A 72,089-nucleotide genomic window follows, 5' to 3' on the forward strand; every position below is an offset into this window, starting at 1 on the left:
TTTGCCTGTGCAGGCTTCACAGGCTAATCTGAGACAACACTCTACACACATACATTAAGCCCTGTTTTCCCCAGAGCGAGGCTCATACATATGCTTTTTTAACAAAATCTTTTCTTGGATGTCCTCACGGAAAAAAATCCAATAAAAGTATAAAATGCTGCTCGGAACCGCCTACATTTTTTCCGACCTGTCAACCATGTCAGATAATTTATTCCTCAAGGACGTTCTAGTCTGGAGAAAGGTTATGTAAGGCACAGCTCTTACTTCTTCGAAGGCCTGCAATGTGGACAAAAAGAGGGCGGTTATGCAATTGAACATTTATCGAATACGTTAAGTTTAAAGATCACAGTTTTTCAGTATGTTTAATTCATGACCTTTGTTATCCTAAAATGAAGAAAAAAACAAACTTGGATTTTGATGAGAAATATATTTTTGGATTTGTTTCTGTCTCCAATAAAGAACAAACTGAACTGGTTGTATTTGCAGAACATCACAAATTTGAGTAAATTTACTAGTAAAAAAAACAGAGCTGTTGATACTAACAGGGCTCCAGCCAGGATTGAAATAGGGCAGGGTGGACATTTATAAAAAACAGCACTTTTATTCACGCTCTTAATTTGCAAGGTGTTATAATAAATTTTAATGAATATCAATACCTATATCTACATGTATATCATGTAAATTTATCACTAAAACGGACCAATAAATGTTGAATAATCCATTTTTAACATTATTTTCCATTGCACACTTTTCACTGACAGTATATATTTTTTGTAATATTTATAGCTGGATCACTGTAATAATATCCACTAAGAGCATCTTAAATAATAATCATGGAGACACCAATGGTTATTTAACTTTATTAACAAACATTTGAAAATACTAAAACACGAACTGAATGACAGTTTCATGTTGACGCATGAACAGTAAGTGAACCCTAACAAAAAAAAAACGTTTGAAATCTCTTCCATGTAAGAATGTATCCTTCACCTCTTCAGCTTACTGTTCCTGGTCAAGGTCGTTTTGTTCTGCACTGTTGACCTTGACCCGTTTGGCGACCCCTGCAACCTTGGTTGACCTGGTGGAAGTTGCTGGAGACATACTGTCACTGAAAACATCAATAGCGTGTATTGTATAGCAATAATATTATTTTCATGACTACAGAACAATAAAACATCATAACAGTATGACATTTTTAATAAACACAAATAAAATGCCAACATTGTCTGTAGAATGAAACCATATTTCCTATGAAATATTTTAAAATAATATTTTACCTAACTGGAAGGCAAATAATTCCCAGAATTAGTTTAAGAAAGTCTAAAATTATAGGTAATGCATAGAATTCCTATTTGGGAGTCATACAGTTTTTTGAACCATTAAAACAAGAATATCAGTGAAACGGATGGATGCTTCCCCATGATGCACTTTGTCAATCTATGTTTTAAATACCTTCTAAAAAAATATATTATTAGCCTTGCTGACCTTGACCCCAGTGACCGCAAACCTCATCAAAAGGTAGAGGTCCATGCAAGGTACCTACATGCCAAATGTGTAAGAGATCGGTAAAATATTGAAGGCGCTATGAGAAATCGTAACACAGTTGTGACGGAAAAATCTTTTTTTAGCCTCGGTGACCTTGGCCCCAGTGACCTCAAACCTCATCAAAAGGTAGAGGTCCATGCAAAGAACCTATATGCCAAATATGTAAAAGAATGGTAAAGTATTGAAGGCGCTATGGGAAACTGTAACAAAAATGTGACCGAAGGAAGAAAGGAAGGAAGGAAGTAAGGAACCCTAAACTGGCGACTATATACTCACCGAAAAATTTTGAAGAGGATAAAAAGTTTTCTTTAATAATGATTACAACAAGTTATGAAAATTAGACTGCTCATAGTTGCTTGCCATGTGATTTATTACTACAGATTACACCCAAATAATAAACATCAGTTTGTTCATAGTTGTTAGATGTGTGGTTTGATACTTATAATCATACCCTATAATAAACCTAAGTCTGTTCATATTTGGGAGCCCTGTTAGCGGATATGGTTCCCTGCCTTCCTCTTGGCGTCAGCCGGTTTCCTGGAGACACGAGACGCGGTGGAAGACTGGGTACCGGTAGACTTGGAACCGGTAGACTGGGACGGCTGGGTGGATATCAGCGACAGGGAACTTCTGACAGGGCTGCCCATGTCTCCACAACCTGAGAAAACAAGCAAAATTGCAAAATACACCAACCAAATACAGTTTGCATATTGATGGATGCAAAACAAAAAGAAAATAATAATAATGTAGGGTCACTGTTTTCAACAACCTGACAAATGAGCCTTTGCTGGGGAAACTTGGCTTAATGCATCTGCTTTTATGGATTTTTTCCGTTAAAGAAAGTCTCTTCTGAACGAAAACCTAGTTTCGGCGTAAAGTTTTGTCCCTGATAAGCCTGTGCAGTCTGCACAGGCTCATTTGGGACGAGACTCTATGCACATGCATTCAGCCCATGTCTTCACTACCTGAGGAAATAAAATAGATGTAAGAGATGAGAAACAAGAGCTAAGCTATAAGGAAGTCTCAGGTTTGATCCAAAGTGATGTTTGTTTACTTTTGGGTAACAGGTAGAAATTTTATGACGAAAGGGGACTTATTCTTTTTAGATATGCATGATTACATGTTTATTCTACTTTGCTGTAAACCATTAACCCTTTACCACTTAGATATAAATAACTCATTTTTTAGTCTATTAGAAAGTTAAATTTAATTAAAGACCTTTTTCACTAGATTCAAGTTTTAAAGGCTTCAATTATAACCATTACATACTGATGAGCAGCAAACAGCACAAATCCTGAACAGACAGCGAGTTACTCGCAGGCTGTTCTGGTTTTATGCTGTTTGCACATAGCCATTTTTACTTTGCTTCTCAGTGGGAAAGGGTTAATCAAATGGTTTTGTTCACATGCTAAATTAGATCAAGTTAAAACTGGGTTTGATGAAAATTGTTGAAATTAACTTCATAATCTTGTTCAAAATTATGTCTTTTCAGTTAATAGATTCAATATTTGTTATAAGACCACAACACCCGCCTGTGTCATGTCCATTTGATTTCGACTGCACAAACGATAACCTTCTTTCAACTAAACTCTGTAGCTTAAATCAGCAACAGGAAATAAATAGGTCCTAAATAAACACTGGATCCCTATTCATTGAGAGTTCTTTTACATCTTTTCTTAACAAACCAAGTACTGGTTCTACCCAGGAACACACCAGAGTGTCTCGACAATGTTAGTGTATTTTGCTGCCAAAGAGCTAAAATAAATAGGTTTTTACTAAACAAGAGCTGTATGGTATACCATAATTCAGTGATAACTTTTCATTTGCGTTTTGCGTTATTTGCGCATTAAAATTACCAAAAGCGCATGTAACAAAAATATCTGCGTCTTTTTTCTAAACTTAACACGGCCTGAATTTTTCCCCATTTTATCGGAACGTAAAAGATGATTTTTACTTAAACATCGTTTATATGTGAATTACGTCAAACTACGTCATTCGAATCTGCGTTTCATACTGGTTCTCTGCTTTGTGCATGAACTATAAGGTTGAATAAGACGACGTCAAATCATACAAACGTTCGCATCCGCTTTCGCTTTCTGAACTGCCACAAATTGCACCCCAAAAAAATTAAAACCTTGTCAAATTCAAGTAACGTTGAAGGCTGCATTTAGAAATGCCGCAAGTAATAAACATATAGCATCATCGAGGGTCAGCGAGGCAAGTACATCTACTATTTTGAACAAGTTTTTGTCTCAATTGCAAATAACTTATAGTTGGTTAAAATACGAAGTGAACGTGATTTTATGTACTATGGGGTAATTTTTACTATATATAACAATTATATGAATATAAATATAATGCACTGATGCTGGCATGAGAAACGGCATGCACCAACGCTGCCAAAATCAGAATTTCAAGCATACAAAATTAAAACGGCATGCTGCTTTATCAGACCACGTTACTGCTATTCAAGCAACCCAGCTTAAAACCAACTTTGTAGCATGCAAAGAAAAAACAATCTTGCTTTGAATAATTTGAAAACCAAAAAATCTCATTATTTTTGGAAAAAGCTCATTGTTTCAGCACATGTGCACTTTAAAAATCATTGGTTAAAAATGGAAAATTATCACTGATTATTCCCAATATATGGTTAAGCATCTACAGCCGATATACTAATTCTGATGAAAAATTGGATGAAAACATTTTGGCTTACAGTAGTTAAGTTTCTTTGGAATTTTTGCCAGGTAACAACTAGTAACACTTTATAAAGTGTTCCAAATAAGGTTAGTACAGGAGAGTATAAAAGTTTATTTAACGCATTGTCACCATTGAATCATGATAAATTTATCCTACCGCTGACGCTACGTCGGGTTGCCGGCGTCTCCTGACTTTGACTGCTTGATCCCTGGACCGTGACCCCACCTAGCACCGGTGACCTGGATTTGACCCCGCCATGCCCCGGTGACCTTGCTGACTGCGTGCTGGACTGGGAAAGGAAGGCACGGTTAACTCGTGCAGCGGAGGCGGGCGGGGACATCAGAACGGATGCCGAGGAAGACGCTGAAAAACGAGCAAAATAAGGTTATGTTGAAGCTTTGATTGTTGTATGCCTGCCAATCATTTATCAAAACTAAACCAATAAATTTATATTTGAGGTATTGTACATGTAATATATTTTGTGTACATGATTCCTAATTTAGACAAAATTTGTGATGATCGGTCGTGTATAATGATCATAATAACATGGTTGTTGTAGTATGGAACTATATGTTTGCTGAGTTATAGAAAGGAAAATGCCAAAAACAAAAGCTCAAAGCATGGATGGTATGACATTCTCCTGCTAACTGAAGCTACGGTATTGAATTGAAAAATTTCACAGGTGGCAGGTTAATGTAACTAATATGTTATTAGATCCTTATTCTTATAACCAGTATTGAACCTATCAACAGAAATTCTATTCATTATCCATGAAAACGTTGTGTGTTAAATGTATCAGAACAAAAAGGCACTAGTACAATAAAACAATAGGTGTGATTTCTCAGGGAACAAAAATACCATACCCCATTCCCCACTTACAAGGTCCTTCTAATCTATTCATTTATGAAACGATCTACAATTTGTAAAACTAGTTTAGCATTTAAATACTTGAAATCAGCTGGTAGGTGGATAATTCACACCTTTGAATAATCACAGTCAATTTTTATCAACATCTGTATATTTTAATCTGACATAGGGAAGAAAAAAGTTTCCTCCTGAAGGAGGTAATTGGGCAACCAACATTGCGCAATAGGGGGGGAATTTTGTCCAAAGGGCAGTTTCAAGCTTGCATTTTTTTTGTCAAAAGGGCAATGTCGAGCGCATGGTCCTATCCCTGTTGCATAATTAGTTTTTATATTATTAATAATTGTTAGAATATTGTTTCCATAATTATTAAATCATGCAAATAAAATGTCTACAATGAGGAATAAATAACATTGTACATTAAGGAATAATTTAATTACAATGTAATAAGAGATTTATAAAAGATAATATGACTAAAAAATAAAATAAATTTCTTATTTTAATAAAAGGGCAGGGCCTCAGAAGGGCAGGGCTGGCGCCCCTCTATTTAGGCCTGGCAGGAGCACTGCTTTTCAATATGAAGTGAGACCTCACTATTAGCACTGCGGCGTGACGGTCTCGCTTTACGGACAATTGTCTCCTCCTCATCATCAGTCTGGGAAGAGGGTTTTGTGGGAGAAGTCTTGCGTTCCACCGGCGCTGACTTGGTGGCAGCTGTTGTTAAATAACAAAGAAAATGCGGTGTTGTACAATTGGGCAGGCAGTTTTGTATATGAGATGCAGTAACAAGAGGTTTTGTTGGAAGGTCTATTTAAGAAATACATTTCATTATGTCTTTTTTTTTGGTCGATACACAATTTATTTAATAAAATAAATAATGATTGAGAAAGTTACTAATCATAATTATTTAATGCCAATTTTCTTTGTCAAAAGATATTGACGTTTGGAATTCAGAAATTATGTACATTTTGATACAATAACTTGTTGGCGATTATTCGGTGAATTGACACTTGCGCCTTCAGAGCTTGGAGCTTTTTTTGCCGCCACCACCCGTGTTGCCTTGGCAACACGTTTCTCTCATGAAGAATCAGATTGGGTAATCGCAAACGAGGCGATTCCACGCTTGACTGGTTTCTTAGTGTTTTCTGTCTGTGAAACAGTCTTAGCCTCGACTTTCTTGGCTGGTCTACTACTGGAGTCAGCAGGAGTTGGGGTGGGAACAGATTTTTGAGACGATCGTGTGTTACGACTGGTGTCCAAAGATGGCGTTAGTGTTTTGGCAGATCTTGTGCCGCTGGCCGTGCTGGATTTTGTCGTAGAATTCGGCGTAGCCGAGCCACTTTCGGCTCTGAGCGTGTTCACGGAGAGTCTAGATTCGGAAGCTTTCTTGCCAGCTGTTGTTGTAAAATAAACAAATCATATTGAACACAATTATTATAAATACATAAGACTTATTAATTTCTGAATATAAATAAATAACTTTTTTTTCGCGGAAACGATTGTTGTTTACTGGTTTCTATACATACGATTACGGACTTCTTTGTCTGTTTCGTTATTTGCGGATTGCCTTGGTCGAGTTCGTTAGTACTATAAAATTGCGCAATTTCCGTACCACGTGATATGACGTCATTCCGCCTTTTGTTAACTGCCTGTGCTGGTGTTATGATCGTCAAAAACAAACGTTTACAATTATATCTCGAGCAATCTGTGGAAATTCCTCGAGGCAGAAAACGGAAGCAACTGGAATCAATGGAGGACTTTACCCGATTCCTTAAACCATATTCAGGTAGTTTGTTGTTTTTTTTTTATTTTGGGGTAGATGTTTCGTGCATCATAAAGTGTTCCTTCAATACAAACAACGACGCGGGGTGCAGTGTTAGTGGGGAATATGTTACTACATTATGTCTTGATTGAGCCATTAATCTATCATTTGGGGCGATCCCTGAATACGGGTTAGTCACATGACTTACGGTGTTAATCAATGACTTGGCGCACGCGCCAGTCTCGCTGTAGCAACTCATTGCGAGGGTTATTTATGTGAACGCGCTTAGTATATTTTATTTATTTTTCAAATAAATATTCAGATCATTTCCGTTAAAAATGGACGCAGTATTTTAAACAAATAATCTTTGTTAAGCTCACAAAATCATGTCATAAGTGTGTGACAATAAGCTATTCTAATTAAAGTACTGTAGCAAGTCTATTTTCTACTATTACAGTATTATGTATTTCATATATCATAATATTTAACATTGTTTTGGCCATTTATCATGTTCTACCAAAGTATTTAATCGTTTGAGGTTGTTTGTGCACATTTATTTTATTGTTCAGACATTTCTTTTTTTTCCTAACATCAATTGTTTTTAAAATTCACGGTAATCCAGTAGGGCACACAGCACACCGGGTTACTGCAAACCAGAGAAACGTCTAAAAACAAATGTAAGTAAAGCGATTTTTTAACAAAATCGATCATAACTTTAACAAAATCGAACGCTAGGCTGAGTTTTTGGGCCCTTTTTTAACATAGTACAAATATAATATGTGTTTTATGGTTATAGCAACTAAATATTTTCTCAGTAAAGTGATAAAAAATAATGAGCGTTTTCGCCAGATTTTAATCAAGATGTAGACAAAAGCTTGTCATATGTATCTGATACATTGTAGTTATGATCAATAAAACTCAGTGCCCGTTCTTAAATTGGTTAATGCTTTTGTGGCATTTGTTTCACCTGTGAAATGCTTTGGTTTCGAACAATAGTCAAAATTGTTTAAGATAACCAACCTATTTGAGCATTTAACAATCCTGTTCATAATGTTAACATAAATGTATGCTTCCCTACAAATGTCAGAAATGTGATTGTTAAAGCAAAGAATGGCAATGTGACTATCAGAAATATCACCTTATCTTCGCATTTGATTTCAATATCTTCCAAATTTAAATTTTAAGTAAACAGAATGCTCTTAAGTACAATAGCTAGTCAATGAGAACAATATTTAGTACAATAGCTAGTCAATGAGAACAATATTTAGTTCTCAAGAGTTTCCACAAGATCGATTTCTTAATTGCTTGTATGAACAATACTATAATATCCGTAAGTATATAGACCAATGCTGTGTATACAACTGACAATGTCATTGTTTAATATGTTTAAATGGAGCAATTTGTCTCTAGATCGCTCACCTGTGTAATTGGCTATGACCAGCTGTGAATCCAGGGGTATGATAGGAAGAATATTTGTATTGAACCAACATTTAATATCAAAGATATGATCTGCTTTGTGTCAGAAAAGGTTTTAAAATTTTCGCGCTATATTATTCAATATAAAACATTATATTCTCACACACCAAGAATGGGCCAATTTTGACCATAGAGGAATACTAACACTCTTGACTATTTAGATTAAGATAATATTGTGGGAGTAACTTCACTATAAACGACTTTATAAAAGTATGACACCGAATATTAAACCAATAGTCTATGACTATTCTTCAGAGAAGAATAGGTGTAAAGATATTAACAACAAGACTATTGCCAAGCAATAAAAGTCCCCTACCTCCCCATATTGCCATCTCTCCATGTTTCAAGTTTCATGAACAAAAATATGACAAACTTTAAAAGTTATCGCAGGATCCACCATTTTCAGCAATATTTCTAGTCTATTTGTTGCCATAGCAACCATAATTATTAACGTAGAAACAAAATGAAATGCCGTGCATTATCTCCATATTTCTATCTGTCCATGTTTCAAGTTTCTTGAAAAAAAAGAATCTCTAAACTCCTTTAAAATAACATGAATACAAATAAAGCAATAGAAATTAAAAGAAAAACGTTTTTCCCTAACGGGGATAAATCCAGTGTTATTTGGATCGTAACCACACTGTCATCAGAACTGCTATTTGAAAACTTGCGTTTTACACTATATATATAAGCGTTCCACATGTTGTTAAAACAGTTAATGAAAACAAATGAGACATTCCAAATAATTAAATCGTATTGCGTTCGTTACTCTGTATAAATGTGTTTTTGTTTCAAATGTTCAGTTTTCATCAACGAATTTGTATTTCAATATATAAATCGGTTAATTAATTTTATATGATTTCCAATTGTTTATAGGTTTGCATAAGTGAGTTACAGTAAGGTAAATTAAATATTCACAGTTAAAGGGGAAAAGTAGTTGTTCTTGGTTCGCGAGTTAATAATGTATAGGAAACGGACCATCGTCGATTCAAGACTGAACATGTGTGATACGACGTCTTATTTTCAACGGCATGACGATATGACATTTGCAAATCTTGATGTTCAAACATGTGTTTAATGAACAACGGAAAGATATTATACTTGACAATCAAAATTGAATTTAAGTTGCTTTTATGTTTACTTTTGAACCACTGAATTTTTTTTTGCATAACATGTATTGAACACGGATTGCACCCAAATTCACCAAAGAGCGATGTAAGTTTGCAGACTTCAATTTTTTGAACACCGATTTTGTATATGAAATCCATTTTCAAAAATAGACTGAAACAACCAAACTACTTTGAAGCCAGATTGTTACGTTGTCAATCATCTTACATGTCTAGGTTGAAGAAAAAAGTATTGAAGATTGATATTCAGCACATAAAAGGATGCCTTTTATTTCGATGCAATCATCTTTTGAGAACATGTATACAATTATTTGAATATTCAGTCATCAGATAGGTCGAACATATTATGTTGCATTATTTGCGCAACACACGTTTTATTATAAGCTCTAGCTGGGATTTTGTTCAACGTAGCAAAAGCTTTTTTAATAAGTTTGCGTACACCGATATAATGACAATGAGGGTAATATTGTTAGCAAAGAGGACAATGGCTTTAAGGTATATGCAATCTAATACGACGTTTAGGTTTTCTCTTCTTTCCTCGCATTTTTCTTAGTAATATGGTATTTTGCATTGGTACTTAAAGTTTAAAAAAAATCACTGAACAATATTTATTTTATACATTTTAAGTTGTCAACCCCCCAAACATTTTTTTTTCAATTTTTCTGAACCATGTTTCTACAAGTTTCACTCTTAGTAATCCAAATATTGAACAAACATAACTTTTTCAGTATGACTTAATAGATAAATGCATAACATATACAAAATGATTACGTTTGAATGAAAACTCAATATGAGACTTAAATATGTGAGCGTAAAGATGAGTTAAAATGTTCGAAATAGGATAGAAAAACATGAGAAAAAGCTTATAATAAAGTGATAAACAGCATGCATACATCTATCTCATATCATGTCATTCATGGAACCTACTCAGTCACAGTGCCGTAAGAGTCGTTAACCTAGTTTAAAATTGCAAATGAAATGCGTGATTCTAGTTCTAAAATACTTGGAAATGTGACAGGAAAATTAGACAATTCATACTTAAGTAAAGAGTCGCATTGAATCATTCATTCATACACGTTTAAAGGAAAATAGATTTATCAATGAAAAGTGATAACATTAACCATAATATGATATACAAAACAAATACATGATTTTCATAGTCGGTTTTTGAAGAACTCCGCCAGGGTTGAATAAATGTCTCCCAATCCCTTTTTATATTGGTGACCCTCGGCTGACCGTCTGAGTTCGTGATAACCATCCTCGCCACCAAGTTCACAAAGATCATTCTAAGATGTATGAGGTTGAGTACAGAGCCAATCATATTATTTTATGCTGTTGCGGCCTTGCACGCATGACTGTTAACAAGAACAATCAATGATTGCAAGTTCCTTGCTTTTTTCTTGGTGGAAATTGAGTCCATAATCTGTCTCACTTCAAAGATAACACCATTGTTCCTTTGTACTTGATGTTTGACTACATGTTATATTCAGGTAGGTTCATAAGTACTTCAATAAGTTTCAGTGAAAGAAATTATTATACAAAATAACAAATTGTATATCAATAATTTTAACAATTTATTTATTAACACAAATATTCGCTTTATTCTGATATATTTTGCTTAAATAAGCCTGTATCAAAGTAGTTTATATGAATTGCCAACTTTTCCTTCATGTTATTTCACAAAACAATTATGTACTGACGTCAAATACACAAGCACTTGTAAAGGAGTATCAATTGATATTAGTGTTTCATGGGAAGTGTGACATAGTCCATAATGATATGTAAGTGTCATCGCTTTTATTTTAATCAGACAATCATGAAATAGCATTTCATTACTAGTATTTATTTGATGCGCATTTGTAAACCGGATTAATAAGTGAGTGTTAATACCACATACCTACATGTACATTCTCCATCTAAATGTTAATACCAAATGCATGTATAATCCCACTAGATAAAAAACCGACTACATTATATTCATTACTTTAAACGTGGGTTCTACATTAAAAATCACATAAATCAGTGAAATACTTACTTTATTTCAATCTGATGAGCCTGTCAAGCAGCGTCTGCTGAGGAGATAGTTGACACTTGTTGAATGGTCCTACCCGCGCGTATTTCCATTTGCTTTAAGTGCGGATTACTTATCATTGGATTTTCAGTGTTGACAAAAAGTAGTTTACCCTTCCTGGACCACCAATAATGTCAATCAATATTGAAAAGATGATAAATATTTAAAACTTTTTATTCGGATAATCATAATTCAAAATTATGATAAATTTTGAGATCACAAAAGTAGCGCACATTGGCATATCATTTTCAGAATAGTATTTGGGACATTTACTTTTGTTGTTTATTTTAGGAAAAAACATCACTTGGTCATAAAATTAAAACATGCTGTCCTTGATTTCCATGCATTTACAACCCAACATTTACCTTACATGGCATCCTCTTATAGCAAATATAAGCCTGATTATATATAAAAAAAATCACGAACATGGTGCACGTTTCCTTCAGGCTCTATTTTACTCCCATTATTAATAATAATACTGTATTATACTTGAAAGTAAATCGGAACCAAGTGCGCATGTTTTGTAGAGGACCCTCTTTAATGAACATATGTATGCATTTTTATAAAGACTAGCAAAGAATTTATGAAAGACAATATGTCAAATATATCAAATTACATCAGATACTATTTTTTTACTGATTCGGCTATAAGTTAAGGAATAAATGGTTTTGAGACCCATTTCTACTTTAAGCTATGATGCATGTAAATATATATCGACGCGGAATCATATGCTTATGTTTGGAAGAAAACCATTCAAGGAATATGTGTGTAAATTGTTATGAAGATAAGCCAAAAGACTTGAGAACATATGTTAAGTATTAACGCAAATTATATTGTTAGCTCAAGCGGCAATTTCATATAATATAACGGAACCTTTTTAATAAATTTGGTAAAGGACCCCATAATTTACATATGTGTTCAATTATATATTTATTTATTTAAATCTGACCACGGTGTTATTAAACTATGGTGTTTAGAAATATAAATAATTTTCCGCCATGGTCCCGATATTGCGCAAAGATGCGGAACAGTGTTCACATGTTTAGTAGAGGACCCTCCAAGAAACGTACACTTTTATGAAGATAGGATATTTATAAAATATGATAGAAAAACAAATTAATAAACGACGGCGTAACGCCCGCCCGACCATGCTACCAACAGCCGATCCGCACGGTTTTCGATAATCCATAAACAGAGATTGGTCGTTTGAGAATCTGGCTAAAAATGAAATAATTGACAGCTGACATCAACTTATTCATATAGATATTGTCATTAAGATGGGGCCTATTTAACATGTATAAAATGTACGCAATTTGGTGAAATATTATTATATAAAAAGCGCATTAAGTTCAAGGCTAGGATGTTGGCATAAAGGTCAGCATTGGGTCTTGCTTTCACACAATATGCGCAACGTAAACGGAAGCTACGCTTGTAAATATTACATTAGACCCATTTTCGCATGTCGAAGCTCATATATATAAATAGAGGAATCTGGCTGATGATTATTATACATTAATGGACGTTTAACTCAAATGACGTGGCACACGTTTGAATGATTAATGAAAATAATTGAGGCCGAGTATTCTTCTTGCGAACTTTAAAATCCCTTAGGCTTCTGTTTGGTGAACGGAACTTAAAAATATAGATAGTAATCATTGACACTTATACGCCTCAGTAATGTACACTAAAAATTCTGATTTAAGGTGGTATTGTCCCCTGGCACTCATAAAACTTTCATGGAAAAGTTGTTAAGGAAATTCCTGTAAATAATTTAGCCATTCGTACGACTTTTATGATAAAGTTCCTAAATGATTACTACTATTTATTTTATTATTTATTGGTAATTTATCATCAGCAAGTATGTGCTTATTATTCGTGTTATTCGTCTTTTGTTTATTTTCAATATACACACCAATTTAGAGTTCTAATTTGATTCTTAAATGTATTGTAAACTGTAATTGAGCCTTTAGTTCTGGTGTCTTCCTCTCCTCTAAAGTAATTATCATATCAACTGTTCATAATTGTGGTTCAAATCGTTTTTTCTTATCTTGAGAAAAAGGAACGTCCATGTACAGAACTATCTGCCAAAATATTTACACAGCGACCGACGTACAAAAGCAAAGCAGCATACACTCGCTTCTTGGAAGGGATGTGGTATTCTATATCATCGTTTAAATACAGTTGCTGATTTTATCACACATATATAACAAAGTTTGTTGCCAACGTGACAGATAAACAAAACATGCTTATGCTACCAACGCTATCACAACATTTACAAAGCGTGCAAATCCTTCTCCAAACGTTGAAGTAATTACATGTATCCACACAGTCGTTGAATTTAAATGTAATGTTTACCATATGAACGTATACCCCTTATTTAAACACATGTTTATACATCTTAATTCGTGACTGAGACTTAATTATTAAGACCTCTTATACTCTACAATATTCAAAACCACCATTGATTGAACTCCTAAACCATTTGCTGAATAATACACATCTTCAAGGACTAGGTCGCAGATTTTCGTATTTACAAGACATAGACGTTTTACTCAAATGACCTGACTCACAATGGAATGATCAATGAAAGAAATTGAAGCGAAGTATTTTTCTTGCGAACTTGTAAATCCCTTGATCTTCTGTTCTGTCAACGGAACTTAAAAATATAGATAGTAATCATTGACACTTATACGCCTCATTACTGAAATCAAAAAATACTGTTTTAAGGTGTTACTGTCCCCTGACACGCATCAAACGGTCAAGAAAAAATTGTTTAGGAAATTCCTATCAATAATTTAGCCGTTTGTACAACTTTATGATAAATTTCATAAATGATAATTACTTTTTTATTTTATTATTTATTGGTCATTTATCAACAGCAAATATGTGGTCATTCTTCGTTTTATTCATTTTTTGTTTATTTTCAATGTACACACCAATTTAGAGTTCTAACTCGATTCTTAAATGTACTGTAAACTGTAATTGAGCCTTTAGTTCTGGTGTATTCCTCTCCTCTAAAGTAATTATCATATCAACTGTTCATAATTGTGGTTCCAATCGTTTCTTCTTATCTTGAGAAATAGGAACATCTACGTACCGAACTATCTGCCTAACTATCTCTTACATAGTGACATAACGACCGACGTACAAAAGCAAATCAACATAGTAACGCTTCTTCGAAGCGAGGAGGTAATCTTTATAATCGTTTAATAACAGTTTCCATTCATATACCACAGCTTTTTTCCAACATGACAGATAAACAAAGCATGTTTAATCTACTAACGCTTGCACAACATTTCCGAAGCGTGCGAAACCTTCTCCAAACGTTGAACTAATTACATTTGTCCTCAAAATCGTTGAATATAACTATATTGTTTACCATATAAACGTATCTACCCCTTATTTAAACACATGTTTATACATCTTAATTCGTGACTAAGACCTAATTATAAAGACCACTTATACTCTACAATATTTAAAACTACCATTGATTGCATTCTTAACCACTTGCTGAATATTACAAGTCTTAAAGGACTAGGTCGCAGATTTTCGAATTTACTTTTTCGTATAAATAATTTCATGTAATGCCTTTGCTAACAAAACAGTTACAAAACTGTAACATTTAGAATAGTTTCAAATAATAATAATAATAACAGAAAAGACGATACTATAAAATAATGTGCATATTTGTGGATCAACCTGAGACCTCTTGAAGCCAAATCTGATGGACAACCGATACTTCGCTCCGGTTTTGTTTTCGAATGGTAGTTTACCGGTAAACGCTATGCCGCTATGCCGCTATGCCGGTAATACACACATTATTGCTATATTCTCGAACAAAAAGGTTACAAATCCTTTGATATTTTTCCGATTTTGATTGATGCTGATCAATAAACACACATGTAGTTTGAATGTTTTCTTAAACCAGTATGTTATTTTGCTTATTTGAATGCAATGCATACATTCTGCTTTCACTCTGCGACATTTTTGTAGAAATTTTAATCTTTCAAAAATGTGAAAATTGTTCTTTAAAAGGATCATGTTCACATATTCTAGTTTTTTAATGATATTTAATGTTTTAACTAATAAAACTACAATGTTTATGGACAAAACGACGGTCGGGTGATTTGATTTTAATCGTTACACAACAAATTCAGTTTGTCTTGACCGATTTTGAACCTATAAGTCGAGTACTTTCTATATGTAACGCAAACCTTTTTTATAATTTCCTTTACAATCATGTTAATTCAGTGTAAAATAGAAATAATGTTCCAATTTTTTTCTAAGGCCAGCTTGTGCTTCAGAGTATATAAGCATCGTTTCCCGTTCTTTGAATCTGTAATATATATATATATATATATATATATATATATATATATATATATATATATATATATATATATATATATATATATATATTATTTATTTATTTATTTATTTATTTATTTATTTATATTTATATATTTAAATATATATTTATTTATTTATATATGTAACAGCTAATAAATACCTATGAAAACAATCGTTCATTTCTGAGAGCCAACATAGTTGTGTTCTGATATTTATAAAACAGTAGACAATACAATTACAATGAAAAACGTTAAAGTCAATACATACAAACACATACATATCAGTTCATACAATACATTATAACACGTCAAAAAATAATTTAGTTAAAGGGGAAAAAATCATGCAAAATATCTGGTGATTTATATTTTTTAAGCTTAAGGCCTCATGTTCCAATGCCTATGATTAGTATTAAACAGAACATTCAACCTCATTCGTCACAACACGGCGCTAATTCTAGATATTCGGTCAATGTCATGTCATATTCAGATATTACGAATTGAAATAAATGAACGAAACAATAAGTTTGTCTTTGAATGAGATACTCGACGAAAACTTTCGTCTCATATGCAATCGATCACCACACAGTTTACTATGTCTTTCTAAAAAAGCTGTAGCCATCAACATCTTCAAATGGATCTTCAGTCCTGGTTTCAGTCGTCTCATACAGCCTGCAGTTGGCTGAAACAAAACAATTATACATTACATGAAATTGAATGTTTAATTATACAAGAAATCGACATTAAGCGCCGTATAATAAAATATTTATAATAAATGTAAATTCAATTAAGTTATAAATGGGGCAAACGTTTAAGCAATTTTATTTATTAGGTAATTGTCCGAAGTAAACGAATAGTTCACAAGCGAGAAAAAGAATAAATAAGAACAAGTTCGATTTAAAATATAATATCTTAATATACTAGGTAGAAATTATGTCAATACATAACATTGACGAGGAAACAACAATACGCCCAAACAAGCCAAAACTGTTGTTCATGGCACATTTGTGGACAATTCAACATCCTGTTAAAAGATCCAATCGACTTTGACACGTTTACTATGAGATAGTTTATATTTAACGTTTAATTCTAAAGGCTGCATCAATCATTATTATTGTATAATGTCAATAAAAAGCATCTGTGACAAGGTCAATAGCATTCATTTTCAAATTCTAGTTTAGGTTCAAGCTCCAACATGTTAAATATAGGACTAACCATCGGGGTTGAAACATCGATAGAGGTTACAACACTCCCAGCGAAGGTTCGGGTCAGTCGTATAACACCATGGACATGGTTCGTTGTCCGGTTTTCGACAGTAATTCTCGGCCTTGGTCAAGCTTGATTCTGGAAAATTTGATTCGAACTCCGACATGCTGTGGCTATGCGGGCTTTGGCTATCCCATCTCTGACACGTAATTTTGGACTTCGAACGTGACCAGGTTCCATTGTAGTGACTAAAGTTCGAAGAGGTGTAGCAACGTTTGTCCGGTTTTTCTGTTGAATTAGCGAATTATATTTTAGTTCATTTATAAGTTTGATCGCAACGCAATATTTCTTGAAACAATCGTTTATATATATTAATTAACAATACGTCATTTGTTATGATCTATTATATGCTGACAAAATGCATATTGGTTGAGGCGCAGCCGAGGTCAGCATGTTGTTGTTTTTCTGCAATCAAATCAGACATGTCAGAACATATTTTATTGTTCATTCCTATGCAAAAATAATCTTACTTACTTGACACACACGTATTTCGTTAAAATTATAAAAATGCGCGAAAAACCATGAGAAATTGATATTGAAATTGATACCATTGTGTCCCGACTGATTTTGCACAACTGTTTTTTTTTTCTAGAGATCTAGAAACACCACCTATTTTAGACCAAAAACCAATTTCATAGCACGGGAAAAATAAACGTTTTCATAGAAAATATGTCATTAGCCTGCCTCTGTCTAAACCGATCAGATCGTATTTATTTCTACGTTATATAATACACATATTTATTTGAATTCTTAGCGTTTACTGAACTGTTATGGTCATTGTGCGAGTCGAGTTTGTGTTAAATAATTTTGGAACACACCTCAAACCATAGACCATAGATATGCCCATTGATAAAGCATGTTTCGTGAATAAAGTAAAGCAAGTGTTCTACAAATATTCTACCTGTAGATTTAAATAGGTATGTTTTACAGTTAACATTTTCAATGCATTTCATTGCACACATCATGCGGTTGTTGGTATAGACTTCTTCTATACAGAGGACTGGTCCTTTTCGTACAGTAGCTGGGGCAGTGTAGGTCCAACAAACATGAATGTCCTCGCGGCATAAACGGCGTGTGCCATACACCAGAAGGCTACAGTTATTGTTAAACGTATTTCATTTTTGGAGCAATTCATTTTCGTTAGAAGGTTCGTCTAAACAAGCATAGATATCAGAGCTCCTGTTTAACCAGAATTATGAAAGTTGCAGCACGCCTGTGTTTGTGATTTGTATATGTCAAATATTGGACACCAAATGCTAAACTGAAACAAAATATGTTGCTGTAATCTAGCACTGTTTTATAAATAAATCCGCACGCGTGATTTAAACCATACGCCTCTTAACTTCCGTGGGATTGTCGACCACGCGCTATGACCGACAAGTATTATTTCCATTCGAATGCGGTCTTACTTGACTATTTCTATGCCTGTGAAAAGCTACTTACTATTTTCTACGTAGCTCCACCCACAATCGTTAGCTATGGCAGTTCCGTCGATTATTGGACAAATTCATTTTTCGGCGTAAGCTGTATTAAGCCAGCTTTTCACCCTGACTTGACCTTTGTAAGTGTCCAATAATACTCAAATAAAACTTCCCGCGGCTAGGTACGAATGAATACACTTCATTTATTCCATTGGCTGATTTGAGTATAACACCAGAACATTGGAAACATATCCGCGTCTTTTTAACACTGTTTTACTGCATGAAACAATTTTATCTCTAATGAAAAGGCTCAATAGATAGAACAGTTTTACAATCAATTTTCGACATAAATACAGTTTGTGCGTTCACCTTGTATTTTCAGAGAATTACCAGCGCAAAAGCGTTTATACTAAAGGCTATGTTGTCATATTTAGTACTTACTTGCATTGCATTTCAACCCGCGAGGTTTCGGGTCAATTCGCGGCCATTTGTGAAAGTCAGAGTTTATATACAGTTCATCACCGGAGTTCGCAGAAGGGGTTGCGATCATTGTGTTACACCGGTCTTACTGACAATAACGTAGTGACTGTAATGCATTGCATTCCAATCCGCAAGGTATCAAGGTCAGTTTGCGGTCAGTTGCAGAAATCTTTATATAAACGCCGTCTCGTAAACTTTGTGCACTTGAAGTCTGTTTTGATCAGAAAGATACTAAATAAAGATATTCGGCGATATTATTGTGGTATGTCAATCATCGATTTTTAATATGGTATCAACATTTGCATGATAAGGACCAATTTTGATAAAATTAATTAGAAATATTTATCCATTTAGACCAGTTTATTAAGCATGAGCACAATAATTCACTATACTATAATTATGCAATTAAATAAGATTCGAGTATTGCCGGCTGACCTATATGCACTCGTTTATTTTCATGTTTCTTGTGTTTTTCTATTCTGTAAATATAGATATCTGAGTAATAATATCACATAAAGCAAAATAAGCAACGAAATCTGGCGCAACACCCCGTAATTGATTTGCTTATGATGTAGCTAAGAACTGCGCAGAAAAAAGGCATCCGCTACTTTTTATCTCATAGAGATAACTTTTGATCGTTCATAAACATCGACCACAATCAACGCCGTATATCTTTTTAAAGATATTTCTTGTTCATTATACGTCCATACATAACCTAGCGGATCATGATTGTGCATCAAAAACAGGCTAGGTATACATATATGTAATGCAAATACTATTCGTTGTGAGCTGAAAAAAACACTGTTTGTATATTATCGATAACATAGTAACAACAAAGAAAACGAGCATATGTTTTTCAAGTTTGTCAAGAGATCTATTGTAGAAATACAGAATGGTATTGATAACACCACATCGCGTGTTGTAGTTTTGAGTTTATATTTTGGGTTTATTATGGGATGTTGATTTTTATTGCGATTACGAAACGAATAATCTCGATTGATCCGTTTTAAATGACGTGACCATTGTAAGAATTATACATTTCAAATTAACATTTTTCATATTGACAACGTTATTGAAGTGTTAAAAGTTAAACGGTTAATTTGGACGTGAATTCGTACAACGATAAGTTTCTAGTTATAACTAAATTGATCTGTTCAATCAGCGTCATTTTATAAAACCGTCTTGATTAAATCATAATTCAATAATGAACTTCATTAAATAACGCTGACCTGTATGTATAATACGAAAACTGGTCGTTATTTTTCGAACTTTACAATGACACTCGCTGATAGCAAGTCTTTTATTATGACTTGGAAGAAAGTTGTCTCACGACTACGACACTTCCGGTTTTAACAAAAATGTCGACTCGATCGCAGTGTGAAAATTCGGCATAAAGCCGCATTATTATCGGCTGAATACTTGCTGAATGCGATGGTTTTAAGCGAACTATGGCGTGGAAATGCTTTAACACATTATAATCTCCCATAAAATTGGAATGTTTCAGCTTTTTTAAACCTTGTCTGTTGTCCTTTAATTGTGTCTACCTTATTTATAGCTTGTTTTCAGTGTAATCACAGTCTGTTATCACTTCACTAGCCGAACCACGACGTTTCGTGTATCTGGAATTTGTTAGAAAACATTAGTCCTACACAAAGCCTCTATCGGAGATAATAGCGACAATTTTTTGTGGAAAATTAGCGAACATGTATTTTCGTGAACGATTTTGTCTTACGTGTTGTTAAAATTGTTACCTTGATTTTATCAATGTCATAGCTTCCTTTCAAAGAAATTCGGCATTAATTCGGGTAATATTTGTCACATAGAATTTCCTATTTTCACTACAAGTTAAACTCGCAGGTTTACGACACAAATTCTCAATATGATTTTTTATGAAGAGAATTATATAATGTGTTGACAGGTTATGTTATTCTCCTTGCTACTCCTTCCCTAATTAAGAATTGTGCAGTTTAAGTAAACCATTACTTGCATCGTGAACAAATATAAAATTAATTTATTACACAGTGGCAATCGCTTGTTAGGTCCATTACTTCGTTTGCAGGGCGATTCCATCCGGCCGCCCGTTTGTCCTGCTGCATAACAAATGCCTTCCACCGCATTCATATAACGCAAGCTGTTAGGCAAGGCCTTGAAATGTGGTTAACAGTTTTGCGCTGATACCATTGAGTGTCAATTTTCCTTGATATTTACCTTGCGGTCATATTTAAGTTGGTTTCTATAGGGGAAATCGTGTAAACGTTACGTCGGTATATAAATACATGGATTTACCAAGTCTATTTACTCCTAAATTAAGTTGGTTCTAGGCTAAAGCTAAGTTGGTAGTGCAAGCTGAAAATCTAATAATGCTATGCACGTTACCAAGGCTTTTCTGGATATTTGACTTTCAAGAGTATTTTAAACTTTTTGATTGCTCTTGGTACATCATTTTTGAGTAGAATACTTTTTCAAGTATGTTACACACTTGTCGCGCACTGCGATTAACTATACCTTGGGCGTGGATGCTGGATCTGATATTGTTCAGAAAGAGTCTGTTGCGTTCAAGATTAAATTTACTCCGTTTCTAGCGAGATGACATTTTCGGCTGTATATGTTGTGTATGTTGATAAGTGTGGGTCTATTTTCACTCGGCTGTAAACTAGTCATTGCATAGATTTCCCAAAAACTGTTATACTTTGTTGAAACGCCAGGCTGTAATCGAAAGGGCAAATTGGGCTACTTCTGTTAAAATGTGTTATTTAGTTATGGTTTTGGTCATGTGTGGGTTTATCAGGATAGAGTAATGTTGATGCATTTTTTACACCTGTTCAAAGATCGCCTTATTTTTGTCACAAGCAACAATGGCCTGGGAGTTTATTCGACTCGTCACGGTGTCAGATTATAATCATTGCTTGTACAAGAAAATATCTTTCTCTTAAAATTACCATTCTCCTATAGAAAGCGCTTGCAAAGTACAGCTGCTCCACTAATCAGTTTATTATTAAACCTGGACGACATCTTGGTATAGTGCATGCTCTCAGATATTGTCTACATTGCCTAATTGTAGAAATCACTTGTGTCGATGTAAACGAATTTCATGTATTTTGCATTGCTCTATTTAAAAAACAACAAAAACAACAAACTATTATCTTTTTTCTTGGTATTGCGGACACAAGGAATAATTCGTTTTCTTAGTTTTAGGACACGGAAACATTATCAACACTTGTATAAATTGCATAAGCCATTAATTATACGGTATATACCGGTATCTTAATGCAAAAAGTATACCAACATAAATATTCGTTTATATGCGTTGAACATTTAAGCTTAAAAGATAGAAGCCATACCGTACGAGAAAAACTTGTATGTGTCTAATCGCTTGTTGAATGATTCTTGGTATTAAAGGTCCGAGTTAAACAGTGTGTAATCGCTGGTTGAGCGATTATGGTGCTTACATGGCCGTGTTGTACAAAGTGTGACATCGCTGGGTAAGCAAGTTAAAAAGCCACGTCACAGGTTACCAATAGTTTATCTCTACAAGCTAACCTTAGCGACTATGAATCAACACATTGGCTAGAATGGACTCTGGGTTTCAGGCGTAGTATATCAACCTAATTTAAAGGTTAAGCTTTAAAAATAGTAGCAATGCCGCAGGGAAAAAACTTGTATAGATTCCTCCACCACGGACCTTGTAGTCCTCCTAGGTGAAGAGATCTCCGGTGTGTCTGCCACAGACCTAGCCGAGGTACGCCTTTTTTCTTCTGTCTTCTCTGGCGTGTCCACCACAAACTTAACCAGGGACCGCCCTGACTTTGCATCATCTGCCTTTTCAGCTCCCGCATTTTTCTCTTTCCCTGGCGAATTTTTGGCTGCCAAGGTGGCGTCCGCTTTTGTCTTCTCAGACATTGACCAAGAAACGCGAACAGATTTCGCACGAGTCATATCTGGAGAGTCTGTGGTCTTATTACTACCATTCCTATTAGCCGCCTTCCTTACATTCTTCTAGGGATTGCAATTACTGACGGTGGTTTTCTGGTGTTTTTATCGTTGTTTGCCTCCGCCTTAGCCTTTGAAGGTCCTACTTCTTTTGCCGTAACTTTCTGTTTAGCTTTATCTCCAGCTTTACTTTCATCAGGGGAGAAAAGAGAAGCCGACGACTTTCTCTTGGAAGGGGATTTGTCTCCCTTTGCAGCTTCTTTCAAGGGAGACTTCCCAACATTTTTCTTTTCAGGATTGTTCTGTGAACCAATCTTTTTCTCATTTACTTTGTAATCAGGTGACTTTGACATTCTTTTTCTCTTCGTTGCCGGCGATTTTGAAGCTTTTCTTTTCTCCTGGTTCCGTCTCGCTGGCGACTCGGAGGCGATTCTTTTCTCGGGCGACGAATCAACTGGCAAACAGGAGGCTTTTCTCTTTTCTGAATCTTTTCTCGGTGACACATTCTTCTTTCCTCTACCCGCAGGGGATTTCTGCGGTGATGTTCTTCCGGCTTTCTCTGGGAAACGGCCTCTCTTCGGGGATTCATTCTCTGAAAGTCCCTTCTCTGCCTCTTTGTTAATTTCTTCCCTTGTAACCGCCTCAGATTCTGCAACCTCTGAGTCTGCGCTTGTAATTTCTTTGCCGGATTTCTTGGTTGCCGAGACTAAAGACAGACAATGTCCATATGTTGAAATCATTACAGATTAGTGTTTAAATTCCCACTATCATATTCTTGTTTAGTATTTATAATTTTAATATACTTGTGTCATGGGGATGAGTGGTTTAGGGTTAATCAATATTACTCATCACAATACCTTTAACTCTTTACCACTCAGAAGCAAAGTGAAAATGGCTATGTGCAAACAGTATAAAACCAGAACAGCCTGCTAGTAACTCGCAGTCTGTTCAGCTTTTATGATGTTTGCTGCTCATCAGTATTTAATGGTTGGAAATGAAACCTTTCAAACTTGAATCTAGTAAGAAGAAAGGTATTTAATTAAATGTAACTTTCTAATCTAAGTGGTAAAGGGTTAACATGTTTCTGAAGATGTCATGTGAATACAACCCTGGCACTTATTTCCTGATTATTTTCACGTCTCTCTTAAAATATTGGTTTAAAGTCATAATTCTCACACATACTTGGATAGTGTGCACCAACTTCACTAAAAAATTATATATAATCTATTAATGATAAGTATACAAGAAAAGAAAAACATTAGTACTATTTTATTTAAGACCATTTACTTTAAAAAATGTAATACAAATAAATAAGATAAACAACTAAAGTCAAGTATCCTCAAACCAACGTAAGACTTTTTTGGGGAAATCAGGCCCCTGGAATCTTACACCAAACCCACCTTCTGGCATTGCAAACACATCCTCGTCCGCGGCTAGCTCGGTCGTGGCGGCGGTCTTCTTGCTGCAACTGTTCCGTACCGGGGTGGTGGAGGTGGAGCTCGGGCTGGCTCGGCGCTCATCAGACACGACGCGTCCACGTCCTCCAAGGAGTCCTCCCTGTTGATATCCAGCTCCAAGTCCATGCCTGTCACACCCAGCGTTATATTGGCCGAGTAGAGGCCTCGCACCCCTGGAACCGTGGTATAACAATAAGTTTTGTTTAAACCTTGTATATTAATGTGATATCCAACTCTGAGTTTATGCCGAGTAGAGGTCACGCATACCTGGAACCCAGTGATTTTTTTCACATGATATTTTGTACAGCCTGTGCCTATTGAATTGGAGAAAAAGGCGTGATATATAGCCATAAAATTGGGGAGATTACAAAATTCAAAAGAAACTTATTTTCTTGATTTGCTGATATGTTGACTTAACAATTTACACATAAATTGGAAAGAAAAAATCCTGCACATTGCTAAAATACACTTGGAAATATAAATGTTAAAAGATGGCATGTTATATATTTATTTTAAAATACTTGTATACTAATGAATATGTAATATATGAACCATAGTCCAACAATTTAAGGGCTACCACAATCTTCAAATTACATACCGGTACACATCTGTTTAATCCTGAAATCTTTTGTTCAAAAGCTTATTATATTTGCCTGACCACAGATCTAAGGTATTCAGATATTGTAGTGATAACTAGATTTCTAGTTAGTAATGGTCAATTTTGATAAGAATGTTAACAAGTAAGTCGTTTAAATTCAGCTGCTTGGTCAAGTCGTCATCATCATCACCACCATCCTCCTCCTCCTCCTCGTCACCAACAACACAAAGACCACCACCTTATATAATCATCATCAAAACCACCAACACCCCATATCATAATCATCATCATCATCATCATCATCATCATCACCAAAACCACTACCACAATAACAACAACACCACAGCCATTGCGAGGAAATAAACACCTACTTTTACGTTTCGGCGATGCTCTTGCATCGGTTTGATCCATTGTGGCGTCAGCAGTGTCTGCTACTTCCCCTGCCTGTCTGTCAGACTCTAAGTCTATACCTGGCAGGTCGTCATCATTGGTGATAAACTTGCTCGCCAGCTTGGATATTGTTGCCTGAAACTTCTGTAGCGCCTTCAGGCTTATTCGCTCCTCTGAAATCAAGCGAATGGCAATGATGAGATTTTCTTAAATGTCGCTGGATTTGTATCCCCCTCCAAAGTCGAATGGATATAGAACTGGTGTTGTCTGTCCATTTGTCACAAAATGACTGTATTTTTGGCTGGTGATATCAATTCAACGAATTTGCTTTTTTTCAGTAGATTTTATAGCCATTTTAGGGTCTAATTTATTTTTACAAAAATATTTTTTAGCTGTCATCAGGTCATATTCGGAATTGCAATTAGTATCTTCGTTTAGAATCCAGTCCCAAACATCCAAACAATTGCTTGTTTGACTGAACATTTGGACATACAGCATATTTTAGTGTGTGCAGTTAACAATGTGTTAAGTGCACACACTAATCTGGTACAACACTACACATACATGCATTAAGCCCCCTTTTACCAGAACGAGGCTCATTTGTATAGCAATCTTGGCTACTCAAATAGATAGAAATAAGCTCAAAATTAAACCCCTGACGTTGACCATCTTGTAGGGGAGGATGCGTAGATCCTTGATGACGACCTCGTTATCCGGACTAATCTCCATCTGATTGAGGATCCGGGACCACAGCTTCACGTGGGCGGAGTCCGGGGCCGAGAGGATCTTGTTGCAGACCTCTCTCTAAGAGGTTGTCGTGACCTGGGTTGTCCTGTGGCAACATGGGCATTGATGCATTTAATCTAGAAATATTTACATGTTTAATCGATAAAAGTGACAAATTTTGGGATTTTTTATCGATAAAAAGGACCAAATTGGGATTTTTTATCAACAAATATTGGAACTACAGGTTTTTACCTGGCCATTTTGGGGAAAAATCATATAAATTTAAGTTATATAATTTAAAGGTTGTTTAAACAATAAAATTGAGATAAAGAGTCTAATTATCATAAGTCATAAGACACTTCTTTGTTAAAAAATATTTTAATTTTTTTTTGAAATAAGGATTTAAAAAAAAATTTAGTTTGAGATCGGGTCCGTTTTACGGCCTTTTTAAAATAGCAGAAATACCCCTGTATACCCTGTCTCAAACATTGATCATAGGGGTATACACATATTACATTGCTGTATGAATGAACAGAGACATGGAACCAACAAGGCAAGACGAGGCAACGCATCCCTTCATAACAATAACATAGAAGAAACAAACAAATCCAAGGCTTTTTTCCTCTTTGTGATAGGGCCCTCTTAAAGTAGAGTGTTGTTTTTGGCCTTTTGATGCCTTATTTTATTTGATAATAGTGGAACGATAAATATTTAGTTTTACAGTGAAAGTGAATGATTTGAAAATAAAGGGGAAGACATCTAACAATGTAAAACATTAACTTTTTTACAGCGTGACCATCGAACCATAAATGACATAGCAAATGAACACAATTGTGTCATGTAACTGTTTACTCAGGATTTATCAGTAAATAATCAGGGAACACCAGAAAGTTATTTTGATGCATAGAGTAAACAGTTTTTGCTTTTCTTCGTCAAGTTCAAGCCATGGGAACTCAATTTTTGATTTAGGATAAAATTGACATTTTTGTTTTTCTTAATATTTACGTTTTCTGTCAGTTTTACCTTTGCATTCTTCTTTATTAACTGATTTGTCGGACGAAAATCCAAACTTGAATAAAGCCATTCTTTAAATTACATTCTCTTGTCTGCTACGCCAAAATGTTTACATTGACGATACCGATTTTCGATAGAAGTGGTAAATACATGCTGTTAAGTTTTACGACACTACAGAAAATCATTAACATTCACAACAACTTGACCAATGGAAAAAAGCAATTTCTGCGGGAAGCCCTCCTTCGCGTCTAAAAATAGCGATGAATCATGTGAATGCTCCACGTTTATTTATATACGCTAGTTTTGTTCTGATGTAAATAATTACAGCAGTTAGTTCTAGTTCTATGAATCAGTATAGATCTTTTTATGTACGACAAGTCGGACAAGCTAGCCCGCAGATTTTACTAGCCCGACCACCGATCTTACAAGACAGTGTCTGTCGGATGTGCCTTAGTGTCGAACCCTGAAGGGGCATTATTTTTTTCAGAAAATCATGATTACATGTTTTTAATATATGTTATTATAAAGAATTAATCCAAAGCTTTGAATGTTAATATGTTCAAATATAGGGGAAAAATATAAACATTTTGCGCAAGGAATTAGGCCTAATTCTCGCCCAAAATTTGCCCTACAAATTCACTCAAAGGCCCATACAAAAATGGAAAATAGCCCTGAAAAATCTTAACTGAACTTGAAAACATTTTTTAAACTATATAAAACCATTACAATAAGCAATCTCCATAACAACTTACATCCCAGCAAGACTGCAAGATAAAAGTGGATATTTTTTTATAAATATATCACTTAATTAAATTTGTTTATCAATCCAACTGGGATAAGAGTGTGCAACTAAGCACTGGCACACAAAGCCCCTAAACTATGGTTAAGGAAGTGCACTTAGCACTGGCACACAAAGCCCCTTAACTATGTTTATGAAAGTGCACTTAGCTTTGTTTGACAAAGCCCCTAAACTATGGTTAAGGGAGTGCACTTAGCACTGGTAGACAAAGCCCCAACTATGGTTAAGGGAGTGCACTTAGCACTGGTAGACAAAGCCCCAACTATGGTTAAGGGAGTGCACTTAGCACTGGTAGACAAAGCCCCTTAAACTATGGTTAAGGCAGTGCACTTAGCACTGGTAGACAAAGCCCCTAAACAATGGTTAAGGAAGTGCATTTAGCACTGGTAGACAAAGCCCCTTAAACTATGGTTAAGGGAGTGCACTTAGCACTGGTAGACAAAGCCCCTTAAACTATGGTTAAGGCAGTGCACTTAGCACTGGTAGACAAAGCCCCTAAACAATGGTTAAGGAAGTGCATTTAGCACTGGTAGACAAAGCCCCTAAACAATAATTAAGGCAGTACACTTAGCACTGGTAGACAAAACCCCAACTATGGTTAAGGGAGTGCACTTAGCACTGGTAGACAAAGCCCCAACTATGGTTAAGGGAGTGCACTTAGCACTGGTAGACAAAGCCCCAACTATGGTTAAGGGAGTGCACTTAGCACTGGTAGACAAAGCCCCTTAAACTATGGTTAAGGCAGTGCACTTAGCACTGGTAGACAAAGCCCCTAAACAATGGTTAAGGAAGTGCATTTAGCACTGGTAGACAAAGCCCCTAAACTATGGTTAAGGCAGTGCACTTAGCACTGGTAGACAAAGCCCCTAAACTATGGTAAGGCAGTGCACTTAGCACTGGTAGACAAAGCCCCTAAACAATGGTTAAGGAAGTGCATTTAGCACTGGTAGACAAAGCCCAGACTTTTCCAGACCAAAATCTTCTAGCGCCGGGAAATGGGCAACCACTTATTTCTATCTCAGTGATTTCTAAGCGGCAAACTTGCCTAAGGCTGCATTATGTGAGGACTTAGTCATCAATTATAGGAATAAAACTGTGCACTGACTGACTCTTAGTTTCCTTAAAAGTTGTTTTTTATAAAACAAACCATGACAGATCATACCTGACTCAGCCATGACAGATCATACCTAGCTCGGATTTTCAAACAATGACAGATCATACCTGGCTCAGATTTTCCTTGGCCTGATTCACAGTGAGCAGTTTGGTGTTGGTGAGCTGCACGAGTATCTCGACCACGTTGCTCCGTCCACCTCGGCCAGGGGGCTGATGGGCGGGGCATTAAGGAAGGTCTTCAGGGTCGGCAGAATTGCCTTCTCCACAACCTCTTGGTTGGACCTTCAAAATAAATATAAGTTTAAAATATATGAATGAACTGGTCTGTGGAAACATGCACTTGATGCATGTGCGTTAAGTGTCAAGCCATATTTGCCTGTGCAGTCTGCGAAGGCTTATTAGGGACGACACTTTGCATCCAAACTGGATTTTCCTTTGAAACTAGACTAACTTTGTAAGTAAATTCATAAATGCAGAAAGTGTTGTCCCTAATTAGCCTGCGCTGACTTCACAGTCTAATCAGGGACATCACTTAACACATGCATTAAGCCCAGTTTTTTTTAGAACGCCATGTTGTTCACGTCCACATCAGGCAGGGGCTGGGGCATTGAGAAGTGTCTTCAGAGTGGGCAGGAATACCTCATCCACCACCTCTTGGTTAGACCTTCAAGTGGTTGTATGAACAAGTTTGTGTTGTTGTTTTTTTGGAATTGAGTCCAATGTCATTTGGATAAAGAAAAATTACATAGTTGTTTCCTACAATTTGGAAATTGCTGTTGATTTTGGGGCTAAAAAATACTTTATATTTAATTTACTAGTAAATACTTTATTTTCTTAGTTTCAACTTACACAGCAGGATAGGCTATTGAATATTTTCTATTAATAATTTTTGAGCATGGAAAACTTTAATTGGGAATTTTAGCAGTCATTCAGGAAACAAATATTTACTTTTAACTTTTTGAAATTGGGAATGGGGCCCCAACGTTGACAAATAAACATACACTGTCATGTTAGGGCTACTACCTGGAAGCCAGGGCATACAGTGGGAAGAGCGTCCTCAGACAGACCCGCAGGTGTGTCTCGTCCTCCGTCAGCGGTTTGTACCACCTACCTGGATGCCAGGGCATACAGAGGGAAGAAGGTCCCCAGACAGACCCGCAGGTGTGTCTCGTCCTCCGACAGCAGGTTGTACCACTTACCTGGATGCCAGGGCATACAGAGGGAAGAAGGTCTCCAGACAGACCCGCAGGTGTGTCTCGTCCTCTGACAGCGGGTTGTACCACTTACCTGGATGCCAGGGAATACAGAGGGAAGAAGGTCCCCAGACAGACCCGCAGGTGTGTCTCGTCCTCCGACAGCGGGTTGTACCACTTACCTGGATGCCAGGGCATACAGAGGGAAGAAGGTCCCCAGACAGACCCGCAGGTGTGTCTCGTTCTCCGACAGCGGGTTGTACCACTTACCTTGATGCCAGGGCATACAGAGGGAAGAAGGTCCCCAGACAGACCCGCAGGTGTGTTTCGTCCTCCGACAGCGGGTTGTACTACTTACTTAGATGCCAGGGCAAACAGAGGGAAGAAGGTCCCCAGACAGACCCGCAGGTGTATCTCGTCCTCCGACAGTGGGTTGTACCACTTACCTGGATGCCAGGGCATACAGAGGGAAGAAGGTCCCCAGACAAACCCGCAGGTGTGTCTCGTCCTCCGACAGCGGGTTGTACCACTTACCTGGATGCCAGGGCATACAGAGGGAAGAAGGTCCCCAGACAGACCCGCAGGTGTGTCTCGTCCTCCGACAGCGGGCTGTATCACTTACCTGGATGCCAGGGCATACAGAGGGAAGGTCCCCAGACAGACCCGCAGGTGTGTCTCGTCCTCCGACAGCGGGTTGCACCACTTACCTGGATGCCAGGGCATACAGAGGGAAGAAGGTCCCCAGACAGACCTGCAGGTGTGTCTCGTCCTCCGACAGCGGGTTGTACCACTTACCTGGATGCCAGGGCATACAGAGGGAGAAGGTTCTTAGACAGACCCGCAGGTGTATCTCGTTCTCCGACAGCGGGTTGTACCACTTACCTGGATGCCAGGGCATACAGAGGGAAGAAAGTCCCCAGACAGACCGCAGGTGTGTCTTGTCCTCCGACTGTGGGTTGTACCATTTACCTGGATGCAAAGGCATACAGAGGGAAGAACGTCCCCAGACAGACCCGCAGTAGTGTCTCGTCCTCCGACAGCGGGTTGTACCACAGATATATCAGATCGAACAAGATCTTGGAGGACACCACGCGACCAGACAGCAGCAGCTTTGACAGGCCTTCAGCCGCACACGTTCTCAGCTCCACCACCTGTGGACAGACCACAGAACTGGCTCTTGTAAAACAATTATACTAAAATCAACAATTCAACTTTGTATTTTTCTGCAACTTTAACAGTTTTCTTTCTCAATTTGTGAGATGAGATGACCATTATGCTCAATTATGAATTCACAATTTGTGAGTATCAAGCAGCATTTTATTTTCACCTTTTTTGTGAATGGGGCTAGGTCCTTTTGGATTGGGAATATTTGTTTTATTTTCACTTAAATTGGGAAATTAGTGTTGTTGTTTTGCTCAAAAAGGCTTCAACAATTATTGAGTGTTTACAGTGTGTTTTCGTAATTATATTTACTAAGGTTGAACTTATATAGCTGGATGGCAGATGATTATTTAATTATTTTATTTTGGAAACCTTCAATTGGGAATTATTAGGTCCGGACTTTGGGAAAAATATAAACATTTTTTTCCATTGGGGAATGGGGCCCAATACCAATACCAATTAAACAAGCAAATTCATTGAATTGATATCCCCGCCAATATGCTGGACACAAAAGTGTTATATTTGACACTCAAAAAAGCATTTTTTCAAGATATAGAGGGCAATAACTCCATTATTAACAAATGGTGTACAATGCCATTTGGCGTGCATCATCCTCTTCACCATATATATACTCATACCAAGTTTCAATGAAATCCGCCAAAGCACTTTTAAGATATGGCTCCGGACACAAAAGTGACGGACGGACAGACAGAAAGACGGACGGACAACGCCAAAACAATATCCCTCCGCATATGGCGGGGGATAAATACACCATAGAGTCCACTCAACCCGGAGTAAAAGGAGAAATATGTGCATATTCTCCTATCTGATATCTAAGATTGTTTGCGCACCATCCAGAATGCACAAAATCAGCTGAGTCATGGAAACACAAATCCCATCTTCTGAGTTAAGATCAAATGCTGAGAAAGTTAATGAAATTCTGCTCTCATGTGTATCTTGACACAATACGCAACATTTCAGGTATAAGCCCATGGCCCTTATGAGACATAAACCACAAACTCCGGTGAAATACGCACATACATTTTGAAAGACAAAAATAGAACACCAAAATCTGTTTATATGCATACAGTGTAATTTTTTATATTCAAAATTGGGTCCGGTAATTAGCCCCTTTCCCACAGGAAATAAACAATATATTTTTCCCAAATAAGAGCTAAAAATTTCCAATGGAAGATTTTTGTTTTCATTTTCAGATCTCAATATTGTGTTCATCTCCCATCCATATTAATTCAACCAAAGTAAACATAATACGGAAAACACTTGCATTTTTTAGCAAAACAACAACACTAATTTCCCAATTTAAGCCAAAATGCCGCGAATTTTCCCAATCCAAAGGGAGCCGACCTCATGCCCAAAATGGTTATAAAAAAAACACTGGCATATGATTAAGGGCGACATTTACACACGGTGTTTATACAATGTTTAATAGCACACATAATAGTTCAGGTTCAATCACCATTTGTGGACGAGAGGTCACAGGAGGCAAAAGATGGAGGGAATTTACCAGCAAAAAATGAAAACTGCAGACTACAAAGGCTGTTCTGGGATGACACTTGACACACATACATTAAAAAATTTCTCAGAACCCTGAGTGATTATTTGAAACTCACCTCTCCCTCAAGAAAGGAGCAGATAATAGCCACAAGTTTGCTGGGGGTCCCGTTACGTTCATCGCTCGCCTTCTCCACACTACTGGCATCCTGTTCGCTCGTCTGGGGGCCGTTGTCGGCGGACCCAGATGACGAGGTCTCGCTAGCGTCAACTATGTTCAGGCCGAAGATGAGCAGCAGGTCGAAGAGAATTTGCAGAGCCGTCACTTGTACGCCTTCCACCTCGATTTGGGAAGCCTGTGAAATGAAATCTTAACCTTTTACCACTCTAATACCCATTTTGAGGCATTGGTAGTATGTAAGAAAAACAAAGTAAATTAAAGATTTCTTACAAAATTCAAGTTTGAAGGGCTTCATTTCCAGCCCTTAGATACTGACGAGCAGCAAACAGAATAAACCCTGAACAGTCTGCATAATGGGGACATTGGCTGCTTTCTTTTAATTAAACAAGAGCTGTAACCATATGATGACTTACGCCCCCTATAAACGCTTGGTATTAGTTATGAGCTTTTTTCGAAACCTAAACGCGGACCCTAAGTTCAAGGTCAAGGTCACAAGGTTCAAAATTTGTCTGCGTATGGAAAGGCCTCGTCCATAAACACATGCATGCCAAATATGAAATTGCTATCTGAAGCGACATAGAAGTTATGAGCATTTTTCGAATCACTATATGTCCTCCTTCGGGGGCATAAAAATGTCTTAGAACATCAAAATAAAACAGAAAGCCACATAAACTAGAGAGCGAACACCATGCTAAATCCTTGAAATGCACTAAGTGACTCCGTGACCTAGTTTTTGACCCGACCTGACCCATAATCTAACTTGACCTAGATATTGTCTTGATACAACTTCTGACAAAGTCTGTTAAAGATCAGATGAAAACTAGTTCAATTAGAGAGAGGAAACCATGCTAAATCCTTGAAATGCACGTGAGCCCGTGACCTAGTTTTTGATCCGGGCCCGTATTCATCAACCGATTCTTAGACTCAAGAATAAAGAATAGACTTTGAACCAAGAAAATGTGTTCAGTGTTTGAATATATACAGGCCTCCACTGGTGATTATGCCATTAACAAAATGCTCTATATGAAAAATAATATTGATAGCGATGTTTATTGCAAAGTTTGACTCAAAATTAAATAAATTCTTGAATATTCTACTTGAAAGAATTTTCTTTATTCTTAGACTTAAGTCTAAGAATTGTTTGGTGAATACGGGCCCCGGCATGACCCATATTCGAACTTGACCTAGATATTGTCTAGATACAACTTCTGACTAAGTTTGGTAAAGATCGGATGAAAACTATTTGAATTAGAGAGCAGACACATAAAGTGTGACAGACTGACAGACAGACAGACTGACAGTGCGAAAACTATATACCCCCTTTTCTTTGAAAGGGGGCATACAAACAAAATTGTGATGTCTAGGAAATAGTGATAATTGAGAGAAATAATCAGAAATAATGAACAGCGTGATAAGAGGCTGTAATATTTTGGCAAAAAAAATCGCTGTACCTGCATAAAAAGAGGAATGTAGGTGACTAGCAGGTCCTTGCTCAGGTAGCAGCACAGTCCCAGGGCCTGGATGGCCGTGTTACGCACTTCAGCATCCTCGTTCTGTATGCCTGGCACGATCTGGAATAAAACATCAATACGAATCTTCAATAATGAGGACAAACTGTACAATTATTATTGTTTGTCATTTATTGTGGAGCATTTTTATACTTTATTGTGGGGCATTTATATATTTAAACGATTGCATGGGTTGACCGAATCAAGAATTTTACACAAACAAATCTGAAAATGACAAATGCGCATTCCCCTTTTTTCCGATTCTGAAATCCATAATTTGATGTGTCCATGAAAAACCACTTACTTTCTTGCCGACAAATATAAATGTTTTTACATTAAATAGTGTTCTTCCTTGTTTTCTTTCTTTAGTATTGGCCATTATCATATGTCATCTCCATATTTCATATCACGATGATTCCCCTAGAATTTTTCCGTTTAGATTTGAGTTTAATCAACCAGGGATTTTTTTTCTTGATTACTGGAAGGGCATACCGTTGTGGGGAAAAATAATCAACAAAACTGAAAAAGCAATTTAAAGGAAGTTTGAAATTTGGGGAGAATTGCATAATTATCAAGATCTTGTCACAGTAGTGCCAAATCCCTGCCGATGTTTTTGCTTGTATGAGAACATTTGTTTTAGAGAGTAGAATAATATTTGTAAAACATGTCACCTGTGTCATCTATTTATATTTCAAGGAACAAATAGTTATATAGTGTTGGAGTAATGCTGTAGAGAATAAAATATATTTACTTTGAAATAAAATTAAATATAATTTAAAATTATAGATATTTAAAATAAAAAAAATAAAGGGAGATATATCAAAACTATGGCCAAAAGAGTTATGGTTCATGTTCACTGCACTTCTCCTAGTTGCCATCTGTTTATATGTCATGTTTCAAGTAAATCCCTTCAGTAGATTTAGAGTTATGCTCCGACAAAAATTTACTTTGAAATTAAATAAAGGGATATAATTAAAAAACTAAGGTAGATAGAGTTATGGTTCTTGGTCACTGCACTTCTCCTAGTTTCCATCTGTTTATTTTCTAAGTTTAAAGTAAACTCGTTGAATAGATTTGGAGTTATGCTCTGGACAAATTTCTTGACGGAAAGACGTAATCACAGACGGACGGACAGACGGGACTAATTACTGTATCCCCTCTGAAAATTTGTTCGGCAAGGATAAAAAGAAATGACCTTAGGGGAAGGGGCCTTTATAAGGCCCTAGCGGCACAAGCTAAGGAAGGAAAGAAGCCCTGTCGACAATTATTTAAATGAAACGAATAAAAACAATTCTATTTCCGTATGTAATGGTCCGTTAAACGAACCCATTCCCAAAGATATATTGTAACCTAAAATCTAATTTGGAAAAGAAAAATCTAATTAAAAAATACATGTATTCATAAAAAAATTAATGTTAAATGATAAGTATATTTAAATTGTATTTCAATAACATCTAACACAGTATATAACTATAATTTAAATGATTTTGTTTTTATAGCTTGAATCATTATACAGAGCTGAACTAAATTACGAATTCCCAAATTAGTGCCAAAAACTGAAAAAGGCGATGATGAAGGCCTAACAATCTAAGCAAACCCTGGTTCAACTTTTACTGACAGGGGAGGTAACAGATATGATTAATAGTTCACCGTGGCATCCGAGGAGCGTTCTCTAGATCTTCCCCAAAGACACCAAGTACTGGTTAAAGGCCCACGAAACGGACTTGAGAGCATTCCTATAAGCCTGGGGCTTTCGATGCAATCAAACTAAAATTAATAGGTTTAAACTATTTGATTTGATATGTTTGACACCCAACTAGGCCGGCAAGACCAAATCGGAGACAGGTTCTACTTCTTGAGCCTGGTATTGCAGTCATCAACATTAAGTATCCAACGCCCAAGCAAACCAAAATTCTTCTATAATGACGAGAGACCAAGAAAAGGTTTGCAGCCAGCTTATGTGAAACTGAAAATCTTCTCAAGGGCTTTTTCTCTCTTTATTTGGGAAAAGAGCCTGGCCTTCTATTAAGGGGGAAAAAATATTGACAAAACTAAACAAGATGTGTTTGTGAAACACAATGTCCCCCTATATGATGTTTGACATTGTAGGATGACCTTGACCTTGTGAAGGATGACCTTGACCTTGACCTTTCACCACTCAAAATGTGCAGCTCCATGAGATACACATGCATGCCAAATATCAAGTTGCTATCTTCAATATTGCAAAAGTATTCATAAAATGAGCGATTTTGGCCACATATATTTGACCTCTGACCTTGAAGGATGACCTTGACCTTGACCTTTCACCACTCAAAATGTGCAGCTTCATGAGATACACATGCATGCCAATATGAAGTTGCTATCTTCAATATAGCAAAAGTTATTGCAAGATGTTAAAGTTGGCGCAAACAGACAGACAGACAGACCAACAGACCAACAGACAGGGCAAAAACAATATGTCCCCCACTACTATAGTGGGGGACATAAAAAGGGTAAGAAATTTCTCAAAGTAAGATTGAAATTTGGGGGAAATTTGCATCATTTTAAAGAAATACTCTTAGGGGACAGGTACTTCGCTCGGGGGAAGTGGACCATCCCATCCTTCTAATTTGGATCAATTTATTTCCAAAAGTAGGGATGTCTGGTATTTTTATTTCTATATTTTAAATATTTCTTAAAGAAATAAATTTAAGCTAACAGCGCAGACCCTGATGAGACGCCGTGCGGCGTCTCATCTTGGTCTACACTGTTTGTAAAGGCCTTTTTTCTAGACGCTAGGAATAAAGGGTTAATGCAGTCACTAAGTGTTGTCCCTGATTAGCTTCTGCCGCCTGCACATACTAATCCGGGACGACATTTTCACCTGAAGAGGATTTTGCTAAGAAGAGAATTTCTTTTAACAAAATTACAATGAAGAAGAAAGTGTCTTCCATAATTAGACTGTGCGTACTGCACAGGTCAATCAAGGACGACACTTAACACGCATGCAGTATGCAGAGTTTTTCCAGCACGAGGCTTGAGTATTTTAGCTGTTGTTGCATTTAGGCCAACTTCCTGAAGAAATGTCAGTTTGCAATACCCCCACCCAACAGAATGAAATTAACATCATATAAATGTCATTCCCTTATCAGTTAGATACAATTAAAGTAATACCTAAATATTTATTACACGTGCTTTATTTTTCGACACTTAAACAGTAGGACTCTTTTTCAAATCTTGCAAAAATCTGCCAGTAATTGGGACTAACTGACTTTAAATATTTGTAAGTCCGAAACAGTTTTTGTCAGATCGACTAAACTATAACAGCAAAACACAACAAAAGTTAACTTAATGGCAAATGTTAAAGTTTGACGCAAACAAACAAACAAAAACACAAAGCAACAAACCAACAGACAGGGCAAAAACAATATGTCCCCCACTATAGTGGTGGGGGACATAAAAAGCCAGTGATTTTTTTTGCTTTTATTTGTTACAGCCTGTGTCATTTGAATTGGGAAAATTTGCGCGATAAACCACGAAATTGGGAAAAATAGTGCAGTAAACCATGAAATTCGGAATTAAGCATTATAAATATGATTATAACTAACAGAATTAAAATTGTTTTTAAGTGCATGTTCAAGGTTTTTTCTGGCCATTTTAGGAAAAGGAATCTGGTCAAATTGGGAATGTTTTAATTGATAAAAGTGTCAATTTTGAGAATTATTTATCAACAAAAAGGACTCAATTAAAGTTATATATTTTGTAGAATGTTTGAATAAAAAGTTGAGATCTAGAGTTAAGAAATCATAAGTCATAAAAGACTTCTTCCTTAAAAAAAAAATTATTTTTTTGAAATTGGATTTTTTTGGGGGGGGGGAAATTTTCGTCAGCTTTTTGGGTAAAAACGTTGATTTTTGCGATTTGGAAGCATTGGAAAATCGGCGGTAATTTTAGCAAAAAAAAAAATCACTGAAAGCTGCAAGAATTTTGATGAAATCAAGCTAAAATAGTGTTATCACAAACCTTCAGGTTGATCTGTCGTTGCTTCTCAGATTCAATGTCCTTCTCAACCACCGTGATAGGTTCACGGATTTCAGACACAATCTCTGCGAAATACGCGATCATGGCCTCCGCCGTACCACGAAGTGCGCAGATCCGCGCGACGATCGGTTTTACTAGCCTGTGACTGACGTGGTCTGCCATCAGCATGTTGTGCATTAGGGTCTCCAGGGCTTTCCTGTTTGCAAGAATGAAATGCATGGGAATGTTTGCTCAAAACTTTTACAGCGAGTGGCGTAATTGTTAACTCTTGAATATAGGTGTAAATGGAGAAAAAATTTATTTGCTCAAATATTTTGAAAATGTTTGATTATAACATTGCTTTTAAAATATTCAAGTTTTGAACAAATTGACTCAAAAGAACTTTTTCTCACCATTTTGAAAAAATGATCTTTACCTGTCAAAATTGGGATTTTTTGCATCAATTTACCTTAACATGTGAAAGTTTATTATCGTTAGATTTACAGCATATGAACAATTACTGATATAACTGACTTTAATAGAAAATTCTAAACATAAATATATCAGTAAAATGGATGTTACAATTTTAACCCTTTCCCACTCAGAAGCAAAGTGAAAATTGCTATGTGCAAACGGCATAAAACCAGAACAGCCTAAGCGTAACTTGCTGTCTGTTCAGGTTTTATGCTGTTTGCTGCTCAACAGTATCTAAGGGCTGAACATGAAACCTTTTAGACTTGAATCTAGTAGGAAAGGTCTTCAATTAAATATAACATTCTTAGAGACTTGAAACACGTTAAAATACCTATCTAAGAGGTTAACACTTTCCCACTCAGAAGCAAAGTAAAAATGGCTATGTGCAAACAGCATAAAATCAGAACAGCCTGCGAGTAACTCGCAGTCTGTTTGGGCTTTATGCTGTTTCCTGCTCGTCAGTATACAAGGATACAAGGGTTGGAAATGAAGCCTTTAAAATTAGAATCTAGTAAGAAAGGTCTTGAATTAAATTTAACTTTCTAAGGGACCATTATTGCGTCAAAATATGTATTTAAGTGGTAAAGGGTTAAGGGCTGAAATGCTTTATTTCTGCACTTAATAGCTCTATTTTCAAAAATCTACAAGTTAACATCATTTTAGAACGTTTACTTGAACTTTCAAGGCATCAGTTTACACCTTTAAAAAGACCTTATCTAGACATAGTTTTAGAACTGTTCCTCGACCTTATTAAAACTTTCACTACATGGTTTTTGACCTTTGTAAACCTCATTACAGAAATTTCCTACACTTTCACACCCAACTGTGGCCCTGATATCTTACCTAGATGAGGCGTCGGCCGTGTCCATGAGGCTGGTGATCTGTAGTAACTGCTCTATGATGAACTCTCAACCCAGCTGGATCTCTGGGTCCTCTACTGTCTTCAGGTCATCAACGTACCTACAGCAACAACAGGAGAGGATTGGGTTAAAGTACCACCAACAACCACAGAGGGGATTGTCTTCCAGTCATCAACATACCTACATCAACAGAAGGCATTGTCTATCACTCGGGGCTTTTGTTTCACCATTTGGTGACGAGGCCTTAGAAATCCTGTCTGCGAAAGGCATACCTTAAGATTTTTATTCCCAGCCAAATGCCAATGGATATAGAATTGGCGTTGTTCGTCAATCTGTCACAAAATAGACAGTTATATAAATTCAACAAATTCGCTTGTTTTCCTTTGTTTGGGGGAAGCCCCTTCATGAGTAAAGTGCCTACAAGAGTGCTGCTTGGGACAGGTTGGAAAAGAGACAAGTCAGGTCATATTTTCAATAGATCACTCCAGGTTTATTTTTTCTTCTAATACTTAAATTTCAAGGTTAGTTTGCATCATGTATTAATTTGCCTATTAAGTTCAATTGTTGATTTTCCCCCACAAAAAAACAAGGTTTATAAGTGATAGTTTGCTTTTTTAATTCTGATGTGTTCTATCTTTTTTGGAACGTATGCCTTTTACAAAATTTGTCCTTATACCAATCAGTGAACTGTTAACATGATCTTGTTTTATCTACTTCAAAGATTGATCCTTCTTACCTCTGCATGTAACCACAGAAGTCTACAACAGACGACAGCACTTTCTCTAGATGCTCATCCCCCTCTGTTCCCATCTTATGGAAGTAGTCACAGACCACCTGCCAAAACAGGGCGCTTTCGCACATAAGACGGTTTTCCGGCACCAACAAACTGTGGAAAATAAAATCATCGTCAGACGGTTTTCGGGCACAAACAAACTGTAAATAAATTATAATCAGGTGGTTCTCTGATAAACAAACAGTGGAAAATACATGTATTATCAGACAGTTTTTCGGTACCAAGAAACTGTGGAAAAGGAATTCATCTTAGACGGATTTCAGGAACCAACATCCTGTGAAAATAAATTCATCGTCAGAATTGCGGAGCACATCGTCCCCGTGTTCGATACATTGATTGACCTGGCTTCAGAACACGTCATGCCGCTCATGGAGTATGTTCGTCGAACTTGGCCCGAGTTGGATGTGTGGCCGTGCACAGTTGGTCTGTGTACGGACGCTCTGTCCGTAAAAACAACGACGTCGAAGATAAATATACATTTATTATTTCATTGTTAATGATTAAATTCAATACACTTGAAAATTACAACAGATCTTGAAAAAACAGATGGATATAAACTGACGTTGTAAAATATAAAGACGAATCCGTCATTGCGCAACCAGTTTCAATTTCTATGTACAAGATGGAGAAATATTATTATATTTTACTGCTTCTTTGATGTTATGACAATAGTTTGTTTCTTATTTTCAGGGTGGCACCGACGCCTCAACCACAAGGCCAACGACTGCTGCCCGCCGTTCTATCTTCTGGCGAAGCTTTTGCACGATGAGGCCGTCACCGCTGTCAGAAACGCGGAGCTCGTTTCGGATATGAAACTCCGCCGATACCAGCGAGCAAGATATGCGACTCTTCAGGGGAAGACTTTCGCCCTGTGGAAGTGCTACAGAGAGGGCAACCTCACCTCCACAGGTCTGCTGAAGGCGTTCAGCTGCCTGTACAAGCCATCTGTGAGTGTCACAGACGCCGTTGAGTAATTGAACAATGTGTTCATCTGAACAAGTTTGTGGTCTTTGAAAACAAGTGTTTGTTCTGTTTCTGTTTTAAATGTGAAACTTTGTTGCTGTACATAATCTCTGTCGGTAGTTGTATTAAGTTTAATAAAAGTTCTTGCGTTTAATACATGTATGTAGTTTTTGTATAAGATGATTTGTTTGTTACCCTGTGTGAAATATAATGTTTGTTTTTTTGTGTTAAATGTGAATGCAGTATATGTTATTTGTGTTTTTTATAAATGCCAAAATAAAAACACAAGAAACAATAACTTGCATTCTTTTTATTTTAATGTTCAAATTATTCGAACATTATGACCGTTGTTACAAATTTACATGGAAATCTTATTATTTTATTGAAGAATGCTAAAACATCTAAATACTCATTAAATCTGTTTGTTTTACACAATAATCCTAATCTTTTTTAATTGATTGGTTAGTTGTTAGTTTGGATTCAAAGGTGTTCTTCGTTTTTACAAAGGTGCAGATTAAATCAATTTAGATATTAACGACCCGTGTCAAGTAATGTGTTAATCAATATTTAACAAAGGTGAAGATTAGGTAAATTACAATATTAACGACCCATGTCACGTAGGTGTTAATAAGTATTTTAGGTGTTGATTTATTGATTAAATCATGGACTCAATTTTGAGACGAACCATAATTTGAGGCATATATAACAACAACAACAACAACATTTATTAACTAATACACAAGTGTAACGACATGGATGATAATTATTTTGCAATTTGGTAATATTTATAAAAATCATGCAATGGAGGAAGTTAACAAATATTTAACTGATTTATACCGTAAGATTTTTCCTTTTAACATCGATAATAATGGACAAATACTTATTTTTGAAATTATATACTGCCTTGGTGCGTCCGCATGTTTAGTTTGCAAATGTTATATGGTACCCATATTTAAAAAAGGACATTATTAGCATAGAAAAAGTTCAAAAAAGAGCCACAAATTTGAGGAATTCATCCTATGAGGAACGACTTAAAGAACTAAAATTACCATCACTTGCTCATCGCAGAATTCGTGGGGATGCCATTCAAACATTTAAAATAGTCAAAAATATAGATGATTGCGTTTTTGAGAACTTTTTCAATTATACATCATCAACTAGAGGACATAACCTAAAGCTTGAGAAACCAAAGTCCAGAACATCTTATTGTCAAAATCAATTTTCCAGAAGAGTGATTAACATGTGGAATGACTTGCCTCAATGTGTAGTTGATGCCAAGAATGTATTAGAATTCAAGAGCAGGATTGATCTACATTGGAATGGGGACATAGTGTATAAGTTTTAGTGATCACAACTGTTGTTTGTCAAAAGGACATTCATTCTTTACCATACTTAAGGAACTATTTTTTACTGAATAAGGGCTATTTTTATTAGTTGTGAGAACACATACGGATACAGTACCATAAGACGTCGATAAGAAGAGGGGTTTAAAAAGGACTTAAGTCCTTACCACAGAGCCCAAAATCATCCTACAGGTATCCTACAGGTATAATGATAGTTGTTTATAAATATTTATTTTGAAAGATAAATGATTTCTAAATATTTCTTAGATAATCTTTGTATATTGGAAATATTAATAAGAATAATATATATATACTTAGGTAATTACTTTAATTAGTCATATCGTACCTGGTAAAAAAAAACATACAAGTTATGTTAGTCTATGCCAAAATATAACTTTAATTGGTCATTTCGTACCTGCAATAAACATAAAGAACATCTAATGCATGCAAACACCCATCGCAATTTGTTTCCATAAAGAACAAATATTAAAAAGGTACGAGTTGACCAATCTGAAAAATGACTAAAGTACGAGTTGACCAAATCGGGTACGAGTTGACTAGGGTACGAGTTGACTTAGGTACGAGTTGACTGGCATTCAGAGGGTAATATATGGACACAACTTTTAAACGAAATGTCATTACTTTCGTTATAGAAATGTTCAACAACAAATGTTAAACTGAGAAGTGTTTTAGCTTTTGACAACTTTCGGGTAAAACACACAAACTTGACATAGCAATATCGTCTAAAATCTTCACTGTGACACCCACAAGGCCACAACGGCTCATACACACACCATTATTGATGGAAGAGATTCAGTTTACCCACAACTTTGCAATTTGTTGAAGAAAAACAACTTAAAAAGTAAGCAAAACTTACCATTAGCTTTAAAAAAGCAGGAATTTTATCAGAAAACCAACAATGTCGAACTTTGCCCTACTGTATTGATTCAATGTATAAGCTGAGGTTAATTTAAACCATATAAAAACCATAAGAAAATATGAAAATAAATTGTTCCCTTAACTTAATTACCATGGTTTAGGTTATTCTTAAAAAAAACTATTGTTTTATCTCAAGAAGTGTGTTTAAAAAGTACGCGAAACGGTCATCACAAGTTAAAGTCATTATGGAAACGACGTCAGCGCCAAATGGGTCCAAATCTCATTCCCAGCCACATGCCCAGTGTGCACCCAAACGTTGCTGCAACGTTGTATTGAGGTTGCAGTCAAACGTTGCAGTTTGGTTGTACCAATGGTGTATATGAAAGTTTTTCCAAACGTCGCTGCAACGTTTTTTTTCCAAACGCTGCTGCAACGTTGTATTTAGGTCGCATAAAAATGCAGTATTATATATAATAAATGATATATACAAAAATGATCCCCGCCTGGAAATCGAACCCACCAACTCCCGATCGCTAGGCGGACAGTCCCTTGTGATCTTTTATTAGTGCCCAGTCCCTGTGTTTAGCTATTAATTAAAATAATTAACTTTGCATTATTGGCAATAAATGTTGTAGTAAATGTAATAGGCACAAATTCAGTACTTATTTAATCTACTTTGCACAAAAAATCACCACTATGCAAGATATTCTGACAACAAAAATATATACATTGATCCGTAAAATAGTTTCTCCTCCCATAAGCAATAAAAGAATGCATTACATTCTAGTCGCCGCGCTTCAGCGCGACGCCAATAACACAATACATGGTTTTATAAAAGAAAGCATGAAGTACTTAACAAATATTTAGACTTTAAAAAAATATCACATAACACACAATACAATGTTTGATAAACACGCATGAAAAACCGCACAATTTAAAATTAAAGCCGTAACAAGCTCATACTGTATTTCCGTTCTATACATTTTATTTTCCTCGTCAATCTTGGGGTTGAGGCCATCCGCATCCACACCGTGCATCAACAGTATATATATATATATATATATATATATATATATATATATATATATATATATATATATATATATATATATATATATATATATATATATATATATATATATATATATATATATATATTTATTTATTTATATATATTAAAAAAATAAATAAATATATATAATAGATCATAATGCATGGTGTACAGTATTGCATTGTGGACAAGTGCTAATCACTTCATAATAAAATATTATGTCATAATAGCAATACATGTCATTTCTGCCGTCGAATGTTAAACAGTATGATTCGTTGCTTGTGTATTGGCCGACGGTTTCAATCATGCCTCGTAGTAATCCTGGTTGTCTACAAATACCATCGTTCGATCTTAGCTTTAGTCCGTAAGGGGTAAAATGCAGAGATAATATTTTGCTCGGAACCGCAAAGTTTATTTCTGACTGACTGTGTGGGTATAAACCTTAATTCGTTTCTCCCATTACAATTGTGTTTCTATGTTTAGAACCCGACATAAAATGAAAAATTGCCTTCCATAAAGCCGATATCCTAGTTTCTAGATTTTTTGTGTATTTTTAGAATAACGTATTTCAGTTGAGTTCTAACAGCTGAACCATTTCATAACTTCGAACAAAATCTGAAAAAATATATTTTTCAACGGGAATAAACTTTCTCAGCTTTTTTATTTTGTAAGTCGGATCCATCGCACTCGATTTCATCTGAAAATGCAATAGTGCCTTCACACGCATTTTTTTCGAATCTTGGTTAAATACTGTCTTCCGTTTTATGATATCATGAGCATGGTACCTTCTTAGCGGTTAGGAACTCTGGTTGCGTTGTATATGTTGATAATGTATGCACTAATTTACTCGTTGTTGTTCTTTTTAATAATCTATAATGCTTTGGTGTTGCCAACATAAGTGGAGATTTATTTTGCTTTTTTAAATACTTTTGTATTTCCGCCTTTGGTGGAGATTAAAGAGACATTTTCACGTTTTGGTAATTAAAAAAAATAATTAAAAAAACAAGTTTCAGATTCGCAAATTTTCGTTGTAGTTATGATAAGTTAAATGACTCGCGGACTCCAAATTGATCGGCCGACCCTCATAAAACAGACCGGACCCCCGATTCTACGAACAGTTATAGAAAACCAGACCCAGAATAAATTCGACATAATCTCAAACATGTATGCTAGAAAAAAATATCAAGAACAACAAAAACTGCCTCTGGTACAGACTTATGCTGCAAACATTACAGCACTGGATGAAATAAGTAACACTATAATTGTTTATATTATATTCAGATACAAATCGAACAAATGGGTCGATTGTTTGTTTAAATGTTCATGTATCACAGACATTTTTTACTTTCACCGTATGTGAAACGTTGGGAAATTGTGACTTGACATGCTGAAAATTTATACTCTCTAAATTTACATGTATAAGAAATGATTATGAACTTGTTATACAAATAGGTCTATAGGTTTCGCTCTTCCACCACTTTTCAATTTCTTCTTCTGTCAATTGTATTTTAAATTACAGGCGAAAACACGTAACCATGAAGTTAATGTGCAACCTCATTTAACCAGATGTCAAACGTTGCGTAGATATTTCAAACAAGAAATGAAAATAAAACAACTCTTTATTGCGAAATAGACGTAAGATATGATTATTTATGACATTATGAGTCATGTTCACTTATATGTGCGTCGGGTCTTTCGACTTATATGAATGTTCATCATGATCATCATATAGCATGTAACATATAAGACGCTTATTTTCGTAATAATTCCTTTAGTTTTAACTGAAACTAAAATATTGGTGCCATTTTTGGAAACGTTTAGCGAAGTGTTTCTTTAAGCAGACATGTAGTACACAAAACAGCACTGTGAAATATATCGATAAACAGGTCGACCAGCTCCTTTGGAAGATCGCTGGATTAAACATATGGGCAACGTGTGGTTACATCCCCGAACTGTCCACATATCTTTTGTGAGTATTTGTTTTGAAATAATTCCCGCGACCATTTAGCCCTTGTCTTTGAATCAAAACGGACAGTTGTAAGATAATAGCGTAAACATGAGCACTAAACACTTGAAAAGGCGCTTAATTATAAAAAAATGTGAATAGACTAAAACTGACCTCCGTGATATCTGCGAAATACTTTCGAACCACTTTTTACGCCGGATGTTGTGATCGCTTCGCACATGCGCACTTGCATATTTTACGGGTCTTGCAGATTTTATGCTACACCGGCCTGAAAAAAGCCTACCCCCGACCTGAAATTCGCCACTGCTAGTTAAGCTTTGCTAGAAATATTTTATTAGTTAGATTAGGAAATGTATGTGCGAATCATAGCGTTTATATATATCAACATTATTTGGTGCGCAGACAGCAGTTTCATTTGAAACAATTAACAAAGGGCAATAACCATGCACTTGTGATATCAACAGTTATTGCCTGTGGTAACTGAACCTCCTTTCAATGAAATCTATTCACCTAATATGCGTATGGAAGATGTTTAGTTGTATCCTGACCAATCAACCCGAAGGTCAAACGGAGAAACTTAATTCCAGTACGAACATCTCGCCTTGTGATGGAATTTAATTAGTAACACGATTTTTACGATTTTTACAGAATCGAACTCGGATAGGTTTATACACATAAACGGTTAACGGTTAACACATAAATGTAAACGGCTAATTGAATACCCAAGTTATGTGTATTTATACAAAAATATAGGTCGTTTCTTGGTATGTGTCCAGCCTTCGTAAATGAATAAATGTTTTTAAATCCTACAAGTTATCAAAATGTATACATGTATTGTTCATTGATAATATGGAAGTTTAAATGGTCAATTTTGGTACCTTTTTAATATAAACGCTAACACATACATAACTAACATACATAAAAAATCGTTGTATTTGATGATATTATTATATCTGAAAGTGTAACGTTAAACTTATTGTTGTGCAATACTAGTTTGTCCAAAGATCTATTAATATTAATAATGTGTCGCAAGGTCGAGTTTATTGAACAAGACGTGTAAGCGAAATTACGTTTGAAAGCAGTTTTCATAGGAAAGTCGATTGGGTTTATGTGAATACAATTAACACAGTCCATGTCATGTTAATTTAATTATTATGATTGTCGCTGGAAACTGAGGATTCAAATTATATTAAGTTTTACAGTAAACATGTCCCTACATCACGTTTGGAACCTTACGTCATTGGCTGTTTCTTGCGTCATTGGCTGTTTCTTACGTCATTGGCTGTTCCTTGCGTCATTGGTTGTTAAACCTATGAGACATGCTTAGTTTCTCATACTGCACATGATAACTTTGCGTCTCTGTTTCTGTGTTTAGGTAACCGCATCTAAACCAGAAAGCTAGGTCAAGCAAGTTAGTTAAAATATTTTATATTTTATTGCGAAGACTGATATAAAGACAATCGCTAAAATATTAGGTTTTAAAATACTTATCAATTTTTGCGACCTTCAATATTTTCTTGTGCATTGTAGCATATACTAAATAATGTTTCAGATATATTGACTTTGTAAATACACTAAATGCTTTACAAATAACGTAACACAGTGTTATGAACAATACCTTTATTTACAAGTTATGGAAAAAGAAGTAAATGGAAGAAATATTCCAACATAGAATATATTGTACATAATGCACTCAAACTTATACAGTTAAAAAAAATAAAACCGACATTTAAATTTTTTATCACACCATTATTATTATTTAAACCTTTACAAAATACCGCTGTTTAGTGAAACAGAACATTCCGCCATTCATGTTCTTTTTTACAATTCAGAAATGAATCACACAGTCGGCCAAGAGTATCAGCAACGATTAAGCACAGTGCATTTGCATATTTATCAGAAAATGAAAATTAAACGGACATACACAATGCACTAACATATTACAATGAAGAACGACGAATGCAAGATTATAATTTAAATAACACGATTATGCGCATTTAAAGAAGCTGTACAAATACAAATGTACAGTGCAAAAGAACATTCTTCCATTTTTGCTTGTTTATCGTGGGCTATAAATGCTTTAATTATCCCATCAGCGATGCAAATCCGCTGAAACTTCAAGCCTGTGCACAACGCCGCCTCCTCCATCGCCACCGCCGCCGCCACCACAGCCGCCGCCACCACTGCCGCCACCACAACCTCCGCCACCTCCGCCGCCGCCACCACCGCCACCACCACCACCGCCGCCACACCCAGCGCCTCCGCCACCGCTGCAACCACCACCGCCTCCCATAAGTAAATCGATGCCACGACCGTCGCTACTGCCGTCTGGAATATGTATTACATGTACGTCTTGTCCCATAACTTGATATTTATAGATCGTTGTGATACCAAGTATTGTACACCAATACACGTTTAATATCTAATAATACATTACGAAAACAAACATTAACTACTAATTAAATTTTTATTACTATTTAAAGAGATGAGAAAAAAAATGAAAATGATGTAAAAGTGTTTATTACATGCCTTTGAATCAAAATTATTTGCTGAGGATTAAGTGATTGCAATGAAAACTTGTATGAAAAATTTAGGAAAAAGTTTACCAAATGTACCAAAAGGTTGTGATCGGCGCTTTGACAAAGCCCTACCGAATTCACGAAAAGATCTATAAAGAACGGAACGTGTTCATTACCTGATAGATCTAATGGGAAGGCAGCAGCAATGGAGAGTACGGCATATGATATCAGAAGCGTTGATTGCTTCATCTTGATATTTGTTTTTTATAATAAATATATGATATGAAATCAATAGAACGTATTAAAAAGACAAATTAATCATGTTTGAAATTTAATTGCAAAAATTATTAAAAATGCACAGTGCTAATTGACGAATTCGTAGTACAAAGTTCAACAATCAAAATAGCATATGTTGAACTAGAAATACTAACGAGTTACCATATTTCTAAAGAATTGATAAACATAAACCATTAATTTATTGTTAAATCGGAAACATTTAATGACAGGAATGGCTTGTATTCGTGGACATTACTGTAAAAAAATGCTTGTCACATTTGCATAAACAAAAGAATTAGCTTATTGAGTCGTTAAACAAAATGTAGTTAAGAATACAGAGATGATCTTAATATTGAACAATACAATAATTTGCAGCTATCTATAAAATGTTTTAATTGTAGAAAGAGCTTACCTGTGAATTTGTCGCTTTGTCGTTATGGAAAACAATTAGAGTGGCATTACGTTTTAAAGCAGAAGCGTTACGACGAAACCTGTTGTCCAATCGCCAATCGAGAGTTGCACCCTGTTTTTACTTGATTTACCAACGATGATATTCAGTTGTAAAACAAGTATAAAACAAACAACAGCATCGCGTCAAGTCTTTTAAGAAAAGCCACAGCCTCCTTTTTTACCATACGTCAAATCAGAAACAAAAGCTCTTTCCAAATCATGACAGGATATTGTTAAAACTCAAGCGCGGTCTTAAATTCGTAGTAATGCAACATCCATCATTTTCTCCAGTGACAGTGCACATCAGAACAACAAAGTTTGCATCAACATAACCATTTTTAAAACATCCTTCACGGTACATATTGTGTAATTACGTTTAAATGTAAACCGACAGACCAGTACGAACATATTAATCAAATGTTATTTTAAACAGGATGTTATTGCAGAAGAGTTGAATTTCGTAATGTTACTCTTAATTGCACTGCTGAAGGAAAACTTTCATCCGGTACAAGATTACGAAATTTTCTAATTAATCCTGCGTTGTTTCGCATCTTGCGGTTGGAAGCGTAAAAAATATTGGCGGTGTCGCCCTTATCTGCTTATTACTGTCACTGATTTGGAAAAATTGAAGTAACAAATTTCACATTTTGTTTTTTTAATTGAAATTAACGATACGATTTACGATAAGTGAGCACAAATACAAAAAAACGTCTGTGAAACAATTTAGCTCTGTAAGCGTTCAGAAAGGCTCCTCTTATTGTCTGTTCAAGCTATACGTTTACAAGTAAACAGGAACACTCCATGTTTTTAAAGACACAATCTGAGTAAAAGTTCCCATGATTGGCTAACCATTTGGATCTGTGGATGACCTGTGAAAATTAATTTACGTGCGCTTAGAATAATCCCTTTTAGTACAACAATCAGAAACGTGATTTCATGGTCTTGAAAATAACAATTTTAAAATTTGTTTTTGAGTCATGTTTTTGACAAGATGTGATGTAAGCAAATTTAATGCCCAAACATCATGACAGTAAATTGTCAATATGTTGTTAGGACATGTTGTAGCTAATTTTTCGAAAGTTGACTAAATACAGCAGAGCAAGAACTCCTTGAACGGAGATACACTAAATCCTCAATCCCTAAATATATGTATGCCTCTGAAGGGGAATTTAGTAGTTTCACAGTCTGTCCACTCGGGCGTATAGTTATTAAGAAGATACTTTTTATCATCAATATTTCGTTTCCTCTCTGCCACTTTTTAGCTCAGCTGTGCAATTCTCATGGGGAGCTTTTTAATCGACTTTTGTCCTCCGTACTTTATCCGTCGTAGATAGTCCGTACACTTTTCATTCAAACGACATCTCGTCCTAAACACCGGGATATAGATATAAGACATTTCAAAGGGAGTCCGCTATATATGTAGATTTAAAACTAGACATTAATAATTACACATTTAAAGTAGGTATATCAACATATATCTGGATATCCGAATATCCGGATAATGTGCTAGTATTCGAAAATAAAATTAAGTTCCAAATATTTTTAACATAATACTAATAACAATAATACATTCACGGTATTTCACGTTTTTATACATACTGACATAATGTTGTGCATGTCCATTAATTAAGTCAATACAGGTCATATTCCACTGCAGGCGGTTTCCATTTCGTACCCAGACATGTCTTACGCTTGCTTGGTATACAGCATAATATATTATCAACAGGTGGTATTGTTACACCAACGTTTCGTTGACATGACTTGGGAACAAATACTGCGGCACAATATATTATCCTTCTCTTTCAAAAAAAAAATAATAAAAAATAAAATGTATCCATTCTCGAAATTCGCAATTAAGGATTTACTTTACACCCGACAGACGCAACACATTGAACGATAAATATAAAATAATAATAATTTAATTTCATGTACAACCATAATGACAATTTTAAAAAGTTAGTTAAAAGCGCGCGCGTAATAGTCCATAGTCCGGAAGAACAACAATTGATATTTTTGGAAACTGAAACAAGGGCACTGAACGTTCACAAGGTACAAAATAACGCTTAATTGGATTAATGGTCACGTGCACGTCACGAAATAAGACATTGTTTGTCTAAATGAATGTGTCAGTTGTTGGCATACTGTACAAGCTTGTGTAAGTCCGTGGTCCGTCAAACTCTTGTTCGGAAGTCTATAGTCCGGCAAAACTCTTCTTTGCAACTTTTTGATGCTGAAACATGGGCACTATACATTTTAAGTTAAATCAAACGCGTTAAAACCAGCTCTTAATCAATGAATGATCAAGTGCAAACGAAGAGTTTAGCAGGAGCTTGGCTATTTCAGCGTGGTAGATGTTTGTATTCTCGTCAAGCCCGGATTCGTTCGTAACCGGGAAAAAATATATTTGTGATGTTTGGCCCATAAACCTTGTGTGGGCACTGTGCATTAAAAAGTTAATGAACTTGCAGCATAGTCAGGGAAACCTCTTTAGTCCAGTCATCCTATGAAAAAAAGCACCTTACTATCAACTTATTGCAACAGAAACGATTTAACTTGTAAAATCATTTATGATGTATAACAGATGACAGAAAAAAAGTATAGCGAAATATTTCAAGGGCAAACTTGTTAATACTTCATTTTATTTATGCTCCTCGTGGACGTTTTTTTTTTAATAACATATAGTATCTCATTTCTATTAAAGCAACACATTTCGGGCCAAATCCCCCCAAAAAACAGTATTCAGTAATACATCAATTATGAAAACAGTATTTCTGTTTCTATTTTCTGAGTGTCATGAAGTTTCTTAACCTATTAACTCCTGTAAATAGTGCATTTATAGGGGTAATGTACCCCACCCGCCCATTAAATACATGTAATTATTACCTGATGCCTTATATAAATGATAATGAATTATTTTTTGCTATTTCCTCGTCGACAAAGTAATGTTGCAATGTTTTAAACTGTTAGCGGTGCATATTTCGAACTGTTGACCGGCCAATAGTTTGACCTTTTGCACGCTCGAATTTAATCAGGTAATACAACAGTTATTTCTTGGATGCTTGGTGAACAGTCGGCCTCGGACAACAATTCCAAAGTCATCCCTGATAGATTGGGACAACAGTTTTGACTGTTCACCGCGCATCCATGAAATAACTGTATACTATTAAATCATGCCAATGTACAACGGCGTGATGAAATAAGATTTAACTAAAAAGGTTGTATTTTCATGACCTTAAAATAAAGGGTAACTTAAGTATTGTAATGCTAACACTTAAAATCAAAACACTTCTATTATACCATCTTTTACATTCTAGTATAATTAAAAGATAACCTTTTTGTCTCCGATCTGCATGCACATATAATGATTTTTTTTCTCCAGGTGGAGCTCATAGCATATCAATAATTTGAGCTTAACCTCTTAAAACATTATTGGGTAACATCTAATCTAATAACGCATATCATGAGTACACTACAAAACAATATAATGCTAAATGAAACATTTGTGGGGAAAACATCAATATTTGTAACCAATATTTTTTCCCATAATCTCTAATAATAGTAAGTTAACTTGGGTGTGCTCATGTCCTAAACTCACTTATAAACTGGTTTCCATCAAGTCTTCTTCTTGCACAGTGTGTGCATTGGTACAGCTTATTCCCCGACATTCAACACATCCCGATGAACAGTCAAGACCATGGCGTCTACAAGTACAACGTCTAGAGTCACAGTTGGTCTTACAGCAGCATCTGATAATTTTCAACAAATCGGCCGGTGTAGGGACCATGTTTGTTTGGACTGGCATTAGTAATCCGTTATCAGATTTCCAACCCCAGTCAAGTGGATTTAAATTATTATCCTTACTTATCCATTCTTGAACTTACAGGTAAACCCTTTAACTATGGTAATGTTCAGAGAGGCATGTGGGTGGTAAAGTGTTTACAGGTACATATTGTGTACTTGTCATAACTTTGCTGACAAATTTCCAATATCGGAGATTGTGGAGCTGTTAATGCGATGCCCCACCGAAAAAGCGTACAATCAATTTTTAACCAGAGGCAGATACATCTTATTGAATTGCTGTGTTGTCAAGAAAAACTTTTGATTGTTCTTGAATGCAGGCATTGGTAATTAATTTGTTCAATGTTGCTGCTTTGCCAATCCCAGATATCTTAGATGTTGTATCACAACCAGTTAGTGCATGGATGACAGGATGCATTTTACATACATTCAAGCCAAGTATATTTTTTTGTGCAGATTACATCCCACTGTTTTACCAATTTAGCGCTTTTGAGATTTCTGCCCGATATAAAATGTATATTGTTTTCAAACACATCCGCGTGGTAACAAAGTAAAACAAGAAGATCTGTATCTTGCCCAAGAACAACAGCTTTTTACTTGTGGCTTTTGCTACAGCTGTTTTGACTATCAGCACATCAGCATCGCGCACAGCATGTTTTATAGGACAACCTTTTTATTGTAGACACTTGCTTGACATATCTATAAAACACTGTTTATTCTCAGTATTTAACCCAAAAAATCGTCTTTTTTGGACCTGGTTTGTGTTTCCCTTGTAAAATGTACCTTGTACTAGATAGTCCTCTACTGCGTTTACTATGAGCACATTCTTTAGCAGAAGGACCATATGAATACCCATCAAATACTTCTGTTGAAGATAAACCCTTTCTGATGACGTAATCTACGTATGTCTCAGATATGCCCCAAATGTTTCTCCATATTTTCAGGTCAAACGTTAAAGAAAAGAACCGCCATCATGGACATATTGTACCGAATCATCTAGCTTTTTGTGAAGAGAACACTCGCCCAACGCCCAAATTGCATTAGCCAATGAGGGTTTGTCAGCTTGTTTTGGGACTTTAAAGGGGCCTTTTCACGTTTTGGTAAATTAACAAAATATTTAAAAAAATGTTTCAGATTCGAAAATTTTCGTTATAGTTCTGATATTTGTGAAGAAACAGTTATATTGAACATTTACCATGCTCTAAAATATCCATTTTATGCATCTTTTGACGATTTAAAACCCTTAAAATTATAAAGCGTTGCAACGCGACACGATTGAATAATTTGGAGAGTTCTGATGTTGTCGTTATATTTTTTGATACTACGAGGATTGCTTATATAAAGTATAAATGGCATCATTGTACATGAATGAGCATGAATGGCCGAGTGGTCTAAGTCTATCTTTTACTCCAGAGGTCAGTGGTTCAAGCCCAGTTGAGGGTTTCTGTTTTCTTTCTTTAACTGTATTCTTGTTTTTTTACTGGAGCTTTTTAGATCCAATGTTTAAATGTATCAATATAAAGCATTTTATGACAAACTCCAATATATGCCAAAATCTGTGAAAAGGCCTCTTAATCCGACTTATAGAACAGTGCATCATCTTCATACATAAATATGAACACAATTTCGCTCACGTCATTAGATTTATCAGCATAACCTATTATATATACAATGTAATGTTTCGAAGCTGTTTACGCGCTTGCAATTTGTATACTTGCTGAACCACGTATATCGTTGTGTTGAATAAAGATTGCACAATGACCGTCATCGTCACGCTACTGAAAAGTATAAAGCGTAACGTAAACCCAGTACTACATCATAGCGACGCAGAGACAGACACACAGGTATGTTCTTCTTGATTGATATTAATAATTTAACAGCTAGCCGTATATAGTTGTCTGCTTCAAAATTAGGATAAACTCCGTATACTTTAATGAACTATGAACGTATTATGTTTAATGGAAGTACAAGTTATTTGTCTATTCAGACAATTGACTCGATATTAGTTCGATCGCAAAACTAGATTACTTAACTTGCGTTATGATGAGTGATTTCCGCAGTTATCTTCCGTTGACTTTTTTTTATTGTTAGGAATATTGATATATATGCAATGTATTGACATACAAAATGCTTACCAATAAATATAAGAGGAGCATACCATATCTATGATTTAGAGTCACAAAGAGGTCATGTCGTAACAACGAACTTGCGGAATATAGGCTTCCATTTAACTTGCGTGTTAAAGATATATAACTGAAACATTACAGTTTTTCCTGTTATGACCATATCTTCAGTGACAACTTTTCGCATATTACTTATTTATTTTGACTTTATAATAATGTTGTAAGATAAAACATGTATTGACATCACATTATATGCTGAATGATTTAAATAACTTTGTATTGTCTGATACGCAGTTAAATTTATTCATTGAATCTTTGACTGAATCTTTATTTTTTTTAATTACGGTGTACTTGCAAGACAACATTTAGTTCTCATAGAAGCAAAATCCAAAATTGCTTAGTTCTTATAAAACACTCAGTGACTCAAGTACTCAAATTACTAAAAATCTATTCGAAAACAATTGCTCAGCGCCAACATGTACACTTCCTTATATTTGTTTTGGATGTTCTTTCTCTTATTTTAATCAATATTTTAAATCGTGCCACTGCACTATATGCAAACCTTTTGCATCAGATCTGCGGTATTGTTCTTAACGCGTGTTTGTGGTTTGTTACCTTGGAAATCCCATGACCCGTAACTTCAGACAGATAATCAATGATTTGGTGTTTCATTTTTCAATAAAACATCGCTTCTAGACTTGCACGTAAGCTTTATTTGTATTTTGCCTAGCCAAGTTAACAATCTCATGTAGGACTAATTATGATTAAAAATTAACTTAAACTAGTAAATATTATTTTATAGCATAAGTAAATTTTTTTTTATCTGAAGTGATGTTTTTAAAAGTTAAATTCTACGTGTATTTACGCGATAAATAGTCGCATGCTTAAAATGAGTGGCTGAGAAAAAGTAACCGGAAGTTCAATATGAATTGTGGGTAATGTGTGTCTGTCAATTATTAAATATATATTAACCCCTATCCGTTTAAAAATAATGTATAGTGTTTTAATCATTTAACTTATGCGCTTTGTAATGGTATTAATTTGAAAATATATGATAAACACATATACTTGATGTTTATGTACGATTTATGCTCTTTGTTTTGATTTGATAAGTTGATTATTCTTACAGATATCAAGATGAAGCTTACAATATTTCTTACATTAATTTTACTGTTGAAAATGGACGCCGCCTACCAAGGTAAATTAAACGCTTCGTTTATTTGTAATAAATACAGCGATCGAAAATATTTATGCAAATTAAAAACAAATCCAAATATAAATTTAGTATTGCTCGGCAATAAGTTATAAAGATATCTTTATCTATGTCATTATTTTATTTATTGGACAAGTAACAAAGGGAAGCAACATTTCAGGCGACGGTCGTAAAATCGGAGGTGTTTCCGTCAAAAGCGGTCTGGGGGGCCGCGGTGGTCGAGGCGGCGGCGGCGGTTTGGACGGCGAGCCCGGTGGCAGCGGCAATATTTACGGCGGCGGAAGTGGTGGACGCGGTGGTCGAGGCGGCGGTGGTGGTTTAGACGGCGAGCCAGGTGGAAGCGGCAGTATTTACGGCGGCGGAAGTGGCGGCCGTGGTGGTCGAGGTGGCGGCGATGGTTTAGACGGCGAGCCCGGTGGCAGCGGCAGTATTTACGGCGGCGGCAGTGGCGGCCATGGTGGTCGAGGCGGCTGGGGTGGTTTATACGGCGAGTCCGGTGGAAGCGTCAGTTTGTACAGCGGCGGCAGTGGCGGCCGTGGTGGTCGAGGCGGCAGCGGTGGTTTAGACGGCGAGCCCGGTGGAAGCGGCAGTATTTACGGCGGCGGCAGTGGCGGCCGTGGTGGTCGAGGAGGCAGCGGTGGTTTAGACGGCGAGCCCGGTGGAAGTGGCAGTATCTACAGCGGTGGAAATGGTGGAGCCGGCGGTTTTGCAGGTGGAGACGGCAAGCCCGGTGGACGTGGCGGCCATGGTGGCCGTGGTGGCTATGGCAGCCGTGGCGGCGGCGGTGGCGGCGGTGGTGGCGGTTGAGGCGGAGGTGGAGGCAGAGGTTTTGGCGGAATCTATATCCTTTAACGAAAAGCTAGTACGCAGTTTATCTGTGATATAAGCATTAATTTGTCAAAATAAATTAGCAACCATCGCGAAATGTTCTTTTGCAAATTGTGTATCTGTATGTATATCTATGTAGTAAGGCTGAAATGTGAGTAATGGTGTTATTTAGATACAAATATGTCAGTTTGTTCTTTTCATTTTCGTAGTCCAAGTGCACTGTGTGTACTTTAGGATGGAACATTTCTTCTAATAACTGTTTGTCCCAGAACTTGTAAATAAAGTTTTTGTTCATAACTTTTTGTTATGTTATTCATAAACAATAAATTGTATATTCAATGTCAAGATCACGATTCCAATTAGTTCTGAAGCAACATTTGATGTTTCTGTAGTAAACTTAAAATTATCAAATGTCGCAAAAATATAAAAGCATGATTAAGTATAGATTTTCACAATTGACTTGATATCAGTCTTTTATATAATGATAATAAATATCGTAACGTTCTTGCGTCACCGATTTCTTTGGTGGTATTGTGTGGGGTTACGGTTGCCTAAACGTAACACAGAGGCAGCGAAGGTTTTTATATTAAAACATGAAAACAAATATAAAAAAACATATAAACAATTACTAGACACAAAACTAGAAAGCCATCTAATGTATTACTAGGAACAACGTATATATACGATTGGTAGGTAAATCCGCATCTATAAATAGTCCATTTGGCATTCTACAATAATTTGAAGGACTTAACACCATATATTCCATTTGCACCGAAAATCCGATGAAAAGGCATATATTTTGGAATACTTATACATTACCTATATCTAGAATCAACCCATTTACACATGTATAGTTGCTGCATAGTTTATTCAATGTTTGCTTTCCAAACTGGAAAGATTCCTTCATTATGGTCTACTATTGTAAATCCTATATCTACATGTTTCATTTTTAGAGACTGGCGTAAGGTGTTCGATTCAATTAATAGAACTTTTAATTGAAATAAATAAGCCACTTTTGGCATGTCTACCAAAATGCTCTCAGCGGTCAGGTCGTCGTACCACAATGTAACATCTAGTGTTAGAGTAAATGGTTATATAACTGAGTGTTTCAATGTAAATTCTGGTGTGCGCCAGGGTTGTTCTTTGTCTAAGATTGTATTTAATGTGTATATTAATGACATGGCTGTGCGAATTAAGAGCTTAAATAAGGGTATACTATTGGTTATGAAAAGGTATGCATCCTTCTCTATGCAGATGACATTGTGATTATTGCTGAAAATTAAAATAATTTGCAACTCATTAAATGGTGTAACACCTGTGATATGAATGTTAATTCAGATAAAAGTAATGTTTTACACTTTAGGCCTAAAAATATCCAAAGATCAGAATTTGTATTTACTTGTGGTAACTTAAGTATTCTTTACTCGGACAAATATATTTACCTATTATGTAAACAGAATACATAGATTATGATGTAACAGCAAAATATGTCTCGCAAAGTGCTAGACGTGCCTTGGGACTTCTTAATGCAAAGTTCAAAAACACTGATGGTTTGCCTTATGATATCTATACTAAATTGTGTTACTCCTGTGTTGTACCAATTATAGCATATGGAGCCTCCATTTGGGGAACTAAAGAATACTCATGTGCTAATGCAATCCATTACCGCGCAATGAAATTTTTCCTCGGAACCGGGAAATATACGCCAAATTTAGCTGTTCAGGGTGATATGGGATGGAAACATATTTACATTGAACAATGGAAAAGTATATGAAATCACTGGTATCGTTGTTTAACATATAGCAATAGTAGAACAAATAAGAAGATATTGGACTGGGCTCTTGATAAAGGCAAGCACAGATGCAAAAATTCCCCATTTGTTGTCTGTTAATTTATGAACAAAGATATATCCTCAGCTTTTATTTTATGGATAACCATCTCAGTAGATGGAATACTAGCCTTAATATGTTAAATAGTCATCATGGACAAGGCAGAAATAAACTTAGAACCTATAGAACTTTCAAAAATGGATATGTTGTAGAAAAATATTGTCAATTCAATTTATTACCTGATGTCTTATATAAATGATAATTAATTATTTTTTGTTATTTCCTCGTCGAAAAAGAAATTTGCAATGTTTTAAACTGTTACCGGTGAATATCGAACTGTTGACCGGTCAACAGTTTGAACTGTTGCCCGCTGGAAAAATGACGTCATTTCGTCGAAAAAATGACGTCATTTTACAGTTAAACAGTCAAAATTATTTATTTTATCGATTACTGTTGTGTGTAAATAAAAATTTAGTTTGCTGTTATTTCTATGTTGGAAATTTGATCAGGTAATAAAACACTTATTTCATGGATGCTTGGTGAACAGTCAAAACTGTTGTCCCTCGGTATCAGGGCTGACATTTGGAACTGTTGCCCTCGGCCTATCGGCCTCGGGCAACAGTACCAAAGTCATCCCTGATACCTTGGGAAACAGTTTTGACTGTTCACCGCGCATCCATGAAATAAGTGTATAATGTCATTTCCACATAGATCTGCTTTAGTCAAATTCAAATGTGGGGTAGCTCCACCTAGAATAGAAAATTGGACGTTATGATTATTAACCAGAAAAGGATAGATTATGTCCACTATGTTTATCTAATGTAGAATCTGAAGCACGTGTATTGTTAGAATGTCCTATTTATCAATATGATAGAAACATATTAATTAATAAAGCCAATTACATTGATGTTAAATTCTCTCCTTTGTGCGAAGAAGACAAAGTTAAGTTTTTGTTCACCCGTAAAGATATGATAAAGACTTTGGCTAAAGCCTGCTGTAACATACTGAAAATTAGAAATAATACTCTGTACAGTAGATCTTTAAACTGAATCACATATTTTAATATATATGCTGCATGTAATTTGTTTTTATAATAATGATACGTTTTATGATATATCTGTAAATTCCTGTTAATCTATGCTCTACATATCTGATTAGGGACAATACAAGATTATTTATATATTTTTTATACAGGTTTATTTACTGGAAAATGGGTTTATAAGCTACATGAAAACATCAATTCTTAATGTCATGTTTAAATACCATTTAAGTCAAATACCTAAATGTCTTGATTAGCAGAAATTTATCAAGTTTTTTAAAATGTAAATAAATATGTATAGTTTTAAATGAACATAATACCGAACGTAATTATAAAACCTTAAACAGATACATTTTAGTTTGATAAGTGTAATATATTATGTTATGTTGTATTTTATGTCTGTTTTTATGAGATTGTGATACTGATAGTCTCTTATAACTCGCTAAAAATGGCCACAGTCATACATGCTATGCATCATTTATTGCAATACTTGTTATGTTGAATTGTGGATGATACTTAAATAAACTAGTAAACATATATGCTGTCGCTTTGCATTGGGGACGATGACGTTATTCAATATGAATACAAAGCGATAATAATTACTAAATCCACTGATTTTGTTCAAGGTGGTAACCCTGGCAGCTTTTCTTGCGGTTACCCTAGCAGCTCTTTTATATCGTCTTATATGTGTACAGCACTTTCCAAAGAATGCCATGCGCGCTTTATGAATTAATTTATCTCTTGTATATTCAGTTAATTCATGTTCGTATACCGTCAAACACGCACTGTGTTATGTCGTTTTCATAGAAATAGTCACGTGGGCTGCATTCCACACAGATCGTGAATGATGTAATTCCGGTCTGTCAAATGGCCGTTAGACGGTACAAACCTGACGAAGACTTACAATTTAACAAGATTTATTCAAGAAAATATCAATGTCATGTAGTTATCGTTTCTTGTATTACACGCGTTATCATAACATTCAACTATTTCTAGGCCCGTCCTTTATCTAACCCTTTCCCCATCTTGATCCATTGTCACAATGTCAAACGACTTTCTTTATACTTATTATATGACGTAATAAATTATGTAAATATCCAACACGGCGGACAAAGAAAAATCCCTCAAAATGTACGAGAAATCAATGTTATTTTTAATAAAGGTAATCATTATATTATGGTGAATTATATGTGATTAGTAATTAGATTATAATATACCAGTAAATTGATATATGAATTATCAATACATCGTATTTAATAATTATTGTTAACATTAATATTGGTGCTGAATGCACATTTATAACAAAATTATTAAAGTGGTGAATAGCACAATGCAAGATCATGGCAATAATAATTATAATATAACACAATCCATTATACTCAAAAACTTTAAATTTTCTGAAATAAACTGTCAAGTTCCGATTAAAATATAATCAACTGGACTACAACATCCAAAACTGGACTTGGCCATATCATGTTGATGAATTCGAGCGACATACCATATTGATGCTCGATGGTCCGATACAAGTAAAAGTAAATGTTGCGTATATATTTATCTGGATATGAGAGATGGACAACGCAATGCTCCTTTCTGAACAAATCCCACTGCAGAGGAAATAACAATCCAAGGAGTAATCTACGAACATTTCAAAGAATGTGTTCAGCCCTCTTCAAAATTCGTTTTTGCCCGATACAAATTTAATCATAACGTTCCGAAAAATCGATCAACAAATTCATTACAAAACTCACAATGAGTGCTAGAGATTGCGTGAATGGTGACAAAACCTTTGACATCGTGACAAAGTCGTGTTGGATGTCAATGTGACAAAATGAGAGAAAATTCAATTGAGACGGGTCAAGAGAATAGCCATGTCATTTCTTTGGCGCTATTATTAATAAACAAAACTGTTTCTCGCCATGCCTATTTTCATCGATGTATTATTTATATCGTACATCGTTTGATTTCAAATGTATATAAATTATTCAAATGTTCCTTTTTCTCAAAATGGTATGTTCTTATTTCCCATAACAACGCATTGCGATATAGTATTTAAAATTATAACACGACCCGCATATTGTTTTCTTTAGACAAAGAAGTAGATTAAATAAGTATGAGTTTTTCTACAAAAAAACATTGGCATAGCCTATAATCGTGAAAGAAGTCTTGAAAAGTCCAAGGCAATGGTAAGTTTAATAAACGTGCGATCTAGCAAACGTTTGGCACATTGACAGCACATTTTAATCACATTTTTTATTTAATTTCACAACAATGTTGACGTCTTATTAATTTTGAATTCAATGTGCATGTATAAGCATCATAACATCATTATCTTTTAACATCACATATTAAATGATTATCTTTCATTGTTTATATATGGAGCTGACTTAATGTTGTATTGTTTGTGTATTGGCGTCGCAAAGCGCATGTGTGCATGTTTTTCGTGGAAAACTGACGGAGCATAGATTAAAACAGTTCAAATATTCTATAGAGGAATCATATGCATTTATATAAGTTTCAAAATAATTAACGTTAAATTATTCGTTATTGAGGATATAACTCTCGGTTTGTTTTTCCGATGATTGGTATCAAACAACTCGGGCTATCATTCTCGCGGTGTAATTCCTAACCATCAAAACCGTAAACCGTTGGTTATTACCATAATAACCAAACTTAGCCATTAATAATTCCGTGCGGAGTTGAGGCAGGTAACATTTGAAATCAGATTGTTTTATATAAAATGTTGAAATTCATTTGAGCATGCTTACAATGAATGCCAGTCGCAAAGACACTTTCCTTATTAATATGTGTTAATAACCGAAACAATGTCCATTGTTACCAATATCACTTATTGTCATGAAAATGTTCATCGACAATGTGTTTATTAAGTTATGTAATTGTCAAAATGTGACTTTATACCAGTAAAGCTGAAATAGAATAGTTTAAATCGAAAACATTTTATTATGTTTTTACTTTTTATTTTGGAGTAATTGTGTAGTGGATGTTGTGTCACCTTGAAACCGAGAGCCTGGAGGTCCCGGGTTGAATTTTTGAGGAGCGGTTTTAAGATCTGTGGTGTGGTGTAAGTGCTAAATCCAACTGTATTTATTATCATATTAAATTTAACGATTGAGTAACGCGCTTGTTGCTAATAGTAACTCTGAAAAATATATAAAACACATAATGTATTACAAAATTAGAGTATTTTTTTGTATTAAACGTCGTTTTCAAAATAAAGTTTTACACAACTAAACTCGAATATTCAATTATTGTAGCAACAATTATATGGGAAGATACGGTCTATGTCTATTGTGTTGTTCCTGTTGCTATGTTCATCAATATGCCTTTCAGCAGGTAAAATGTTAGTTGCTTTTTAAAAGAACATTGTAGTGCATTCATCAACAATTGCTTTCAATTATGTTTATATTAGCTGTAATCGATCTTTTCATTGTATTTCCATATGAATCGATTAGTCTTGTTTTCTTTGTTAAATTCAAAACAACGAAAACAAGGAATAATAAACCCAATTATTTCACTAGATAGATCATTAAAATTGTATCGTTCTGTTCATATTCAGATGGCGGTGAATAAGGAAGTGGTGGACCATATGGCGGCAGTGGCGGTGGTGGCGGAGGCGCCGGTATGGCGGTTGAAACGTCGGCAATGGAGGCGACCGTGGTCAGGAAATTGCGAATGGCAATGATGCGACTTCTATATACAAGGGCGTGAGAAGTGGCGGAGGAGTTGGTGCAAGCGGAGGCAAGGGAGGAAAGGGAGGACAAGGCGGCTTACATGGTCTCGCCGGGCCGGATGGACAATACGGTAGTTCTAACGCTGGCGGAAGTGGTGGTGCAGGCGGTGGGGGATGGCTTGGATGCAATATCTACTGAATCTTACCCATTTCTGTTTTTTTTTAACCTTATTCACCCTTTTATCAACAACAGCAACAACATAACTTTTATTAAGCTCAAATCACAAATACAGTGACACATAGTATACAGTGACAATGTATCTTTTACAAAAAGTTATTAACAATTGTGACATTGTGTTAAACTCTATATAGAAAATAGAAGAGAGAAAGAGAAGTTGAGATAACATAAGATATTGGACATAAATTTGAATTGAGTGGGGGAATGCTTATGTTGACCTGAGAAATAAACATTATTTCCTTTTTCCTGAATAACCTGTTTGTTTACATGGATTACTAAAACAGACTATAATTATGGTTTTTCTGTTCGGTTATATTTAAAACCCGGTAAATTTGATTGGTTAATTTATTTTTGTCTGTGGCGCTTCGCTGACCTGTGTGTAAACCCTGGAATTTGGTCAAAAATGTGCGTTTTGTTTGTGTTTTCACTGTTTTATCTGTAGAATAATCATTGAGAGTGTTTCATTTATAGATTGCATATTAACTAAAGTGATGTATTGATTTACAATTTGTGGACTGTAATTGTCTGTTTAAGGTTAATCTACTTGGCATTAATTGGTTTGTTTATATGAAATAATGATCAAATGTGAAATGACCCATTCCACTGGGGGCTGACGAGGTCAAAGCGTAGTCAGTTTCGCTACGACGTCGAGTATATGTTTTACTACGAAAACATTGTTTAAATACACATGACATCGAAAACGGATTAGTGGAACATTGTGTTTAAAACATGTAAGATTATGATTTTGTAATAACAAAACTCTGAATTTAAGCACAATGTCATTTCATAGGTCTGTTACATCAAATTATAAATCAAGATGTGTCTGGTTTATGCGGTTAAACATGAAATATACCGCTGATTTATCAAACCGAAGTCAAGTTTCACTTTAAAAAATGCAATTAAGGTTTACAACTGTGTTTAATTGACACAATTTTACAATTTCCATATTGATCTATGTATTGTTAAGCCACTGGTGTGTTTAGAAATGTGTAGGGTGATCCAGTTATCAGAAATAAAGGCTAAATATTATTATAAGGCATGATCATGTCTCTGACAGTATACGTATATGCCTCGCTACGACAACGCTTTAGCGTGCATGCGTTTCTCACAGAAGACGTATTGGTTATCTCTCAAAGGCAAAATAAAGAAAAAAAAATAATACAGAGTCATGAAGTGGCTGGATATTTCCTTTGAGACAGAGGTAGTAACAACGGCACAACATGATCCGAAGCGCAGTCGACATGGTAATTCACATTATTATGATATAATTACATTCACGACTAGGCCAAAGGAAACGATTAAAATCGAAAATCCATATATAAAATGACAATTGAGAGTCGAGAACCTAATGTCGTCGGTCTCAATAAAAATGACGCAACTTCACCTTTTGACAATCCCTTATACGTTCATTTTGATAGAGACCGACGATAGGTTTTCAGCATACGGTACTCTTTATCAAATGACATTCGATTCTCGTTATCACTAACTCGCTTAATATCTCGAAACTCTGCTTATGTCAAAGTAAATCCCATGTCCCAACTTCGATCATTATTTATCTCATACGGATTTTGATTTTTACATTGTATATATCAAAGCGATTTTCTTAAAAATCGGTTATCGTCAACTAATTTTGAGCTGAATTTCATGTTCGTATACATGATTGTACCTGTAAAATCCACACCAGTCCTGTAACAGCCGTAATGTGTGGAAAGTAGGACCCCAATGGCACAAATCCGCAATGATTGCATAATCAATATATTGTTGTAAATGTGTGGCAGTGGGTTTCTGTCACAGGTTATTGTTAACTGCGTACATGACGGCCGGTAAATTTACCTCGTGTTACAATGCGGTTAAGGCCCAGTCTCACTATGATGCCGGCGGAGCCCCAGTGCGTGATCAGGCATCTACCGGGATGAACCGGGGCCCTACCGGAATGAACCGGTGCTCCACCGGGATGAACCGTGGACGACCGGGGCTCCACCGGGAAAGTATTACAATGTTTAATACCTCCGGGATGAACCGGGAGTCACCGGGTAGGACCGGCAACGACCTGCGTGGCACCTGGAACAACCGGGACTGTACCGGGAGCAACCGGGACGGCACCTTAGCTCCACCGGGGCCCAAACACACCCCGGCAGAGCTACGGCAACGCCCCGGTGGAGCCCCGGTGAATGCCGGCAGAGTCCCTTTATAGCTACGTTACATAAGTAAACCGGTGCTCTGACGGTACCGTCCCGGTTGTTCCCGGTGCAGTCCCGGTTGTTTCCAGTGCCAAGCCGGTTATTGCCGGTCCTTCCCGGTAACTCGGGGTTCATCCCGGAGGTATTAAACATTTGAATACTTTCCCGGTGGAGCCCCGGTTGTCCCCGGTTAAACCGGGGCGTTGCCACAGCTCTGCCGGGGTCTGATGCCGGTATAACCCCGGTGAGTGCCGGCGTAGTGACGGTTTACCGGGGCTCTGCCGGGACTCTGCAGGCTTTCACCGGGTTCAACCTTTTCGTTTGGATGTTCATGCGCACAGTGAAGCACGGCATCTTTTGCACTGGGAAATGGCAGTCTGCAGTAACTGCAAACTGCATGTAATATGTCCTGAAATGGATACAGAAACTTCGTTGAGCAACCTATACATTATATTTGTATTTCGTTGCGCAACCAATACATACTCTGTGCGAAACTTTTACATAAAGCGACTTGTAATTTCCTTCGAAACAAAGCATTTGAATAATTAAAATATATGTTCGTAACCTGTTTTGTACTTTAAAATGTGTAATGTACACTGAATCAAAGTAAAATGTAGTTTTATTTAATTAAAGTTACCGTAATTGGCTATTTTAACAGAATAACCACCTTATGCATTGCTTCAAATCAAAATAATTCGATTTTAGCTCAAAATAAACTTAAAGGTTGCAACTACGCGCATTTGTTATTAGTTTGTTATTGAAAATAAGTACCTACCATTACTGGATGTTCCGTTCTCTAATCCATAAACACCAGAAAATATGAAACTCGCCTGATTAAGTAGTGTATTTACACCATGTTTTCGTAGTAAAACATATACCCGACGTCGTAGCGAAACGGACTACGCTTTGACCTCGTCAGCCCCCAGTGCATTCACGTGACATTGACAGATGTATTTTTGCTACATTGTCAGGCCAGATTTACCATGCCCATGTTTGACATGTGTCAGTGACCATGTGATTCGTAAGTAAAAACATTTATTATTGTTTCAGCACGTAGCTTTATATTATAATGTACTAAAATGTGTCAATTTGGTCTGCAGTAGTGAAATTGCATGACATACAATACTGTACATGTACTTGTGTAAGTTTACACGGCACATGAGGTCTTATTTAGTTCATTAGTGAAAGACATGGATGGGTGAAGGAGAGGGGGGGGATGAGTAGAAGTTCTGCAATAAGTAATAAGTAATAAGTGTCATTGTATAGAATGATGATGACAATTTTAAAAAGTTAGTTTAAAGCGAGTTTAAAGCGCGCGCGTAATAGTCCATAGTCCGGAAGAACATCAATTGAGATTTTTGGAAACTGAAACATGGGCACTGAATGTTCACAAGGTAAAAAATAATGCTTATTTAATAATTGGATTAATGGGTCGTGCACGTCACGAAATAAGACATCGTTTGTCCGGCAAAACTCTTCTTTGGAACTTTTTAATGCTGAAACATGGGCTTACATTTTAAGTTAACTCAAACGCGTTAAAACCAGATCTTAATCGATGAATGATCAAGTGCAAACGACGAATTTAGCAGGCGCTTGGCTATTTCAGCGTGGTAGATGTTTGTATTCTCGTCAAGCCCGGATTCGTTCGTAACCGGGAAAAATAAATTTGTGATGTTTGACCCATAAACCTTGTGTGGGCACTGTGCATTAAAAAGTTAATAAACTTTGCAGCATAGTCAGGAAAACCTCTTTAGTCCAGTCATCTTATGAAAAAAGCACCTAACCATCAACTAATTGCAACAGAAACGATTTAACTTTTAAATCATTTATGATGTTTAACAGATGACAGAAAAAAAGTCTAGCAAAATATTTCCAGGCCAAACGTGTTAAAACTTCATTTTATTTATGCTTCTCGTGGACGTTTTTTTTTATAACGTATAGTATCCTATTTCTATAAAAGCAACACATTTCGGGCCAAATCCCCCAAAAACAGTATTCAGTAATACATCAATTGTGTCATGAAGCCTCTTAACATATTAACTCCTGTAAATAGTGCATTTATAGGGGTAATTTATCCCACCCACCCATTAAATACACGTAATTATTACCTGATGCCTTATACAAATGATAGTTAATTATTTTTTTCTATTTCCTCGTCGAAAAAGTAATGTTGCAATGTTTTAAATTGTTTCCGATGAATATTTCGAACTGTTGACCGGTCAATAATTTGAACTTTTGCACGCTCGAATTTAATCAGGTTATAAAGCAGTTATTTCATGGATGCTTGGTAAACAGTCGGACTCGGAAAACAGTTCCAAAGTTATCCCTGATACCTTGAGACAACAGTTTCGACTGTTCTCCGCGCATCCATGAAATAACTGTATACTATTTAATCATGCCAATGTACAACGGCGTGATGAAATAAGATTCAACTTAAAAGGTTGTATTTTCATGGGCTTAAAATAAAGCGTAACTTAAGTATTATAATGCTAACACTTAAATGCAAAACACTTCTATTAAACCATCTTTTACGTTCTAGTATAATAAAAAGATAACCTTTGTGTCTCAAATCTGCATGCACATATAATGATTTTTTTTTCTCTAGGTGGAGCTCATAGAATATCTAAAATTTGAGCTTAACCTCTTTACGCATTATTGGGTAACATCTAATCTAAAATTACGCATATCATGAGTACACAATGTAAAGAACCGCGATCATGGACATATTGTACCGAATCATCTAGTTTTTTTGTGAAGAGAACACTCGCCCAACGCCCAAATTGCATTAGCCAATGAGGGTTTGTCAGCTTGTTTTGGGACTTTAAAGGGGCCTTTTCACGTTTTGGTAAATTATGAAAATATTTAAAACAATGTTTCAGATTCGCAAATTTTCGTTATAGTTCTGATATTTGTAAAGAAACATTAATATTGAACATTTACCATGCTCTAAAATATCCATTATATGCATCTTTTGACGATTTAAAACCCTGAAAATTATAAAGCGTTGCAACGCGACACGATTAAATAATTTGGAGAGTTCTGTTGTTGTCGTTATATTTTTTGATACTACGAGGATTGCTTATATAAAGTATAAATTGCATCATTGTACATGAATGAGCACGAATGGCCGAGTTGTCTAAGTCTAACTGTTACTCCAGAGGTCAGTGGTTCGAGTCCAATTGAGGGTTTCTGTTTTCTTTCTTTAATTGTATTCTTGTTTTTTACTGGAGCTTTTTAAATCCAATGTTTAAATGTATCAATATAAAGTATTTAATGACAAACTCAAATACATGCCAAAGTCTGTGAAAAGGCCTCTAAATCCGACTTATAGAACAGTGCATCATCTTCATACATAAATATGAACACAATTTCGCTCACGTCATTAGATATATCAGCATAACCTATTATATATACAATGTAATGTTTCGAAGCTGTTTACGCGCTTGCAATTTGTAAACTTGCTGAACCACGTATATCGTTGTGTTGAATAAAGATTGCACAATGGCCTTCATCGTAACGCTACTGAAAAGTATAAAGCGTAACGTAAACCCAGTACTACATCATAGCGACGCAGAGACAGACACACAGGTATGTTCATCTTGATTGATATTAATAATTTAACAGCTAGCCGTATATAGTTGTCTGCTTCAAAATTAAGATAAACTCCGTATACTTTAATGAACTATGAACGTATAATGTTTAATGGAAGTACAAGTTATTTGTCTATTCAGACTATTGACGCAATATTAGTTCGATCGCAAAACTAGATTACTTAACTTGCGTTATGATGAGTGATTTCCGCAGTTAACTTCCGTTGACTTTAACTTATTGTTAGGAATATTGATATATATATATATATATATATATATATATATATATATATATATATATATATATATATATATATATACAATGTATTGACATACAAAATGCTTACCAATGAATATAAGAGCGAGCATACCATATGTATGATTTAGAGTCACAAAGAGGTCACGTCGTAACAACAAACTTGCGGAATATAGGCCTCCATTTAACTTGCATGTTAAAGATAAATAACTGAAACGTTACATTTTTTCCTGTAATGACCATATCTTCAGTGACAACTTTTCGCATATTACTTATTTATTTTGACTTTATAATAATGTTGTAAGATAAAACATGTATTGACATCACGTTATATGCTGAATGATTTAAATAACTTTGTATTGTCTGATACGCAGTTAAATTTATTCACTTAATCTTTGACTGAATATTTTTTTTTTAATTACGATGTACTTGCAAGACAACATTTAGTTATCATAGAAGCAAGTAAATGATTCGTAAGTAAAAAAACTTTATTATTGTTTCAGCACGTAGCTTTATATTATAATGTACTAAAATGTGTCAATTTGGCCTGCAGTAGTGAAATTGCATGACATACAATACTGTACATGTACTTGTGTAAGTTTACACATGGCACATGAGGTCTTATTTAGTTCATTAGTGAAAGACATGGATGGGTGATGGAGAGGGGGGATTAGTAGAAGTTCTGCAATAAGTAATAAGTAATAAGTGTCATTGTATAGAAACATATTATAAAGTATTACAGCACGGTGAACAATAAGCTTGAGATGCAAACACGTACATTGCATATTATTTGGCTAGTGCAAGGTTTAAAATGTAAATCACAATTTTCTAACAACAGTTATGAGTAAATAAGTAATTTGTGAAATTGATTATGGTTGCCGGATTGAAAAAATATGCATAAAAAATATTTTAAACATGCATAGTGAATGAAGTAAGGTATTCAACTTGTACTATGATGTGGTAATACCAATATGTAAGATATGAATTCATATTATAAATTTTAAATATTAATTGATAAATTGAAACGAAATGCAAAAAGTACTGCATTAGACAAGATTTTGTTCCCTGCATAAATAAATTTATCAACATGTTAGTGC

The 72,089-nt window shown here is 35.6% G+C and overlaps 3 protein-coding genes across 4 annotated transcripts; all 3 read right to left on the reverse strand.

Annotated features, from left to right (window-relative positions):
- Positions 1–2,036: 2,036 nt before the first annotated feature.
- Positions 2,037–22,955, reverse strand: LOC127857408 (uncharacterized). The gene is made up of 6 exons (XM_052393803.1): positions 22,713–22,955; positions 16,471–16,570; positions 6,228–6,500; positions 5,701–5,820; positions 4,399–4,605; positions 2,037–2,203 (listed from the first exon to the last, which is right to left on the reverse strand). Exons 1-6 carry the CDS (start codon positions 22,953–22,955, stop codon positions 2,037–2,039), a joined length of 1,110 nt encoding a protein of 369 aa, XP_052249763.1.
- Positions 22,280–26,159, reverse strand: LOC127857409 (muscle M-line assembly protein unc-89-like). The gene is made up of 5 exons (XM_052393804.1): positions 26,084–26,159; positions 25,412–25,603; positions 25,181–25,278; positions 24,386–24,542; positions 22,280–23,691 (listed from the first exon to the last, which is right to left on the reverse strand). The coding sequence occupies exons 1-5, from the start codon at positions 26,157–26,159 to the stop codon at positions 23,042–23,044; spliced, it is 1,173 nt and encodes a 390-aa protein (XP_052249764.1). The 3' UTR covers positions 22,280–23,041.
- Positions 25,467–44,019, reverse strand: LOC127858520 (condensin complex subunit 3-like). Of its 2 annotated transcripts, XM_052395721.1 has the most exons (10): positions 43,947–44,019; positions 40,707–40,856; positions 39,954–40,070; positions 38,640–38,853; positions 34,581–34,700; positions 33,068–33,304; positions 31,245–31,426; positions 29,191–29,364; positions 27,923–27,934; positions 25,467–26,262 (listed from the first exon to the last, which is right to left on the reverse strand). In XM_052395721.1, exons 3-8 carry the CDS (start codon positions 39,977–39,979, stop codon positions 29,217–29,219), a joined length of 927 nt encoding a protein of 308 aa, XP_052251681.1. In that variant the 5' UTR covers positions 39,980–40,070; positions 40,707–40,856; positions 43,947–44,019; the 3' UTR covers positions 25,467–26,262; positions 27,923–27,934; positions 29,191–29,216. The 2 variants fall into 2 exon arrangements, with proteins under 2 accessions (XP_052251681.1, XP_052251682.1); XM_052395722.1 differs by lacking the exon at positions 27,923–27,934.
- Between the last annotated feature and the right edge of the window lie 28,070 nt (positions 44,020–72,089).

This window comes from Dreissena polymorpha, chromosome 14 (genome assembly GCF_020536995.1).
Source record: "Dreissena polymorpha isolate Duluth1 chromosome 14, UMN_Dpol_1.0, whole genome shotgun sequence".
Lineage (NCBI taxonomy): Eukaryota > Metazoa > Mollusca > Bivalvia > Myida > Dreissenidae > Dreissena > Dreissena polymorpha.

Coding starts and splice junctions, on each gene's coding strand:
- LOC127858520 (XM_052395722.1), bottom strand. CDS start 39,979: ATGGACACGGCCGACGCCTCATCTAG. Junction 31,427..33,067: donor GCTCCTTTCTTGAGGGAGAG/GTGAGTTTCAAA, acceptor GTCTGTCCACAG/GTGGTGGAGCTGAGAACGTG. Junction 29,365..31,244: donor CTGTATGCCTTTGCATCCAG/GTAAATGGTACA, acceptor TTTATTTTGAAG/GTCCAACCAAGAGGTTGTGG.
- LOC127857408 (XM_052393803.1), bottom strand. CDS start 22,955: ATGTCTGAGAAGACAAAAGCGGACGCCACCTTGGCAGCCAAAAATTCG. Junction 6,501..16,470: donor AAGACATAGTAAACTGTGTG/GTGATCGATTGC, acceptor TTACAACAACAG/CTGGCAAGAAAGCTTCCGAA. Junction 5,821..6,227: donor CACTAAGAAACCAGTCAAGC/GTGGAATCGCCT, acceptor ATTTAACAACAG/CTGCCACCAAGTCAGCGCCG.
- LOC127857409 (XM_052393804.1), bottom strand. CDS start 26,159: ATGGAGATTAGTCCGGATAACGAGGTCGTCATCAAGGATCTACGCATC. Junction 25,279..25,411: donor AGCATCGCCGAAACGTAAAA/GTAGGTGTTTAT, acceptor TGATTATATAAG/GTGGTGGTCTTTGTGTTGTT. Junction 24,543..25,180: donor TGAATTTAAACGACTTACTT/GTTAACATTCTT, acceptor GGATATCAACAG/GGAGGACTCCTTGGAGGACG.